Genomic DNA, 72,089 nt, shown 5'->3' with positions numbered 1-72,089 from the left:
GAGAATGGCGGAGTTATCATAAGATATTTGTTTAACCTTTAAAGCAAATCACGAAGTGGTGGGATCAAAGTGACCCTTCACGAAAAAGACCGGTCAGCTCTCTTTTCCTTGCGTACAGCGGTTAGCACAACTTCCATAAGACAGGAGTCGTGGAACCGCTCTCCGGAGTGCACGGCCAAAAAATGCTCTCTCCTATTCGTGTAGCCGGTATCTCCCTTATCCAACATATGGAGGGGAGTTACCACTTTCCAGGATTGGCAAATTAAGCAAACCTTATCCGTGTAACAATAGGTCACGTCGAAAAAATCATCAATGGATGAATTCGAGGCGCCTGCCACGTGATTGCACAAGAGCGACCGATACAGTTCCTACAGAAAGATCAACTTCAAATTTCCACTTTTACGCGCGCGTGTCTCAAAGATATGTTGTTCCATTTTTTTTTATTTACATTTAAATTTGCAAAACAAAAATCTCATCATCATCATCTGTGAGATCGTGATGACAAGTGCAATGCTTACAAACATTAAATTTTGACAATACACATCTACGAGACATTACACATTCTACAGGGTTCTACTTTACAACCTGCTTTACGTACACGGCACACAAGCGCTTGAACTCGCGAACGTTTGCAGCCTCGGCAATCTCTCTTGGCATGCTGTTGTACCATTGTATACCTTTACAAAATAGTGAATTCCTGGCAAATACTGTAGAGAAGTTCGACGTCCTGGGATCATGAGCCCTACGAGTGTTGTACCGGTGAACGTCAGAACCCCTAACTACTCTCTCTCCAAGGTACCCCGGTAACAAGCCCCTCAGGAGTTTGAATATTAGTATCATAGTCTGATACACTATCCGCTGCTCTACCGACATCCATTGCAGAACATCCAGCATAACAGCAGACGGCGTGTACCGACTACAACACAACACTAACCTCATTACCCTATTTTGCACTTTTTGCAATCTTTTGAGCTGTGTCCGATTGCCGAGGAACAATATTGATGGACAAAAATCAAAATGCGGTGAGATAATTGATTTGTAGAGGTGAACTTTCCCAAAAAAATTTAGGTTGTTCCCCAGTCTACTTATCACCCCACACTTCTTTGCCACCTTAGCGATGACCCCATCAATATGTGCACTGAATGTAAGCCCATCGTCAAGAATTACTCCCAGATATTTGACCTGGGAGACTCGGTCAATTGGTTCCGTGTTGATGGCGATGGAAAGCTGGCCGATCCACTCCCTCCTCGACATTACCATGTAGTGTGTTTTACTAACATTCAATGCGAGTTTCTTGTATTTCAACCAGCCATCCAGAGCCACCAAGTCTGCATTCAAAAGGGACTCTGCCTGTTTGACGTCCTTTCGCGATATAAATATTACTGTGTCATCAGCAAAAAGATTTATCTCGCAGGAACGTAAGACCTGCTTCATGTCATTTATGTACATGATAAACAAAATTGGTCCAAGAACACTTCCTTGTGGAACCCCAAGGGTGTTTTCAATAGGATCTGAAACAGATTTTTTGAAAATTGTTCTCTGGGTTCTACCTGTCAGATAATCGCTGAACCAACTGAGTTCCCTCCCATCAATACCGAATCGTCTAAGTGTTGTGAGCAACAAGGGTCTCGATATTGTTTCAAATGCCCGTTTTAGATCCAAGAAGATGGCAAGTATCGGTTCCTCACTATCCATCAACCCCTTCCACTTCGCAAGCAGCAGGTTCAGTCCGGTTTCACAGGAATGTCCTTCCCGATATCCCGAATGCTCCCGGGCAAGCAGGCCGTTTTGGTCCAGGTATTGCACCAATTGGTCCTTGATCACAACCTCCAGGACCTTCTCAACAGTATGAAGCATGTTGATGGGGCGGAACTCTTCCGCCTTGATAGCTCCAGTCAGTTTTGGAATAGGTACAACCAATGACTCCTTCCATGTATCCGGAAAAACACCCCTCTCCATCGATTGGTTAATTAAGTCCAGGAGCGTCTCGCCAGCCACATGAAAGCAATCCTGCAATGGTTTTGCATTTACATTTCCTATTCCTGCCGTTTTGGTCAGGTCAAAACACATCTGCCAGTTAAGAAGTGTGTCCGCTCGGGAAAGGGGATAAAAAAACAAGAAACTTGTTGTTTCGTTCTTTTCCTTTATTAAACACACAATTGAGTTTACAGTTCTTACACTTGTAATCAATCACTTATTCTTCTTACGAAGATCGGGACCGTGCGACTGATCGGTGTCTTCGTCGATGCTAGTAGTCTGCGATGACGGCTGGTGTCGGGGTTGAACTGCAACTGGTTTGATTCGTTGCTGCGGAGACCTTTTATACTGTTGATTGCTGCTATCAGTTATGTTCATGAGGTAATCATGCATTCGGGGCACGCTGCGACTGCATGGACGCCGGAAACGATTAGCTCCAGATTTGGGATGCGCGTTTCTGTCATTAGTGGCGTCGAGGGTCGAATGATCGTTAAATTGTTTTCATGCTCAAAAAATATGATCGAGGGTCGCGGCCTTGATTTTAATTAAATTTATTCGTTATCACATCGTGGTGTGCTAACTTGCCGAAGCTTGCTCATGTCTATTGGTTGAAAAGAAAATCTATGCCTGGGAGTATCAACAAGTGTGACGCTATTCACAAAAAAGTTGTTGAACCATTCTGCGACCACCGCCTCATCGGACTCGAAACAGTTATCGAATTTCACGCATGAAGCGGTATTCTCGTCTGGTTTCAACATGCTTTTAAGAAGTTTCCAAAGTTCCCTACTATTACCCTGATGCTTGCTAATTTCCCTACTGAAGTATTCCTCACGAGTAGTTTTTAAAGACCTACTGTACTCGTTTCGTAGCTTAGTGTACTCACACCAATGTGAAGCCAGATTAGTCCGAACAAATGTTTTATACACTTTGTCTCTTTTCCGCTTTAGACGTTCCAGAGCCAACGTATACCATCTGCCAGAGTATCTAGTCTCCACGGTCCTTTCATAAACTAAACTATTCATAGCACTTCAATAGATCTGCAGCTTCCTGGAAATTTGTAGTTTCCCTCTGTAGTCCCAATGTGACCGCCTGACAAAGACCCTCTTTAGAGTACCCATTCCAGAATTTAACTTGTTTTTGAACTGTCCTGAAACGTTCATCATTCAAGTTTAAAAGCAAAGTTTCATGATCAGATATTTTTGCACAAGCATCTGTTACCACGCTAATTGAGTCTGTGTTGCAGTACACATGGTCAATCAATGTCCTGTCAAAAATCAATTATTCGTAATACGAGTAGCTGCACTAACCTTCTGCTTCAGGCACACCGAGTCCATAAGCTTCTCCAATTTTTCGGACCTCGCATCATTGAACCAATCAATGTTGAAGTCACCAACCAAGACATTACGCTTGCCAAAATCTAGAAATCTGTCTAACCAGTCCTCCAGAATTTCGACAAATCGTGAGTCACTCGAACTAGGTGAGTGATACAGAACGCCATAGTTTGCAGCCGCCATGCCCCGAGTCACAGTAAACCCCAAAAACCAGTTGCCTTCCAGTGATTCGTTTAGAATCACCTTCAAGACAACCGAGTTTCCAGCATAAACTGCAACCCCTCGTGTGTGTCGTGAGTGGGACAAACAGGACACGGCCCTGTACCCCGGTATACTAAACTGATCATATGTTTCATACTCCGTTATATGCGTCTCAGATAGAAGGACCAACGCGGGTTGCATCCTTTCTACAGAGTCGCGTAACAGAACATAGCTTGACGATAGGCCAGCGACATTGCAATACATGATGTCATATCGCTGTCCTATCCCCAGCAATCTCTGCTATTGGGAATGCTTAGCAATCTTTGATGCCTGTTTTTTGTATATGGGGCACTCGCTACTAAAAGCAGCATGTTCCGTGCTCCCCCTTGAACCCGCCAACACGACTTACATTCCGACGTCCTGTGGGCACCACTGCACCTAGAGCAGGCTTCCTCCTTATTGCACTCGGTGCTCTTGTGCCCAAACTGCTCGCACCGGAAACACCGCAATACATGAACAGAAGCGCTTATCGAACAACTGTCAAAACCTATTTTGACCTTTTTGAGGTCCTCTAGACATTGTGCCGATTCCCTGTCCACATCGATCACGACATTGTACTTCTGGTACTTGTAGAACCTACTACAAGTTCGAGGTAAACTTGACAGTTCCTTAGGGAATAGGAAAATAATTTTTAAAAATTTATGTTAAACATTAAAAAAAAAAAAAATTTCTACAAATTTCTTCTTTCTTCCGGAACCGCGCGCAAGCCCGGACAACCATGTCCCTGGAGAGGGCGGCAAACACGGCCGTTATTTTGGCCACCAGCTCCGCTTTAGTATTGCAGGACGCCCTGTTGGTGTCCTGCTCAACTTTGCCCCACACAAAGTAATCCATTGGATTCAGGTCAGGGGAGCTGGGTGGCCAAACGTCGGTGCTGGTGTACTGGTGAAAGTTGGCAGTTAGCCATTCCCGTGTTTTTTTGCCGTATGGCATGGTGCTGAATCCTGCTGGAAGACGTACGGCCGTCCATTGGCCACCGTCTCTATCCACGGCTTCACTACGGTGGCCAGCAGGTCAATATAGCCGTCAGCATTCAGCCGCAGGCCCTGGGGGAAGATGTGAGGCGGCATCACGTCTCCCTCCGACGAGACGCACCCGAACACTATCACCGTCTGCGGAAACTTCGTCTGCGGCACACGGGGCACATCAGCAGCACAGTAAGCGAGCCAGCGGTTGTTCTGCACGTTGTGTTTCTGGTCTTGACAAAAGTTCTTCTCGTCAGAGAAGAACCACAACGTGCCTGGCTGCGCCGGGTGCTTCAGCCAGCTCAGCAAGCGCTTAGCGTTGGCAAGCCGCTTTTCGCGCGTTTTTGCTGTTATGAGCTGTCCCCTAAGTCGCTTGTACGACGTGTACCGCAGGTCTTCACTTAACGTCATCTTGACGGTGCTCGGGGCCACGCCAACGTCTCGCGCCAGGGCCCGGATGCCGACGCCGGGATCGGCCGTCACCCGCTGCTCCAATCCGGCCACGAATGCGTCGGTCCGCAGACAATCCGACCGACTGCTGTGCTGTTAACGTAAAATGACACTGTCCACATCTTCTCCACACTCCTCGAGCTGAACGCGAATTGTTTTTATGGTGTTCAGCGAACACATCGCCGCCTTCCGAATTTCGGCATTCGTATGGCCGGCACGCACCATCATCACACACGTTGTGCGTTTCTGCAATTCGGTAGGCTTCCACATTTTTCCCGAGTGTAAACCACTAAACCGAGACAGGTTTTTAACGACTTGAACAATTAGAGGTTAATACAAAGAGTCACGGTTACAAAAGAAGAACACGGACCGAAGCTTAGGTTGTGCGACCGTTCTGGTCGGAGGTCGGTTGCAGAAGACCTCTGCCTCGTGGCTTTATTTTGACATATGTCATAATCCCAGATGCTTAAGACTAAGGTGTGGTTCACCCGAGGTGTTTACATTAGTGGTATACATAACTTCAAGGTGGTTAAATATAGGAGTTTACAGCTCGGCCTATCCTGACCTCAAATTGCCCTCAATTTGAAATACAATTTAATCGCAAGAATCCTCATCGCTAGAATCTTCAGCATGGTCAGATACATTTGGTTCTGCCCATTTCCTAAGCTTATTGGCCTCAAGAACCCCATCGTAGGGTATTTGCGTAATAGTATTGCCCTCGACATCCCTGATGACATACCGGTCACTGGACAACACTTTATGAACAATATAAGGTCCCCTGAACCTGGCTACAAACTTCTTGTTAGGGAGAGAGCTATCTACATTTCGTATGGCTACGTAATCACCAACCTGATATGTGGGGGCAGATTTATGGTGCTTCCTAAAGTACTCCTCATTTATAAGTTGTGACCGAATGATGTTGTCCGAGGCCTCGTTCCAAGTCCCGTTCGTTACCCCGATGGTGGGAATTCAGATATTCAGTCAATTCGTCCGTATAAGGGATATCCTCTTGCTCAATGCCAAAGAGGAGAACAGATGGAGGGAACCCCGTATTAGCGTGCGTCACGTTGTTGAGTGCGTGTTCAGCAGGGGAAAGATGAACATTCTAATCATCAAACTCAGGAGAGTTGCAAAGTTTACTCAAGATGGGTCGGAGAACACGGTTCACTCTTTCAACCTGTCCATTAGCTTGGGATGAGGCAGTCGCATTAAGCACGTGATCAATGTCATAAGATTCCTAAAACTTCTTAAATTCCCGAGAGGTAAAACAGGTTCCACGATCACTAATGATTCGCCGCGGTCGACTATAATACGAGAAGTATTGCCTGAGGGCCAAACATACTTCCCTAGCTCCGGTAGAGCGAGTGGCATAAAGTTTCACAAACTTAGTGAAAGCGTCAACGACCACTAAAATATATTTCTTTTTCGATTTAGTGAGCGGCAAGGGGCCAAAATGGTCGATGTGCAAAGTATCGAAGGGTAAGGGGGCCTTAGGGATGCTGTGCAGATTTCTGTTATTGGTGCTGGCAGGGGCAGAATAGATAATGCACTTTAAACAATTCCTGATGAATGTTTCCACCTTTTTCTTCATAGAGGGAAACCAGTAATGGTTACTGATCTTACTACAGGTCTTGTCTACTGCCAGGTGTCCTATCTTCTCATGCACGAGTCTGATGACGTTAGACTCCATCTCCGAAGGGACATAAAATTGAAGCTCCCGAGAAGACGACTGACGGAACACAAGCCCGTCCTGCAAGATGTAGTCGTCTAACTCGCCCGATGTTAGCTGAGACTTATGGTTCATAATTACGGGATCCATGGACTGGGCTATTTGAAGTTGAAAGTCAACATCCAGCTCGCTGATGGCTCCGATGGCAACGGTCCGACTCAATGCGTCCACATGTCCCATGGAAACACCAGAGCGATGCTGGATGGTATAATCGTAATCTTCAAGAAATAGGGCCCAGCGTGCAATCTTCGCGGAGGTGTTGCGGTTTTTAAGCGTAGAAACAAGAGAATTACAATCAGTAACTATTGTCAGAGGGAGACCATGAACATAGGTGTGAAATCTCTTCAAAGCATAAATGATGGACAACGTCTCCAGTTCATAGCTGTGCAATTTCGACTCGTCCTTAGAGGTAGTCTTCGAAAAGTATGCAACAGGATGGAGTTTGTTGTCCTTCTGCTTTTGCATCAGCACAGCACCAGAGCCGAAAGAACTGGCATCACAATGCAGCTCCGTTTCAGCTTTCGGGTCGAAAAGGGCCAACACAGGAGATTCAATCAGCTTCTGACGAAGGGTTTGGAAAGCTTCCACGCAATCCGAACCAAAAACAAAAGGAGTATCCTGGCACAAAAGATTAGTGAGTGGCTTTGCAATGCAAGAAAAGGAAGGAACAAAGCGACGGAAGTATGAAAACAGGCCCAAACATCTCCTAAGTTGTTTGGTGTTCTTAGGCATAGGGTAGTTTTTGATAGATTCGATATGCCTATTGCTTGGTCTTATACCGGAAGCACTGGCCTCATACCCAAGATAGTCAAGGCGAGTGTGAGCGAATTTGCACTTACTAATACGGAGCTCCAAACCAAACTGCTTCATCCTCTCCAGCACCGCGCGCAGAGTCTCCAAATGAGATGAAAAATCGGAGGAAGCGATAATAATATCATCGAGATAAACAACCAACTGCTCAGCCTCGATGAACTCGCGCAAGACAGAATTGATAAACCTCTGAAATTCCGAGGAGGCGTTCTTAAGCCCGAAGGGCATTTTCACGTATTCGTACTGGCCATCGGGAGTCACAAATGAAGTGTACTTAATTGAATCATCATGCATCCTAACTTGGTGAAACCCACTTTTCAAATCTAGAAGGGTGAAGATACACTTGTTGCTAAGATGTTCTAGGCAAGTCTCGATTAACGGGAGAGGGAAGTTGTCCCTGATGGTGATCTTATTCAAGGGCCGATAATCGACACACATGCGCACTTCTCCACTTTTCTTCCTAACCAGTACGAGGGGTTAGGCATAAGGCGAATTGCTGGGTCTGATAATATTTTCCTTAAGTAGCTGATTAACAATATCCCGCACCTGACCTCGCTCTCCGTAAGAGAGACGCCTTGGTTTCGCATAGAGGGGGGTATCATGAATGAGGTTTAGTTTCATTACATGAGGTGCCTGACTGATGTTCGCCGAAGGATAATTAGTGTAACACTGATCGAACGCATTATCAATAGACAGAAGTTCTTCAGCAGAAAGTTCGACTCCAGTATCTAACTTATCTGGATCATTAAATAATTCTAGCGCACAAATATGTTCGAAAGGGTCCGCAATGGAAACAATAGAAAGTTGGTCAGGCCGTGAAAATTTTTCAGAAGGCACTAATGGAAGAGAAAGGTTAGGTTGATACGTGAGACAGATGTTAAACTTTCGGAGCAAATCACGTCCAATAATGATCGGCCACGGCATATCGGTACCGGGAAGAATAATAAACTTATGTAACACGATGTTATTGCGCAATTCTACCTGGCATTCGACCTGTCCGCGGGTCGACAATATAGCATCTCCTAATCCTTTGTATCCCGACGGAACGGGGGCACCGACATGACCAGGGGGTGCCAAGTAGTCGGCAAGAAAACTCACTGGGCTCCCCGTGTCGAGTAGAGATCGGGCCTTTGTTATTCCTGACCAATTATTGTTAATCTTAAATTTGGCACGTACCATCTCGTGCTCGCCATACAGCGCACTGCTTTCCACAGGGTCAGCATCCGAAGAGTGGGCAGCAGCGGTGGTGGCCCGGTTGGGACACTCGCGATGAGTATGCCCCAACTGGCAGCATCTGAAGCACGATCCTCGGGGCCGAAGGGGTTTCGGGCAGGCACTCTGGTAGTGGCCATAACCGGAACAGTTGTAGCACCTGAGGTTGACGTTCGCTTCCTTTGTCCGAGGGGCCGGGATGTTCACTGAAGTTGGCCTAGCAGCGGGGGCCGTCGTCCGGGGTGTAGTAGGCGGGGTTCGGGCGAGAAGCGAGCATCGCTTCGTACTTCTTCAGGTACACCTGGAGGGCACAAAATGTAGTAATAGTGTAGCGCATCGCATCAGTGTGAACAGGATCGTTGAGGCCGTCCAATATGATGTCAACCAATTCCTCCTCACCAATATGTGTTCCGGCGATATTCTGCATCTCGATGACATATTTGATGAGGGATTCGCTGGGTTGCAAACGGCGACTTTTTGTACACTGCTTCAAGCGATGTCACTTTCCGGAAGGTCTCAAGTAGCAGGGACTTCAGGTCAGCGTAGTTAGCCACTTCGGCCGATCGGGCAACCAAGGCGGCGGTTCCCGTCAGCAAACGAATGGCACTGAAACACTTGCCGACTTCTCCTGCCTGGTATAACGTAAAGGCTCTTTCAAGGCGGCCAAACCATTTACAGATGTCGTCGTCGTCGTCGCCACTAAACTTTCCGACGAAACTTTCCAAATTGGCCTGGGCGTTTTCAGGAAGGGACAGCGGGGGCACCGGGTTGTCTTCGTTGGCTTCCAATTTCGCGTTCAACACCACGCGGTTGGCACGTGGTTTTCGCGCCGACATAACCTCACTGTTCAGCACGGCGTCCTCGTATAGTTGCCGGATCTGGCGTAGGGTTGCCGAGGGGGGTACCGGCACTTGGGCTTCCCCCAACACACTGAGCATCTCACTTTTATTTAACATACTTTTTTTCGGGTAATCCCACTTCTGATAGTTGTAAACCACTAAACCGAGACAGGTTTTTAACGACATGAACAATTAGAGGTTAATACAAAGAGTCACGGTTACAAAAGAAGAACACGGACCGAAGCTTAAGTTGTGCGACCGTTCTGGTCGGAGGTCGGTTGCAGAAGACCTATACCTCGTGGCTTTATTTTGACATATGTCATAATCCCAGATGCTTAAGACTAAGGTGTGGTTCACCCAAGGTGTTTACATTAGAGGTATATATAACTTCAAGGTGGTTAAATATAGGAGTTTACACGAGCAAGATATTTTTGGCACTTGTTTACACAACTTTTAGCAATCGGATGACATATCAATCATTTCGATACGTCAACTCAACCCTGAGATATAAACCTAAAGGCCAGGTGTCAAATTTATCTCGAACACCCTGTACTTTCGTACATTCCAACAAGCTCCAGTGTCGTGAACGGGATCCCTGCATTCTGTTCTTTCAGAAGTGCAATCACGTCCTCGTCAGAGTACTTCTCCGTCATTCCCATTATCCTTACTCTGGACAGCGGCAAACGAACGGAATAATCATCCCCGAGTTTGGACTGCACTTCCTTCCTAATCTCATCTAACGCGATTGCAGGACACTGCACAAAAACCTGACCTTTCCTACCATTGCGGAAGTCCGACATCTGCTGCTTCCTAGGATCCAACCGGGCGCGTAGATCGACTCTTGTCTTGTTGCAAGATTGATCCACCTTCGGTACTATTACCAAAGACTTGGAGAGTTTTTGCTCTGCCACTTTAGCCACGTCCTTTTTCCCAATTTTTGGCCCAGAGCCAGCCCCCTTCACAACACTTTTGGTTGCTGTGGGCTTGGTAACAGCTCTTCCCATGTTCAAATTGCTATTAATATTTTGAACGTTATTGTCCAAAATATTAGTCGCCCCACTTTTTTTGGCCACTACTGTAGCAAAGCTCTCACTCCCCTTTTCTCTGACACTCACCGGTGAAGGCTTCTCTACAATAACCTTCGGCACATTGAGGGCTCTCAAAGTGGTGGTATCGGCATCGGGCAAAGTTAACTTAACTTGGCGCTCTACCTCCACACACACTTCTTTTTTTATGTCATCTAGTCCCTTTTTCATCGCTTTCTCAATCAGCGTACACATTTTATTTGCTACTGCCTGTAGTGTAAGGGATAGCCCTCCACTTGACGGTTTGCTCGCTTTCACCACTACATCTTTCATGCCCGGCTTCTCAGTTCTAGCGATACAATTATCGCACATAAACCAAACATTCTTGTTCTTTTTTAGTACCTTGGGAGTAAGGTCAGCGCAGAGGTAATGAAATCGACCGCCGCAATCTCCTTTGCAGACGACCGGGTCATCGCTATCCGAAACGACCACGGAGAATTTCTTGCACTCCATGGCCGTTCAAAACAAATCCGAGCAAAAACGCTCGCAAATAAAAACACTATACCTACCGCGCCACAAGCTGCCGTCGCACCCACACAAAACACAAATTGATCGTTTGGCCTTAGAGCCCCGCTACATGACCCGCAAACTCAAAAACTTTGCGGCGCAAAGAGGGGAACAACCGAAAAGTTTGCGTCAGAAACTTTTCAGCTCCGTGAGCTGAAAACTGCACCCGCGAAGTTTTTGGCAGCTAACCGCAAACTCAAATGCGCCAGAAGAAGAAGATGAAAAAGAAATAAATGTAAACATAACAAATCTCAAAAACAAAATAATCGAACATATGGTGATAAATTTACGTGTTTATTTTGCAGCTACAGTAATATTTTGTCATTTTATAGCTAGAATATCAATTATGAATTCACTATAGATCCGGGGTCGGCAAAGTCTGGCCCACCAACTGATTTTATCCAAAAGTTTCAAAAAGTTCAATGATAAATATTAAAACATTTTATCCTACCACTTTTTATGTAACTTGAGAACATCAAAATCATCCTTCTTCATGCGAAGAAAGTTAATAATAGTTTCATTTGCTTGCTCTGCTACAGTATTGTCCAGCAAACGGTTGCCATCTTCTTGCCTACGCACAATACGCCTGTTGCGTTGTTGCAAGTTTTGGGTACTCAACTCGATGACCCGCGATAGGATAGTTAGCCACACTTCATTCATCAACAGATTATCCATCTTTTACTTTTTGTGTGCATTGAAATAAGATCTTGTTTGCTTTGAAGGATGATTTTTGAGTTAACTGAAAAATCAAAAACAAAAACCTCTTTGCGCCGCAAAGTTTTTGAGTTTGCGGCTCGTGTAGGGTGGCTCACAGAATTGGTACCGCAAAACGCGGCTACACGAACCGCAAAGATTTTGACGTAAACTTATACGGCTTTTGGAGTTTGCGGTTGGAGTTTGCGGCTCGTGTAGCAGGCCGGTTAGACCACTACTAGTACACCGCCGTGACAAGCGATATGGATACCGCTCCCGCCAACGCCACTGATAAGCGACGCCGCCCAATACAAAACCCGGCCGCAATCAACGAACAATGCACCACGAACAAAACAAGCTCTACCAAACACTAAACAGACACTTCGGATACATTTGCTCAGTGAAAACAAACACTGAATCTGTCCCCGACTAAGCAAAACTACCCGAAAAACGTAGAGCTACACAAAACACGCACTGCATCGCCAACAGTCACTCACACACACGAGACCATATAGGAGCTTAAACTTGCTGTCCGAACTGCTTGGCGTTCCTTATCAGTAAATACGTTAGAAAAATTATCGGAGAGCATACCATCAAGCATTTGCCAAGCAATAAATCGTATTGGAGAACCAACTGATAATTAAATCATGACTTTTTAATCCATTTATGCTATTTTTGTTGATAATTCGATCAAAATCCTAAGTGGGGCTATCATTTTGGGACACCACTGATTTTAGTTTTTTGGTACGAAAGGGATTGTTCATTCGTTTTCTTCAACAATATTTATGCAAAGTAGTCAGTGTATACTAACAAATATTTGTATATTTAAAAAAAAATTATATGCTCGGTATTCGCCCTGCACAGACAAAACTAGGTGAGGCTATCATTTTGGGACGCAATGTATACCTAAAACTGTATGGGGAAGGAACAGCAAGAATTTTAGTAACAACCATTAGGGGTGACTTGGGTAATACGCACCGCTGAGGCAATACGCACCCTTTCCCAGTTCCATTGAAAAACGAGTTTTCAACGCGTAAAAAGTAGTCACCCTGAAAGATCAACCTGAAATATGGTCACCCTGTGAGTTTGATAGCTCTACATCAACAGAAACGCGAAATAAACGCAAAACAAAATGATTCTCAGCTCAGACAGTTTTTGTTATAATGTGACTTACCATTCCGCTAAGGAATATTAAGTGCAAAAACCGATATTTACCCACGAGGAATACGAAATTTAGTGAATTGAGAATCAGTGCTTGAGACTATTCATGAAAATTTGGGAAAGTATGCAAATTTACTCATATTTTAGCTGAAAATGTGGGGAACTATGAATGGGGGCAACATGCACCCAGTATGTCGAGGTAAAATGCACCAGTTTGTAAACAAACTATCTTTATTTGACAGTGGATGTTGCCTCTTTGTTGTGGTGCGTATTGCCTCTTTGTTATGGTTTGTATTGCCCCTTTGTTGTGGTGCGTATTGCCCCTTTGTTGTGGTGCGTATTACCCCTAGCAAAGGTGCGTTTTGCCTCAACCAGATACAGATAGATCAAAAATTGAACTTTTTCAAAACTGAAAAAAAAAGTTTTTCTTAGCAAAAAAAGCAAACATTCCTGAATTGGTAACTAGTTTGAACCTTTATGAATCCTATCCAGTGATAAAATCAACAATCAAGAGCCAAGTTGTTAGAAAATTTTATAGTTTTCCTTAAGGGGTGCGTATTACCCCATCCACCCCTACTTTTAGAACACCGTTATGCCCGAGTGCTTGCTGAAGTTGGTTAGAGCAAGCTTCAGTGTTAATTTGTTGGTGTCAAGAAATGCAACTGTCGCCCGTAAGAAATAATACTACATGCAGTTGCGATCAGCGCATCACTGCATTAGAAAATCAAGTGAAGAATTTAATTAAAAAAGTAGCAATAGCAGAGACAAAACTGGAAATAGCCACTTCCTTAATGTATAGACGAGATAATGTTGAACCTTTAGATTTCAATCAAAATCCGATGAATTCTGAGGTAGAGATGGTGGAAATTGAGAAACAACTGCATGATGATGCAACCTTTAAGGAGAACTTGAGCAAGTTTTGAAAAAATCATATTATAACTGACGATATTCCAAATCGGTTGCATGAAACCTTAGATGTATTATTCACAAAACATGGTTTGCTTCATGTAGTTGGACAGAGGTCAGCAGGATTGTACTCAAAATTAAAATGCGCAGCGTTACAAAAATTTGAAGTTTAGCTAGGGATGTTTCGGGTAGTGACGGTCGCGTTTTTAAAAACAAGACATTTAGTAAATTTTTTTAAAAACGGCTGCAAAGAGCTGTCCAACGGTCGAAACAGTGTTCCGGGATGGGAATTACATCCTGTAAAAATAAATTTAGTGAAGAAGATTTTGAAGTAAGCCTGTGATAAAATGACACACTAAGTTTAGACATATATTTGGCAGTGAATAAAAACAAGAACAACAAGTACAATATTACCCATACAAAGGTTTTTATTAGTCTACTAAAGTATGCAACAAAGGAGTGAACAATGCACTATTCTCTTGGTCAAGATTAATAAAAACTTACTTCCATTTTATATGGTCTGGAGTATACAAAGTTGTTTCTACAGTCAAGTCAGTGATGTATCCACAAGAGGCTAACAGAACCGAGGAGAGATGTGGTTTGTCAAAATAAGCATATTTTTTTGTTAATTTTTGTCCAGCTATTTTTATCCCGGCGGGTGTTTTCATGGCAGTGGAATATTTAAATATTTCAAAATTTTTCTTCAAAAACCAGCCGTCTCTATTGTCATTTTTGAGAATAAAATCGTCAAAGTTTACTTCTTTACTATTTCCAGGTTTTGTCAAGTATGCGCTTCTTGGATCATTTGGTTGATTTCCTGTCCTAATATTAAAATTATCTAATTCGGAAAGTCTATCTGCTACTTGCTGCAAGCCTATGTAGCCGTTCCGGAGCATATTTTTAATATGCTGTAACTCGTTTTCGAAAGGGTATGCCGACAAGGTACCTAGTGCACCAAATTTGGCCACTTCGTCATAGACGTGTACCGTAAACTAGACCGTACCGTCATAGACGTGTACGTGTGCTCGTAAACTACGTTACTTACATTATTTTTTAAAACTACAATACTTCCATAGTGTAGCAAGGAACTATGCTCGGACCCTTTCCACTTCTGAACGTCGTTAAGGGTCCGAAATTTCCTATGTATCTCATTGGGAAGCACTATTCTTGTAAGCTTAGCAGATATTTCTTTCGTTTTTTCGCTCGCCACCCCTGCTATAAATTTCGCATCACTCCGAGATCGATTAGATGCAACCAATCGGAGACGATGACATCCTCGAACATGTTAAAATTATGCATATCTAGGAGTGGCGAGCGAGTGCGGTGGTGGTCGAGATAAGTTTCGCTTCTAAAATCTAGGTCCGTTCTCTTTGAAGCAGTAGTGCTTTCAAAAACTACTGCACCTGTTTGTGCATTTTTGGTGCCCAGCGCAGTGCACTTGAGGCATCCTTGTCGCGCATTGTGGCTGGCAGCTCCTGCAGTTAAAAAAAAATGTTACAAAAACTAAAAGAAAAATTCTTACTTTATTTAAACATCATACCTTTGACCATTGCTCTGGCAGGAGCATCGGCGATGACGCACCGAATTGCTACGGTGACCGTTTGCCCTCTTATGGTAATTCCAGTGGCCAAAATAGCATTCATTTCATCTACGAAACAACGAAGGAAGCTTCTTTGCGGTTTTTGTTGGCCGCTATATATGGCCACTATCATTGCAGCTTCTTTCGGCAATTCGTGGATAGAAATTAGAGTCGGTCAGAATGCTTCGTGGCTGCTTCGATGTAAAGGAATGCCATCGATCGAAATATTCAGTGAAATATTGGAAGCCATTATCACGACGCTGTCTGTGAATGGGGTAGGATCCGACGCCTCCTGAAGGCTACATAGGCTCTCCTACCCAACTCCTATTCTGGTATGTCCAAGCCATACAGACCGTGTACATGTAGCCCCGCTTATCCGAGCTTGGGTAAACGGGTCCAATCCCACCCCCTTGGGAGGATGGGGTTGCATGGCTAAGGCAGAAGGGGGGGTGAGCAGTCCGGGTTGCCGGGCTGCTTGAACGCCTGGGGGGCAACCAGGCGCAACCAAAGCTGCCACTGGGTCGCAGGGCCAGTCACCCGGCCCCAGTACTTCCGACTACAGAAAGACGAACGAATATACGGAACGGATTCAACGGTAACGGACATATGCAACGCCCCCGGACAACGATTAAAATGGGCTCATGGAACGTACGCACAATGTATAGAACCGGAGCCGTGAAACAATTGGACGAAGAACTAGCCAAGCTAAACATGGACCTCGTCGCACTACAAGAGATACGCTGGCTATGTAGTGGTGTGCAGAATAGGCGTGGCAGTAGCTACGACATCTACTATAGCTGCCACGACCGCCACCACATGCTCGGCACGGGCTTCGCCGTAGGTCAACGCGCGAAGTCCGCAGTCATTGATTTCAAGGCTATAAACGATAGGCTATGCTACCTGCGCATGCGAGGCAAATTTTATAATATAAGCCTCATTAACGTTCATGCCCCTACCGAAGACAAAGATGAAGAGGAGAAGGACCTGTTTTACGGCCGCCTCGCGAAACTCTATGAAAGTTGCCCCAGGTATGACCTCAAAATCATCCTGGGGGACTTCAATGCAAAAGTCGGTAGGGAGTCGATGTACCGCCAGTACATCGGAACCCACAGTCTACACGAGCACAGTAATGAAAACGGTAGTAGATTGGTCCAGTTCGCAGCAGCGAGCAATCTGGTCATCGGAAGTACCAAGTTTGCGCGACGGGACATCCACAAAATCACGTGGGTATCCCCGGATGGAGCCACTTCCAACCAGATCGACCACGTGTTGATAAATCGCCGCCACCAATCGAGTCTGTTAAACGTCAGAACTTATAGAGGGGCCAACATCGATTCTGATCATTACCTGGTTGGCTTAATGATAAGATGCAGGATCGCCTGCCCACGAGCCAATGTGGGTAGAAACAACACGCAGACACGATACAACACGGACTCTCTTAAGGACAGTCGAGTCCAACTCTCCTACCAGGGAGCCATAAATGAGTCTCTACTACTGCAACAAGGAGAAACAGATACGAGCGGGAGATGGGATGCTCTAAAAACAACGATCACGAACTGTGCCAAAAACATTTTAGGAGAACGTCGTGGCAACACCAGATCTGGCTGGTACGACGAGGAGTGTAGACTTGTGAATGAACGCAAAAACTGCGCATACCGAGCAATGCAGCAGAAACAAAGAACACGGGCATGCGCAGAAGAATATCACCGGTTCAGACGAGAAGAGAAACGAGTTTTCAAGCGAAAGAAGCAATTGTGGGAGGACGCCAAAATGCGAAAACTCGAGGAAACCAGAGTGCGTTACGGACCCACAAGACAGTTTTACCAAGCGATAGCAGGCCACCGAAGCACCTTTACTCCGAAGGTGACCTGCTGTCGCAGCAAGGATGGAGATCTGGTCAGCAACCAGCCAGAGGTCCTCTCGCGGTGGGCTCAGTACTTCGATGAATTACTAAATGATCAGTTTAACGAGCAGCTGGAGGCTCCACCAGCAGATGAAATCATGCTTCAGCCACCTAGCATTGAAGAAACACGAAAGGCTATCCGTCGCCTCAAGAACAACAAGTCGCCTGGCACGGACGGAATAACAGCCGAACTGATCAAAAACGGAGGCGCAAATCTAGAGAACGAAATTCATCGACTGATATCTGAGATATGGGATAGCGAATCGATGCCTTGTGATTGGAATCTTGGTATCATCTACCCCATATACAAAAAGGGAGATAAGTTAGACTGCAGTAACTACAGGGGTATTACGGTGTTGAATACCGCCTACAAAATATTCTCCCTCGTTCTTCAAGAACGACTTGACCCATACGCTGAAGAGATAGTAGGAAACTATCAGAGGGGATTCCGAAGAGGGAGATCAACCACTGATCAGATCTTCACCATGCGGCAAGTCTTGGAGAAGATGGCAGAGTACCAACAAAACACTTTCCATCTCTTCATTGACTTTAAAGCCGCATATGACAGCATAGCCAGGGTAAAACTGTATCAAGCCATGAGCTCATTTGGAATCCCGGCTAAATTAATCAGACTTGTAAGAATGACCATGACCAACGTCACTTGTCAGGTGAAGGTGGATGGAAAACTCTCAAGTTCCTTTGCTACCACCAAGGGACTGCGCCAAGGGGATGGGCTTGCCTGCATACTCTTCAACCTAGCGCTAGAGAGGGCCATCCGAGACTCGGAGGTGGAAACTTCGGGGACCATCTTCTATAAGTCAATCCAGATCCTGGCATACGCTGATGATATTGATATTATTGGTAGAAGACTCTCCTATGTAGCGGAAGCATACCAAAGGATCGAGCAAGCGGCGAATAACCTCGGACTGCAGATAAACGAGGGAAAAACCAAGATGATGGTGGCACCATCAGCGGCCCTGCCAACAATTGCCGAAAGCCTACGCGGGGGTGACGTACAAGTAGGCGAACGCACTTTTGAAGTCGTCCAAAATTTCACCTATCTTGGGTCAAAGGTCAGCACCGACAACAACATTGAAGACGAAATTCGCGCTAGGGTGCTGGCAGCCAACCGGTCATATTACAGTCTGAGAAATCTCTTCCACTCACGATACCTGTCAAGACAGTCGAAGCTGGGACTATACCGAACATACATAGTACCAGTGCTCACATACGCCTCCGAGACATGGACTCTGTCCAAATCTGACGAAACCCTCTTAGCCGTGTTCGAGAGGAAGATGCTCAGGAGGATTTTTGGCCCCGTATGTGAGGAGGGACAATGGAGGAGCCGTTATAACGACGAGCTCTACGAGCTGTACGGCGACCTTACTGTCGTACAGCGAATTAGACTCGCCAGGCTCCGGTGGGCTGGTCATGTCATGAGAATGGCACCGGACGACCCAGCCTGTAAAGTCCTTTTAGGCTGTCCCCAAGGACAGAGGAGGCGTGGTAGGCCTAAATTGAGGTGGAAGGATGGCGTAGACGAAGCCGCCAATAAAGCCGGGATACGGAATTGGACCAGCGTGGCGAGCGACCGTGAGCGGTTTCGGATGGAGCTTCGTCAGGCCAAGACCGCTCAGCGGTTGTAGCGCCACATAAGTAAGTAAGTAAGTATTATCACGACGCTAAAAGAAAAAAAAAAACATTAGAAAACAAAGCTCTTACAAGACCTCTGATTAAATTCTTACCTTGATCGCTTTTCCAGGCATTTGTGTATCCCATTGTACCACATTCGGCCACCTTCAGTAGATGTGATGGTTGCAGGTATTCTGTTGGTGTGCGACAGTGTACGCGCATCCTTGGGCAAAGCTAAATGCGTTTTTTCGTGGATTAACTCCAGCAGGAGGTTCAGCCACACGTGAGGAAGGCTTGATAAATCTATCTAATATCCAATATCTAAGACCTTCCTCGAAAGAAAGGTTTTTAATTATTGATTGTCTCTTCGAAATCAACTCTTCCTCATTCTACAGTTGCTGCTGGGCTCCACATCACTGTCCATTTGCACATTCCGAGCGGCTTCCACTTCCATTGGTTCTTCGTCATGAACCACTAAAACATTTACTTGGGATTAATCTTCACACTTATTCTTTCACTTTCCATTTACTTACTTGTTAATTAATTAATTAATTTATTTATTTATATAATCAAAGTGTATGGCCAAACAACAGGCCTAAACACAGTATTAATTTAATTAGGGTCTAACAGTATTGAACATGAGACGCAGTTTGTTTTTAAATTCAGAAATAGACGAGTTGAAGTCAAAGAGATGGTACACATCATTAAACTTGCGCATGAAGACTAGGATCGGGTCGTTATAACTATATTGTTGCCGACGTAGCTGCGGTGCTAAAAACTCACGTTGGCTAAGGACTCTTGATGGTGTATAAATATTAAGTCTTGCCAGTAAATCTGGGGCGTCGATTTCGCCAACTAGAATCTTAGAAACAAACACACACAGAGCTATTATGCGCCTGTGGTCGAGAGGCTCAAGTCCAAGCATTAAACATCGAGTTCTGTAGTCAAGATTGAACGAAACATTACGTGAAAAAGAGTACAGTGCAAATCGTGTAAATCGCCGTTGTACAGCTTCAAGTTTTTCGATCCACTGGTTCGTATAGCGACACCGTAAGATGCTGTTAGACTCAAGAATAGAGCGGACGTGGCAAACATAGAGAGCCTTCAGGCATGTCGGGTCGTTGAAATTTTTGGACAATTTACAAATAAAACCTAGCATTCTCAAAGCTTGAGCTATAATTTGTTTCAAATGGAGGTTAAAATTAAGTTTGCTATCTAACATAACTCCTAGGTCACGTACATTATTCGATCGTCTTGCGATCTAGCTAGCCTAGCTAGGTCATCCGCGATAACCGTCCACTACCGCGCATACGACGAAAAACAAACCGGCTTCGTTGCATGGTTCTAAAGATTGTTGTAATTAACAAAACACCAAGCAATAGTTTATATGATAATAAATACAACGTTTTTAAAAGCGTAACAGTCTTTATTTAAAAAAGCGATGTTCAAAAGCGAAAGCGTCTGTTGATTGCAAAGATCACAATGCAGAATGGCGGTATGAATACTAGCTTTTAGACTTTTAGATTTATTTCGTCAATCTCACACATATCAATTAAAAAATGCATTGAGAAAGCAAAAAAAAGTTGGTCCACCACTTAATTATTCAGTCTATGTCCATTACACTTGAGTGTATTTTGTAAACTATTCAACACATGTTTAAATGCAGCACATTGACCGACGCATAATTGACATGACACACCATAATTAAACCGAAAGTAATTGATAATAAAGGTAAACAAATCACCACCGGTTCATTTTGAGACTGCTTTGAGATTCGACACGGTATCCTGGTATGTGGAACTGATCAAAAGCCTCAACTTCCGAGATATGTGTTTCGGCAACTAGAACCATCAATGGTTTAACTTTCTCTACTGTCGTACGCAACATTGCATAGTTGGTTGGCAGCCCAGCAATATTAATATACAATATTTCATTTTGTCGAACAATATCCCAATCGTCTTGCTATTGTGTAGACTTATTTTTTTTGTTCAAACTCCTTCTGGAACATTGGACACACACTACTACACTGACCCCAAAGTTAATCCGGACGCTCAAAAAATGAGCATGCATCCGACTTTGTGGTCGATTTTAGAGTACTTAGAACTGATAACAATGATTTTTGTTCATTGCATCCTCCTACGAAGTACGTGCAAAAAAAAACGGTGAAAAAAATCGTACCCAAGCGGCGCAATAAACAATAAACAAATGGAAAAAGTCAGAATTTTGATGGCCAATCGCAAAGTCGGACAGTTATATTTCATCGTATTTTTGTTAGCTAAAGTGGTGTGTAACTTAGTTTCGACACTTGATATTTGTTATTATCGATGCTGACGACTCTGGGGCATCTTTAGTAGCACTCGGGTGATTCGATTTATTATATTATTGAAGTTTTATTGAAATATGCGTCACACTACTTTGTTGGAACGAAACGGCATAGCAGCAGCCAGGCCACGCGAAACGAGACCAGACGTAGATTGTGCAGGAGCGCAATTTTGCGGTCTGGCCTCAGCGAGGAAGAGAAACGGATCTGTTACTCGATGTTTAAGATGCTTTGGGGAGGGATGCACCGGGGGTGCTCCTAGGTGATCGCGGTACCAATCCATCGCTGATCATGATCTTGGACACCGGTCACGTTCAGGGCCTGGCACAAGACCAGCCAGGCCAAGGAATAGCACCAGCGGGTGCAGAACGTGGATACCCGGCACGTAGACTGAGCAGGAGCTTGGTTTTGCGGGCCGTCGATTAAGATCAAGAGGTGTCAGACCCTAATGTGGTACCCGGCACGTAGACTGAGCAGGAGCTTGGTTTTGCGGGTCGACGATCAAGTGTCAGAACCTACCGTAAGTCCACTCACGTGTTTTTAGGTGGTAGTGCTGTCAGATAAGTCAGCTGTCGGATCGATCTCTTGAGCCGCTTAAGTTTGCATTGCACCGAGTCCATTGCATTAGGCTTGGGAAATAGCCCCTGGTAGTCAGGGTAGTACCTGTTAGACCTTTAGCAACATGCGCTTTTATCCTTCAAGAGTTAGTTGCGTGCCACAGCGTCCGTGAACTTTGATTTTAGCCCACGGAGAGGCCTCTTCCATCATTGCTTCTACCGTGTAGGTTCATAGCGTCATGGAAGGTGAAAAGGAAGAGGAGGGAGTAAGGTTGGTCGTGGTCTCAGGGTCGTGGTCTCAGCTACGTCCAATCTGAACCCTCGTCCAAAACAAAAACAAAAATATGATTAAATATAACTGTCCGACTTTGCGTTTGGCCGTCAAAATTTTGACCTTTTCCACTCTAATGCTTATTGCGTCGCTTGGGCTCGATTTTTTTACCGTTCTTTTTGCACGTAATTTGTAGGAAGGTGCACCAAGAAGTTGCAATGCACAAAAATCATTGTTATCAATTCTAAGTACTCTAAAATCGATCATAAAGTCGGAAGCAAGCTCATTTTTTGAGTGTCCGGATTAACTTTGGGCCTAGTGTTTATCTTCCACTCAGGTATCTCATTGAATTTGATCCGTTCTCTCAAGCAATTTCCTTAATATCAAGTCGTTTATTCTGAGAAAATATTAAGTATCGCATCTACTTTACTTGTCTAATACTCAGGACAACCCGATGACTATATTCAAACTCTTTTAATTCTTGCTATCTAAGACACGGTGTAATTATTTTACTTTTATTGCTAAACCTCGCTGATCCAATCTGCAATCTTTCCAAAATTATCTCAATACCACAATATAGAAGGTGTAGAAAAATGACAGGAAGGCAGTTTACGCTCGTGACAGATAATCAGGTAATTACCAAAATACATAGAGCATAAAGGCATACCAGTAATGTCAGCCCTACGAATGCAACACTACGCTACGTACTTACTAGGGGTTGACTACAAAATTCGGTTCAGAAAGGCCGCCGATAATGCCAATGTAGATACTATTTCACGCCTGCCTTTAAACGAGCAAGATACTAGTCAGATATAAACCTTGGTCGCGCCAAGCGTGACAGACGTTACTTATCATATAGTGACAGACGCTACATGTCATAGTGCTAGGAGACAGGAAATAAAAACGGCGTGGTCAGAAGTGACACACTCGCATACAGAAAGCCGGCTGGTCAAGACGTGTTAAACAAGTGGTATCCGAAAGAGTAATAATATGGCAGATAAAGAAAGAGAAGTGCCTTCCGGAAAGGAAAGCACAAGCCTACTTCGGTCAGCTCGCTGGTGCTATCGAGTATTAGCATAAATGCGGTATCGCTCATCGTGATATAAAGCCTGAGAACATCGTGTTGGATGCGAACGATACCGTAAAGTTGATAGATTTTGGATTTACTTGCTGCTTGTCGAAGGTAGATGATGAGGATGAGCTGCGGCTGTCGGAAACCTTCTGTGGGAGTTTCGCATTCACCAGCCCGGAGTTCGTCATTTGTAGACCGTACGCTCCGCAATCGTGCGACTTATGGACATCGGGAGTAGTTCTCTACATGATGTTGTTTGGCAGACATCCTTACGCCACCTGCAAAAAGAGCTACGTAAAAAATATATGTACGAACAGTTGAAGATCATATCGAAGGGCTACAGCTTCTCGCAAAATGTAACGGTAAGCGACGAAGTGAAGAAGCTTTTTAAACAAATCTTCATTCTTGTTGAAAACCGCAGCAACGCTACTAACATGCTACAAAGGAGGAGGAGAACAAATCAGAATCGAAGAAAGAGTCAACTCCGCAACTGGTGTACCTTCTCGAGCTGGAACAGATTGTGCAGGACCTGATGGAGATTTCTAGAAGCGAACCATCACCGAAACGCAACACTGGTGAACCGTTGGTAATGGTGAACGGGAATGAAACTTCGTTGACATTTAATGGGCATTTGTTCCATTGTGGAGATTCAATAACAATCAAGGGACTTCAGATGAATTCGATTTCAGGTACAATTACCCGTTTTTCCCAGGAAAGCCTGTATTTCAAATATGATAACCTGGACAGTGAGCAGTGTACCATTCTCTACCCTCTCAACAACCTGCTTAAGAAGGACGTACCATTCAAATGGAAGAAGGAACAAGATAGAGCGTTCCAAAAAGTAAAAAAAGATATCCAATTCAACGGATGCTTTTTACATTATTCACCAGAACTTCCTCTCTTGTTAGCTGCAGATGCTTCTCCATATGAAGTTGGTTCCGTTTTGAGCCACGAATATCCGGACGGTGCAGAAAGGCCTCTCCAGTTTGCGTCTCAGACGCTGAACAAAGTTCAACAAAAGTACATGCATGTTGACAAGGAGGCATGTGCGATCATCTTCGTGGTAAAGAAATTTTTCCAATACTTATACGGAAGGCAGTTTACGCTCGTGACAGATAATCAGGTAATTACCAAAATACATAGAGCATAAAGGCATACCAGTAATGTCAGGCCTACGAATGCAACACTACGCTACGTACTTACAAGGGTTTGACTACAAAATTCGGTTCAGAAAGGCCGCCGATAATGCCAATGCAGATACTATTTCACGCCTGCCTTTAAACGAGCAAGATACTAGTCAGATATACACCTTGGTCGCGCTAAGCGTGACAGACGTTACTTATCATATAGTGACAGACGCTACCAGTCATAGTGATAGGAGACAGGAAATAAAAACGGCGTGGTCAGAAGTGACACACTCGCATACAGAAAGCCGGCTGGTCAAGACGTGTTAAACAAGTGGTATCCGAAAGAGTAATAATATGACAGATAAAGAAAGAGAAGTGCCTTCCGGAAAGGAAAGCACAAGCCTACTTCGGTCAGCCTGCTGGTGCTATCGAGTATTTGCATTAATGCGGTATTGCTCATCGTGATATAAAGCCTGAGAACATCGTGTTGGATGCGAACGATACCGTAAAGTTGATAGATTTTGGATTTACTTGCTGCTTGTCGAAGGTAGATGATGAGGATGAGCTGCGGCTGTCGGAAACCTTCTGTGGGAGTTTTACATTCACCAGCCCGGAACTCGTCATTTGTAGACCGTACGCTCCGCAATCGTGCGACTTATGGGCATCGGGAGTAGTTCTCTACATGAACAGTTGAAGATCATATTGAAGAGCTAAGTAAAAAATATATGTACGAACAGTTGAAGATCATATCGAAGGGCTACAGCTTCTCGGAAAATGTAACGGTAAGCGACGAAGTGAAGAAGTTTTTTAAACAAATCTTCATTCTTGTTGAAAACCGCATCAACGCTACTAACATGCTATAGCTAGAATATCAATTATAAATTCACTATAGATCAGGGGCAGAAGCGGATCAATCCGTTCGGGGGCCCCAAGCGGTTGGATAAACGGGGCCCTCCATACATTTCCATTGCTCTAAGTGTTTCTATACTTATGGCCAAAATTGGACTTATTTTTTACAACAGTTAGCAATCCTTTATACATATTTTTAGCAATCCTTTATACACGTAAAGGACCCATATTTGCTTATTTTATGAAATCAGATATTAGATCTTCATTATCTGAAAATAATCACTCTGAATTGAATTTTTATTTTTTTAATTTAATGGGTTTTTAAATCGCTCTCAAATTATCAAATCTTTTTATCAATTTTAACAGCGATGACGAAAACATTTTAAATTATTTTTTTGCTGGTGGACCGTAAATTGAGAGCATTTGAAGTCAAACGGACATTATTAGATGGGAAAGAAGATTCATGAAAACATATTCTGGCAAGGTTTTAGGAGAAAATTAACAATGGTTAAGCAATATCAAAATATATCTGTACTAACTTTGATCAAAGTATGTGTACCGCTGCGAGAATAAATAAAATTGGTAGTTACTTTTGCGGTCTGGGGTTTTCATCACGGGGCACTCTTAACACTTTGTTGACGGGCATCTTTTACCCAAAACTAGCTGTTGTCACCGAGTTTAGCCACGGCGTGTACGATATGCTTGTACCCACCTTTTCCGCCAATTGTTTTTGTTTTCTTTATAAATCGGCAACGAACGAACGATCGAAACGGAAACGATGAATCGAACGATTGGACGAAAATGTTCGGCTTTTCGTCGGCAACGTTGAGTCAAAAACAGACGAAGATCTTCGTCTCCCGTCAACAAAGTGTTAAGTTCGGGGCCCCCCGCGGCCGCTCAGTCCGCTCATAGGTAGATCCGCCTCTGACCGCAACACCGCAAAAATCGGGTGATGGCAAGTACTCATGTGTTTGTATAACGCGGCGCGCTTCGACCGCAACACCGCAAAAATCGGGTGATGGCAAGTACTCATGTGTTTGTATAACGCGGCGCGCTTCGACCGAGACACCCAAAAATCTTGAATTTGGCGATTGTTTAGGGGCTCAATTGGATATCCAATTTTTCTATGTGTAATATCCAATTTAGTATCCAAAACCCGAGTGTTCAAGTGATTGGGTTGGTGGTAGCTGTTGAAGAGAAATTTTGATTGTTTTGTTAGTGAGGATTGTACACTTATCGTTATACATACCATACGAGGCGCAGACCGGTTGATCCATCGGCGATGTTGGAAAGTGTCTTGTTGATTGTCTGTTTTATTTTACGTAACGATGGATACATTTTCTCAAAATTATACGCGTGGAATAAAGTAGGCAGTACAAAATCATGAAACCAGAGGCTGGTAGTTGAAAAATTTGACGAAGTTCATGCAGTTTAATAATGTGCTTGATTTTTCAATTGTGCTGTGTTTTAGGTTTTAACACTTCATTGACGGTGACTGCAGCATATTTTAGTCAGAAATCAACCGCCAATAAAGTGTTAAGAGAAGAAGTATTCATGCTACGACATCCACCGAGACAATCCATGGGAAACCCACCGAAACAACTGAAAACGGGCTCAGGACATTTCATCATCACTGTGTACCTTTTCAAATTCCCTCAGCATCGACAAATAACGGTAATTATTGAAATCACATTACAAAGATTAACTTTTTATTTGTGCCATTTATAAGACAAATACTGTGTATCATTTATCTTTCACAACCATAACATATACCAGCATCTCAGCCATCGATTTCTGGCAAGTGAATCAGAGAACAACTTTTCTTGCATTAGTTGCATGAGTTTTGTCGTCTGCAAGGCTTGCTTTACATTAAGTTTGGTCCCATTTTATCTTTCCCAGTGTTTCGTTTCGCCAGCCCACCAGCAGTCGCTTCATGATGCTAAGATCGATAAGATGCAAACGATCCGCTACCACGACATCCTAGACTATGTAAAAAAATAAATATTAAAGAGGTGTAATCGTTCTTTGGTGTCCTGGATAGGCGCCTTGCCTGAATCCTCCATCAGTTCGTTGTGTCCCAGAAAATACAACGCGAGCAACGCTGCCGTATTGACTTACGACGGTACATTTCTGGCAACTGTTATAGCGAGCATGTCCTACTACACCTGTGAAAATTAAATGAAAGAACAATAAAATACATGTGAAATTGTCTGCTGATAAGTTTTGTAGTCAACCTGTTATGAATGCTCTTGCTGGAGTGTCTGCAATAATAGTCCTTAGATTCCCGTTGATGTTTACTCCATATTCCATTAATAAATAGCGTTGAAACCCCATTTCATCCACATAAGCTCCATCTCGATCTTCAACTAGCATTTCTGCTTCCGCAGGTATATTGTCAGCTACAGCTTCAATATCTGCTGTAGACTGCTGCGTTTTGAACATTTTTTTGGACATTTTCGGATCGACGGTAGAAAACAGCACTCTTCCGCAAACGTTTTAATTCGGTTTTCAGACACATTTTCAAGGGATTTATTGTACAAAATCGACACTGTTTGTACTTTGTAAAAATATCGAGTTTAGACCAGTCGGTTGATCCTTGACATAAACTTAAGCACCAATCACTAGGCACACATTTATCCCTAGAAAAGTTTAAATAAGAGCGAAATAAACAAAATCTCTCTCTTGATCCTCGCACTTCGTTGTCACCGTTTGGGTAACTATTTGTCGCGTCCGAAACAACGATCCGAAATTTCGCGCTAGATCAGACACCAAGTTTTTACAATTCCTGACCAAACAATTCCTCAACGGACTGTTGCTCACACACACAAGTCTATGCTGTTGGCAAAATAACGGGAGAGAAAAGGACGGAACGACAGAGCAGACAGCATTTGGATTCTCATCAGGAAGCTCATTTTGCTGCTTCGTGATTTCGTGATGATCCGGTAGCCTCATGTATATTCATTGGTTTTTTATCAATTGCCTTGGGTAAACGAAGATGTTCACTTGCAATATTTGACAACCAACTGCTAAAGTGCTCTAATGTAGGCATCTCTTCCCTTTCTTCTAACTCATCTGCTACTCTGATCCATTTTATCTGTTTATTTTGTGGTAATTTGCTAACCAGCTCGTTTATGAGACGATGGTCGCTCAGGTAAGAAGGTTTGTTTATCGTTATAATGTTGGCCACGAGATTTTCTACAGCGATGCTCAAATCTGGTATACGATTTGGATCCGCTTTTCTTTGAGCTTCTCTTAAAAGCTCATGTTAGATTTGTTCCGACCTACCAAATAGAGTTTTTAAGCGTTCTATTATGAGGTTCACGTTTTCTGGGTTGAAAAATAGGGCCTTAACGTTTCTAAGGGCTTCGCCTTTTAGACATTTCTGCAATCTATTCATATTCTCCAGGTCTGAGAATCTTCCTTCTTCCATTGTATCGGTAAATGTTTTGTTGAAGTCTGGCCAGTCTCTCGGGTTGCCATCAAAGTATGGCAAGCCGTTGAGAGACATTCTCATCAGGTGGTTTGCGTCGACCGTATTCCCAACTCTCATAGCTGCTACTAGATCAGCCATCGTTGTAACCTCTGGTTCGGACTTGATCTTTTTCTCCTTCGACGTTCCTGGCTGATCTTGCGGCAAGGGTACCGATCTGCCAACCAATCTGAACCAACGATCGCACTCGTCGCATTGGACCATATTGGTATCGGCGTTGTCTGGTTTGTCACACAAGCGACAGTGACCGTTTTTGTTGTCCACAAAATACAGGGTCTTTTGTGCCATCTTGGCCGTTATGGACATTTCTTCTGCTTATAATTGAGTAGCGTGTGGTAAGGTAATACCGTAGCCTTGCTACCGGAATTCTTCTTTGACCTTTTACCAAGCTTCACTCTTTTTATTCTCTCTGCGTTGCTTTTGTCAGAGATTTTTTTTCTGATTTTCTATTTCTTGTTGGAACAAGTTACCCAAGCAAGTAACAAAGCAAGCAATTGCGTCGAAACAAAAATGCTTTTCATAGAAAAATTTTCGAGGAAACCTCGGTGAGATTCCTCTCTGGAGCCACCAATGTTAAGCTTGGTTATCGGTGTGTAACGGGAAGTTATGTGTCTGCCGGCTAATTGTCAAAGTCCCTGGACTCTAATACTTTCCAGCTAGTTGCCTCCGCATGTGGTGGAGGCCTATGCTTTGAAAAGGGAGACTGGGTGCTTCGAGCTTTCGGATATGGCAAAGAGTGAGATAAAAACCAACGAGGTTACTCTAGTTGGAGATTGATTTAACCGGCCTGCTACACGAGCCGGAAACTCCAACCGCAAACTCAAAAACCGTATAAGTTTACGTCAAAATCTTTGCGGTTCGTGTAGCCGCGTTTTGCGGTACCAATTCTGTCGCCAGTCAATGCAAGCGCAAAGTTCCTGACAGTCTATGCACGCGTCATTCTCTGCTGTTTTTGTTTTTGATATTTCAGTTAACTCAAAAAGCTTCCATCAAAGCAAACAAGATCTTATTTCAATTCACACAAAAACTATAAGTAAAGAGAGTGAAGTGTGGCTAACTACCCTATCGCGGGTTATCGAGTTGAGTACCCAAAACTTGCAACAATGCAACAGACATCGCAACAGACGTATTGTGCGTAGGTAGTGGATGCGTCCATTTTTTGCCGGCGGCAAGAAGATGGCAACCGTTTGCTGGACAATATTGTAGCAGAGCACGCAAATGAAACTATAATTAACTTTCTTCCCATGAAGAAATTAATTAATCACAATGTTCTCAATTTACATAAAAAGTGGTAGGATAAAATATTTTAATCTTTATCATTAAACTTTTTGCAACTTTTGGATAAAATCAGTTGGTAGGCCGGACTTTGACGACCCCTGATCAGAGGCGGATCTACCTATGAGCGGACTGAGCGGCCGCGGGGGGCCCCGAACTTAACACTTTGTTGACGGGAGACGAAGATCTTCGTCTGTTTTTGACTCAACGTTGCCGACGAAAAGCCGAACATTTTCGTCCAATCGTTCGATTCATCGTTTCCGTTTCGATCGTTCGTTCGTTGCCGATTTATAAAGAAAACAAAAACAATTGGCGGAAAAGGTGGGTACAAGCATACCCCCGAAACACAGCACGAAGTAAAGCCAGCCAAATTGTGCCCAAATCGGGACACGAATATTCAGAAAGATTTGGTTGGAAATTTCCGAAGCAAAACCGAAGTTGCCGCGGCAAAAACGAAAAATGGTGGCCCCTTTCGGGGCCCTCGCTCTTTTTCTCTTCTCTTCCTTCTACACATTCTCATGTCTCGAGCTGTTACGCGGAATTGAACCGCGTTGTTTCCACTCCGGCCTCTGCGCACCTACCGCAAGACCGTCGCTCTTTGTTGAGAACGATGTGCTAAAGGCCCAATATATATCTACTGCGTAGTCGTTTGTATGGACTGTATGGGAATGCATCGTTCGCGCTCAACCCGCTCTAGCCATTTAAACCTCTCGCGGAGCGAATTCATATGGCCACCGCGTTTCGGTTTTTGCTCTTCATTTAGCGATCGCTTGCGCTGCGTACGTAAGAATGAATGACCGCTCGCGCTGGATATACTCGTACGGGTACCCGTACGTACGTCCCAAGGGGATTTTTGAAATATTTCCGGCGCCTGATCCGACCCGTTTTCGCGTCGAAAACGGGTCGGTCCAGGGCACGATGCGCAGTAAATTTCGACCCGATTTGACAGCGATGTTGACGGGCTGTCAGATTCAAATTTGATGGTGGGTTCAAATTCAAAATAGTGGGTTCGAAAAAAATTATCAATCTAGGTTCAAATATAATATCCTCTCTAGGTCTGTTTTCCCTCCTCATTCCGCTATCTTTCCTCTTCCCTCTCCTAGCCTCTACCTGTAATGCACACTTGATTCGATATTCTTTCGTTTTTTTACTGTCACGGTCGTGGTTAACACAGTGGTAGTGATTACATTGGTGGTAGCTGTTGAAGAGAAATTTTTATTGTTTGGTTAGTGAGGATTGAACACTTATCGTTATACATACCATACGATGCGCAGACCGGTTGATCTATCGGCGATGTTGGAAAGTGTCTTGTTGATTGTCTGTTTTATTTTACGTAACGATGGATACATTTTCTCAAAATTGCACTCGCGCGAAATAAGGTGCGTAGTATAAAATCATGAAACTAGAGGTTGGAGTTGAAAAATTCGACGAAGTTTGTGCAGTTTAATAATGTGTTTGATTTTTCTATTGTGCAGTTTTTTTTTAGATTTTAACACTCAATTGACGGTGACTGCAGCATGTTTTGGTCAGAAAGCACACGCCAATAAAGTGTTAAGTGTGGAAGTATTCATGCTACGACATCCACTGGGACAATCAATGTGAAACCCACCGAAACAACAGAAAACCGGCTCAGGACATTCCATCGTCACTGTGTACCTTTTCAAATTCCACCAGCATTGATAAATCACGGTAATTATTGAAATCAAGTTACAAAGATATAACTTTATATTTGTGCCATTTATAAGACAAATACTGTGTTCATTTATTTTTAGAAGGAGCTTTCAAACACAACCTTCACAACCATTAATATCATACCAGCATCTAAGCCATCGATTTCTGGCAAGTGAATCAGAGAACAACTCTTCTTTCATTAGTTGCATGAGTTTTGCCGTCTGCAAGGCTTGCGGTATTACTTTACAGTGACTTTGGTCCCATTTTCTCTTAAAAAAAAAATCTTAAAGAGGTGTAATCGTTCTTTGGTGTCCTGGATAGGCGCCTTGCCTGAATCCTCCATCAGTTCGTTGTGTCCCAGAAAATACAATGGTGCGAGCAACGCTGCCGTAGTGACCTACGACAGTACATTTCTGGCAACTGCTATAACCAACATGTCCTACTACACCTGTGAAAATTAAATGAAAGAACAATTAAATACATGTGAAATTGTCTGCTGATAAGTTTTGTAGTCAACCTGTTATGAATACTCTTGCTGGAGCGTCTGCAATAATAGCCCTTAGATTCCCGTTGATGTTTACTCCACATTCCATTAATAAATAGCGTTGAAACCCCATTTCATCCACATAAGCTCCATCTCGATCTTCAACTAGAATTTCTGCTTCCACGGGTATATTGTCAGCTACAGCTTCAATATTTGCTGTAGATTGCTGCGTTTTGAACATTTTTTGGACATTGTCGGATCGACGATAGAAAACAGCATTCTTTCGCAAATGTTTTAATTCGGTTTTAAGCACATTTTCAAGGGATTTCTTGTACAAAATAGACACCAAGTTCTTACAACATACTGGACGAGCGGTTATTTTAAAATGTAAACAATTCCTCAACGGGCTGTTGCTCACACACACACAAGTCTATGCTGTTGGCAAAATAACGCGAGAGAAAAGGACGGAACGATAGAGCAGACAGCATTTGGATTGTCATTAGGAAGTGAGGGGTATGTCAAATGGTGGCGGAGTGGTTGCGGGGTAGCTCTCCCGTCGTGGAGGGGTTTTTTTGTATGGAACTTTCATGGGTTCGGGTCGAAACGTCAATTTGGCGCTCCTTGGGGTATTCGACCGCGCTGGGTATACCCGTGCGGGTACCCGTACGTCCGTATTCGACCGCGCTGGGTATTCGACTGGTCTACGATTGCTCGCGCTGGGTTTTCGATCGCTCGCGCTGGGTCTTCGAAGACCCGATCGCGCAGGGCATTTAAACTTCGTACCGTATTGCATTGCGCATGCGCGCTTTGATGCACAAACCTCGATTTTTCAGTTCGGATCAGCTGCCGCGGCAACAGATGGGCGCGGTAAGGAGAGATTTCTGGCAGTGGCGGGACGGGGGAATTTCTGCGTTGGTGTAAAAGAGACAAGAATATCACCATCTCGCTCTGGCCCATTGAATTCCCTATCTCCACTCGAAGCTATGGCTGGTAGGGTATCGTACACGCCGTGGCTAAACTCGGTGACAACAGCTAGTTTTGGGTAAAAGATGCCCGTCAACAAAGTGTTAAGAGGGCCCCGTGATGAAAACCCCAGACCGCAAAAGTAACTACCAATTTTATTTATTCTCGCAGCGGTACACATACTTTGATCAAAGTTAGTACAGATATATTTTGATATTGCTTAACCATTGTTAATTTTCTCCTAAAACCTTGCCAGAATATGTTTTCATGAATCTTCTTTCCCATCTAATAATGTCCGTTTGACTTCAAATGCTCTCAATTTACGGTCCACCAGCAAAAAAATAATTTAAAATGTTTTCGTCATCGCTGTTAAAATTGATAAAAAGATTTGATAATTTGAGAGCGATTTAAAAACCCATTAAATTAAAAAAATAAAAATTCAATTCAGAGTGATTATTTTCAGATAATGAAGATCTAATGTCTGATTTCATAAAATAAGCAAATATGGGTCCTTTACGTGTATAAAGGATTGCTAAAAATATGTATAAAGGATTGCTAACTGTTGTAAAAAATAAGTCCAATTTTGGCCATAAGTATAGAAACACTTAGAGCAATGGAAATGTATGGAGGGCCCCGTTTATCCAACCGCTTGGGGCCCCCGAACGGATTGATCCGCTTCTGCCCCTGATCTATAGTGAATTTATAATTGATATTCTAGCTATAGCATGTTAGTAGCGTTGATGCGGTTTTCAACAAGAATGAAGATTTGTTTAAAAAACTTCTTCACTTCGTCGCTTACCGTTACATTTTCCGAGAAGCTGTAGCCCTTCGATATGATCTTCAACTGTTCGTACATATATTTTTTACTTAGCTCTTCAATATGATCTTCAACTGTTCATGTAGAGAACTACTCCCGATGCCCATAAGTCGCACGATTGCGGAGCGTACGGTCTACAAATGACGAGTTCCGGGCTGGTGAATGTAAAACTCCCACAGAAGGTTTCCGACAGCCGCAGCTCATCCTCATCATCTACCTTCGACAAGCAGCAAGTAAATCCAAAATCTATCAACTTTACGGTATCGTTCGCATCCAACACGATGTTCTCAGGCTTTATATCACGATGAGCAATACCGCATTAATGCAAATACTCGATAGCACCAGCAGGCTGACCGAAGTAGGCTTGTGCTTTCCTTTCCGGAAGGCACTTCTCTTTCTTTATCTGTCATATTATTACTCTTTCGGATACCACTTGTTTAACACGTCTTGACCAGCCGGCTTTCTGTATGCGAGTGTGTCACTTCTGACCACGCCGTTTTTATTTCCTGTCTCCTATCACTATGACTGGTAGCGTCTGTCACTATATGATAAGTAACGTCTGTCACGCTTAGCGCGACCAAGGTGTATATCTGACTAGTATCTTGCTCGTTTAAAGGCAGGCGTGAAATAGTATCTGCATTGGCATTATCGGCGGCCTTTCTGAACCGAATTTTGTAGCCAAACCCTTGTAAGTACGTAGCGTAGTGTTGCATTCGTAGGCCTGACATTACTGGTATGCCTTTATGCTCTATGTATTTTGGTAATTACCTGATTATCTGTCACGAGCGTAAACTGCCTTCCGTATAAGTATTGGAAAAATTTCTTTACCGCGAAGATGATCGCACATGCCTCCTTGTCAACATGCATGTACTTTTGTTGAACTTTGTTCAGCGTCTGAGACGCAAACTGGAGAGGCCTTTCTGCACCGTCCGGATATTCGTGGCTCAAAACGGAACCAACTCCATATGGAGAAGCATCTGCAGCTAACAAGAGAGGAAGTTCTGGTGAATAATGTAAAAAGCATCCGTTGAATTGGATATCTTTTTTTACTTTTTGGAACGCTCTATCTTGTTCCTTCTTCAATTTGAATGGTACGTCCTTCTTAAGCAGGTTGTTGAGAGGGTAGAGAATGGTACACTGCTCACTGTCCAGGTTATCATATTTGAAATACAGGCTTTCCTGGGAAAAACGGGTAATTGTACCTGAAATCGAATTCATCTGAAGTCCCTTGATTGTTATTGAATCTCCACAATGGAACAAATGCCCATTAAATGTCAACGAAGTTTCATTCCCGTTCACCATTACCAACGGTTCACCAGTGTTGCGTTTCGGTGATGGTTCGCTTCTAGAAATCTCCATCAGGTCCTGCACAATCTGTTCCAGCTCGAGAAGGTACACCAGTTGCGGAGTTGACTCTTTCTTCGATTCTGATTTGTTCTCCTCCTCCTTTGTAGCATGTTAGTAGCGTTGCTGCGGTTTTCAACAAGAATGAAGATTTGTTTAAAAAGCTTCTTCACTTCGTCGCTTACCGTTACATTTTGCGAGAAGCTGTAGCCCTTCGATATGATCTTCAACTGTTCGTACATATATTTTTTACGTAGCTCTTTTTGCAGGTGGCGTAAGGATGTCTGCCAAACAATATCATGTAGAGAACTACTCCCGATGTCCATAAGTCGCACGATTGCGGAGCGTACGGTCTACAAATGACGAACTCCGGGCTGGTGAATGCGAAACTCCCACAGAAGGTTTCCGACAGCCGCAGCTCATCCTCATCATCTACCTTCGACAAGCAGCAAGTAAATCCAAAATCTATCAACTTTACGGTATCGTTCGCATCCAACACGATGTTCTCAGGCTTTATATCACGATGAGCGATACCGCATTTATGCTAATACTCGATAGCACCAGCGAGCTGACCGAAGTAGGCTTGTGCTTTCCTTTCCGGAAGGCACTTCTCTTTCTTTATCTGCCATATTATTACTCTTTCGGATACCACTTGTTTAACACGTCTTGACCAGCCGGCTTTCTGTATGCGAGTGTGTCACTTCTGACCACGCCGTTTTTATTTCCTGTCTCCTAGCACTATGATATGTAGCGTCTGTCACTATATGATAAGTAACGTCTGTCACGCTTGGCGCGACCAAGGTGTATATCTGACTAGTATCTTGCTCGTTTAAAGGCAGGCGTGAAATAGTATCTACATTGGCATTATCGGCGGCCTTTCTGAACCGAATTTTGTAGTCAACCCCTTGTAAGTACGTAGCGTAGTGTTGCATTCGTAGGCCTGACATTACTGGTATGCCTTTATGCTCTATGTATTTTGGTAATTACCTGATTATCTGTCACGAGCGTAAACTGCCTCTTGAGCCGCTTAAGTTTGCATTGCACCGAGTCCATTGCATTAGGCTTGGGAAATAGCCCCTGGTAGTCAGGGTAGTACCTGTTAGACCTTTAGCAACATGCGCTTTTATCCTTCAAGAGTTAGTTGCGTGCCACAGCGTCCGTGAACTTTGATTTTAGCCCACGGAGAGGCCTCTTCCATCATTGCTTCTACCGTGTAGGTTCATAGCGTCATGGAAGGTGAAAAGGAAGAGGAGGGAGTAAGGTTGGTCGTGGTCTCAGGGGGCTACGTCCAATCTGAACCCTTGTCCAAAACAAAAACAAAAATATGATTAAATATAACTGTCCGACTTTGCGTTTGGCCGTCAAAATTTTGACCTTTTCCACTCTAATGCTTATTGCGTCGCTTGGGCTCGATTTTTTTACCGTTCTTTTTGCACGTAATTTGTAGGAAGGTGCACCAAGAAGTTGCAATGAACAAAAATCATTGTTATCAATTCTAAGTACTCTAAAATCGATCATAAAGTCGGAAGCAAGCTCATTTTTTGAGTGTCCGGATTAACTTTGGGCCTAGTGTTTATCTTCCACTCAGGTATCTCATTGAATTTGATCCGTTCTCTCAAGCAATTTCCTTAATATCAAGTCGTTTATTCTGAGAAAATATTAAGTATCGCATCTACTTTACTTGTCTAATACTCAGGACAACCCGATGACTATATTCAAACTCTTTTAATTCTTGCTATCTAAGACACGGTGTAATTATTTTACTTTTATTGCTAAACCTCGCTGATCCAATCTGCAATCTTTCCAAAATTATCTCAATACCACAATATAGAACCCACTAGGCAAAAACTTGCATGCAAACTCCTAATTTGGTGTCACCTCGATTTCGCCCATACAAAATTTAGGAGAAGTTAGGAAAAGTTAGGAGTTTGAGCCACGGGCTTATGAGCGTGTGTAAGTGAGAACGTACAGCCCAGATCTATGCATGTGTTGGTGCGAACGATGGAATTTATGTATGTAGTAGTGATAAATTTCTTTCGGTTGGCGCCACAAAACACGAATGTCAAAATTAAAATTCGAAGAAATACTGTTTATTTATTAATAATCGCAATTTGGAAGTGAACATTTTTTGGCTCCCAATACATAAGGTAAGATTTCCTCACTTTTAATTACTTAATTATTTTGAAATAATACAATGTGATACTTACAAAAATACTTACTCAATTTTCAGATGGCTTCACCTAAAAAGGGGGATATTAATAACAATACGTTACCAGACTTTGGAAGAGAGTTCCGCTCAATTCGCTGGGCCATATTACGAGTAAAAATTGATGCGGACATTTCTAATGCGAGGCTTGAGGAGCTCCACGTAAAAGTTGACAACCTTACGGCAATGTTCCAACAATTTATGGCAATCCTCGCCAGCACGCCAGTGTAAAATTCCATATCCAAGTCAGTGGAAAATTCCATATCCCAGCCAGTGGTAAATTCGCCGACAGCTGTAGATTCGTTTTGCACAGCAGAGACCATCGAGGAGATAGATTTCCTGGAGGAGAGATTGGAGGAAAAAGCAATGCAAAGCAATTTTAAAAAGTGGGTAAAGCGGTCCATTCGTGAAGGGTCAGCGAAGCAGCGAGCCTGCGACGCACTTTGTTCAATAATAGGGCCAGAAGTACTCGTAAAATTATCGTGGACAGGCAGAGGGCAGAAGGTTGCCATTACAAAGTATAAACATATATTAAACATAATCCAAGAAATAGCAGGAGATTGTTCGAACGAAGATCTAAAAAAGTGGCTGCAGCTGAAGTTGTTGCACAGCGACAACTTAAAAAAAAAAAAAATATATAAATAAATCTAGTTGCCATAAGCTGTAGGATTAGATAGCTTAATAAATTAGTTTAGTAATTTTTTTTTTCATTTTTAGTAGGACTATTGATATAAATGAATGTGAATTATTGCTGTGATGAATTACAAAGAATTGTTGTTATGTTATGAATTAAATATTTGAATTTTTCTAATAAACTATTTCAACTAATTACCTTCAGTGTTCATGTATTTTTTTGTGATTCGATTTGGTGATAATCAGTGTACCGTCGTCAATAACGTCCACCAAAACAAAGGCAATAATAACGAAAGAAGAGACTTTGATTCCGTTTAAGGCAAAAGTTAATTTTAACAAAACTACATGTCACATGCTAAATAACAATCAGTGATGATGAAATAATGATGATGCCCCACCCCTTTCCCGTGTACAGATTGAGTAGAAAATCGATGAATGTATAACGAGAAGAACGTGAATTTATAACAAGAAACTTAAGCGCGCGAATTTCAATCAAGTACACCGTCTTTATGTTTTTTCAAAGCATAAACAACATCATCATCATTATTTTACCATCACCAACCAAATAAAACAAGTTTATTGAATACAAAATGAGGAAGAATACCACCATATTCATTATGTACCCGCCACCAACAGAATATTGAAAATAATAAACCGTATAATGCAAAATATAACATTTCCACTATAACATGCAAACTATAAGGACATGCAAACTATAAGGGCATGCTAACTATAAGGGCATGCAAACTATAAGGGCATGCAAACTATAAGGACATGCAAACTATAAGGGCATGCTAACTATAAGGACATGCTAACTATAAGGGCATGCTAACTATAAGGACATGCAAGCTATAAGGACATGCAAACTATAAGGACATGCAAACTATAAGGGCATGCTAACTATAAGGGCATGCAAACTATAAGGGCATGCTAACTATAAGGACATGCAAACTATAAGGGCATGCTAACTATAAGGACATGCTAACTATAAGGGCATGCTAACTATAAGGACATGCAAGCTATAAGGACATGCAAACTATAAGGACATGCAAACTATGAGTAAATAAAATTTTTAATGTTTAATTAGTAAGGAAAGTGTGTAACAAAGGAGTAAAAAGCATAGATTGGTTAGTGTCTTCTGAAAATTCATCAACATCAAAATAAGCAAGAGGACAGGGAGGTAGGTTAACGGCAACTAATTTACATTTAATTGAGTCAATTTTAAGTTTCACTCTGTTAGAAGGTATACAAGAGTTAAGTTGGTAAATATACAGATCGGTAGACTTTAAGCGTATAGTAGAAACCCCCTCTTTCATGTTAACTTTGAAATAATCTTGCTTATTTTCATATTTCATTCCAATGATCTGTAACACATTTAATTCAGCACAAGTTTCTACTCTCAAAAATTTTACAATATCATTAGATTTAGTTAAAAACCATTGGTTTCTAAAATTAGGAAGCAAAACAAAACTGGATGTAACATGCACTCCAACACCATTTACTGTTAAACAAGGATATTTCTTTCTATTTGAATATAAAGATGCATGAATAGATTCTAATGCTTTTGACCTGCCTGCTACTTGCTCTAAACATTTTGAACCTTTCTTAACACACCGTTTGAAAAACTGCATAAAACTTTCAAAATCATAAGCTGAAAAATTCTCTAACTGTCCATGTACTTCTACGTCTTCGTGAACGTGCAAAAGATTGTGGACGTTACTGCTCATGTGCGTACGACCATAGTGGCTTGAAAAATCTGTTACAAATCTGGAAAGCATTCTATTTGCAAGGGGGATCAACTCTCGGTATGCCGACGAAGAAAAAATGGTAATACTACAAAAGTAAAGCAGGTAATGATTATAACCTTCAGTATGCAAAAAATCTTTGTAAATTACGGGGCTAATGTAGTGAAGGAAAGACCTAAACTCGGTTGCTTTCCAATACTGTATAGAACCAAGAGATCTAAACGGTCTATGTATTTCAGAAGGAAGTTTGGTTTTATCCATGAAGTGCGAAATATTGTCCTTTTGGTCACTGGACCACCGATCAAAGCTTTGCATTTTGTTGTTCAAAAAGCCTAAAAGAATTTTACGACTGACACCCAAATCAATAAGGTGCAATCGGTCAGCTACAGGAAAATTACTGATCATATTCAAATTAATAATATCCTCTAAAGGAGACCGTTTTGTTTTGTGATGCTCCTTGTCATCCCTTGAACGGAAGCTGACATCTGTACGTGGTGGTGCAGGTGGAGAGTCGAAAATTACCTTACCCTCCGGCCGTACATGCACTCCAACGATAGTGCACTTCGTGCATCCATGTTTCGCCGAAAATCCCATAACCGACTTAATAAAAGCCCGGGCTGGTGAATCAGCGATAAAAGCACCCACACGTACCTGCACTATTTCCTCGCCAAAGTTAATACCAGTCGATTGAAGCATGTTTAACTCCTGCACGAGTGGGCGCAAAAATGGTTCCAAGTTATCTGGTTTTTTTTGGCCGCAAAATATGCTGGCAACCATCACCGGACATTCGGGCAATTCTTTAATTTTAAACAGAATTGGCCAAAACTGCGTTGCACTACTTTTAAAAAGAGGAAGACCATCAATGAAAAATTGAAGGCTAAAACTCGTCACTCCTGGATTGCTTTCTTTAAAAAAAATTCTTCAGAGCGTTTTCAATCCCTGAGTACCAAAAATCTCCACCAGGTAGTTTTTGGATTTCATGTGAAACTTTGGGAATTTCCAAAAGAGTACGAGAATCCTTAGGAAGATCGTCGTGACCGAACTTCCTCAAAATTGCCAGCATCAAATCTAAATAATTACGTGAAAAAAGACCTACATTCCCCAAATATTTTAAAGCCTCTTGCAATGTTTTAAAAGAATCTAAGAGACTATACGCTTCTGTCCAAAACTTTTCAGTTGGCCCTTCACCACCAGCTTCATTTCTGTGTCCAGCATTTTCTTCGGCATCATCAAAACCATCAGTGTTAGTATTACTATTTATACCTTCTACCCCTCCACCAGTATTCTTAAAAACGATTTCAGGACATACGGTGTTAGTATTATTAATATTTACATCTACACACCTACTACCGCCACCAGTACCTTGAGAATCATCATCATCGTGCAAGTTATCTGAAAAGATAAAAACAAAAAGGTAGAATTAGTAGAGTGGCAAACAAAAGTTCTTTAACACATTTATTTGCGTATCTTGGAGCCTTAGGTAGTGCTGCAGAGTGTTATTCAACAAGTTTTATGCTTATAGTCAAAAACGTTAAATGGTTTATAATATTTGGTACAATGCACTGAGATATGGTAATCCATATGACTTCGAGCAGAAAAAAGAAAACACGACAGGATGCACAACTGTAATTCTATCTTCCGGACGGTTCTAGTAAGGGATTTGTTAAACTCCGTGTTTGCTACCCGTTACCGTAAGCTCTTTAAATAACACAGATAAACCACAATGGTACCAAGTTTCGCACATGACGCAAATTTTATAAACTTAATATGAACTAAATTATAACCCAAATCATCGGATATCACCGGAGAGGACCCGGGCATGAACATGGAAACATTACATTCCGTTAGACCACAAAACACAAAAACAAATCTTCCGAATGATGCGCACTCCCCGGATGGTGTTGAAAATCCACTTTCAATGTATGAAACAGGTACAAAATAAGTGAAACTAGTTAGCATCCTATGTAATTTTTTCCCAAAAGGAAAATAAACAAGATCTTTCACATAGTTTGCACCCCCGACAAGCTTAGCATTTTAACGCACAACAACGCCAAATATAAATTCTTCGCGGGTAAACGATTTGCGATCGAAATGATAATATTTAATGTTTTAAAACTACACAAAAAACGCACATTCACGGTAGCCTTTTTACAATATAATTCTAAAACAAAAACACATAACACTTACCTAAGACTGAGCCAGCAGGTGCCGGAGCTGAACCGGAGCCCGACGCCTGCATTTCAAGATATTCTGCATCGCAAGCTCGTTCTTCTTCCTCTAGAAATCGACGACGCTTCCGATAGATGGATGATTTAGAAGTCATGTTGAAATCTTGGTTCAGGATTGCTCTTTTTCTAAAAAGATTCAAAACATAGGTTAGTTCTATTCGCTTGTTGTTTTGTTTCTGAGCCGGCTTCTCGAACTTGTCATTTTTTCACTGACTTTCTTCCACGCACGATTCCACTAACACAAACACACAGATTTTTGAATCGCTGTGTCCAGACACGGGAAGTTATGTTTATACCACCCGGGTTGGATCCGACAGAACGTTGATTTATACAGATGAGCGGGACAGATTATGACGACCTACGTGTTAAAAAGAGATGGCATACTCGACAACTTGGGTGCAAAGACCGAAATATGGGCCAAGAGGGATCGGGGGTGGGAAAACTTGTATGGTAACGGCTAAATTGACTAGTGGGAAGGTGTAGCAAAATGACAGGAAGGCAGTTTACGCTCGTGACAGATAATCAGGTAATTACCAAAATACATAGAGCATAAAGGCATACCAGTAATGTCAGCCCTACGAATGCAACACTACGCTACGTACTTACAAGGGGTTGACTACAAAATTCGGTTCAGAAAGGCCGCCGATAATGCCAATGTAGATACTATTTCACGCCTGCCTTTAAACGAGCAAGATACTAGTCAGATATAAACCTTGGTCGCGCCAAGCGTGACAGACGTTACTTATCATATAGTGACATACGCTACATGTCATAGTGCTAGGAGACAGGAAATAAAAACGGCGTGGTCAGAAGTGACACACTCGCATACAGAAAGCCGGCTGGTCAAGACGTGTTAAACAAGTGGTATCCGAAAGAGTAATAATATGGCAGATAAAGAAAGAGAAGTGCCTTCCGGAAAGGAAAGCACAAGCCTACTTCGGTCAGCTCGCTGGTGCTATCGAGTATTAGCATAAATGCGGTATCGCTCATCGTGATATAAAGCCTGAGAACATCGTGTTGGATGCGAACGATACCGTAAAGTTGATAGATTTTGGATTTACTTGCTGCTTGTCGAAGGTAGATGATGAGGATGAGCTGCGGCTGTCGGAAACCTTCTGTGGGAGTTTCGCATTCACCAGCCCGGAGTTCGTCATTTGTAGACCGTACGCTCCGCAATCGTGCGACTTATGGACATCGGGAGTAGTTCTCTACATGATGTTGTTTGGCAGACATCCTTACGCCACCTGCAAAAAGAGCTACGTAAAAAATATATGTACGAACAGTTGAAGATCATATCGAAGGGCTACAGCTTCTCGCAAAATGTAACGGTAAGCGACGAAGTGAAGAAGCTTTTTAAACAAATCTTCATTCTTGTTGAAAACCGCAGCAACGCTACTAACATGCTACAAAGGAGGAGGAGAACAAATCAGAATCGAAGAAAGAGTCAACTCCGCAACTGGTGTACCTTCTCGAGCTGGAACAGATTGTGCAGGACCTGATGGAGATTTCTAGAAGCGAACCATCACCGAAACGCAACAATGGTGAACCGTTGGTAATGGTGAACGGGAATGAAACTTCGTTGACATTTAATGGGCATTTGTTCCATTGTGGAGATTCAATAACAATCAAGGGACTTCAGATGAATTCGATTTCAGGTACAATTACCCGTTTTTCCCAGGAAAGCCTGTATTTCAAATATGATAACCTGGACAGTGAGCAGTGTACCATTCTCTACCCTCTCAACAACCTGCTTAAGAAGGACGTACCATTCAAATGGAAGAAGGAACAAGATAGAGCGTTCCAAAAAGTAAAAAAAGATATCCAATTCAACGGATGCTTTTTACATTATTCACCAGAACTTCCTCTCTTGTTAGCTGCAGATGCTTCTCCATATGGAGTTGGTTCCGTTTTGAGCCACGAATATCCGGACGGTGCAGAAAGGCCTCTCCAGTTTGCGTCTCAGACGCTGAACAAAGTTCAACAAAAGTACATGCATGTTGACAAGGAGGCATGTGCGATCATCTTCGCGGTAAAGAAATTTTTCCAATACTTATACGGAAGGCAGTTTACGCTCGTGACAGATAATCAGGTAATTACCAAAATACATAGAGCATAAAGGCATACCAGTAATGTCAGGCCTACGAATGCAACACTACGCTACGTACTTACAAGGGTTTGACTACAAAATTCGGTTCAGAAAGGCCGCCGATAATGCCAATGCAGATACTATTTCACGCCTGCCTTTAAACGAGCAAGATACTAGTCAGATATACACCTTGGTCGCGCTAAGCGTGACATACGTTACTTATCATATAGTGACAGACGCTACCAGTCATAGTGATAGGAGACAGGAAATAAAAACGGCGTGGTCAGAAGTGACACACTCGCATACAGAAAGCCGGCTGGTCAAGACGTGTTAAACAAGTGGTATCCGAAAGAGTAATAATATGACAGATAAAGAAAGAGAAGTGCCTTCCGGAAAGGAAAGCACAAGCCTACTTCGGTCAGCCTGCTGGTGCTATCGAGTATTTGCATTAATGCGGTATTGCTCATCGTGATATAAAGCCTGAGAACATCGTGTTGGATGCGAACGATACCGTAAAGTTGATAGATTTTGGATTTACTTGCTGCTTGTCGAAGGTAGATGATGAGGATGAGCTGCGGCTGTCGGAAACCTTCTATGGGAGTTTTACATTCACCAGCCCGGAACTCGTCATTTGTAGACCGTACGCTCCGCAATCGTGCGACTTATGGGCATCGGGAGTAGTTCTCTACATGAACAGTTGAAGATCATATTGAAGAGCTAAGTAAAAAATATATGTACGAACAGTTGAAGATCATATCGAAGGGCTACAGCTTCTCGGAAAATGTAACGGTAAGCGACGAAGTGAAGAAGTTTTTTAAACAAATCTTCATTCTTGTTGAAAACCGCATCAACGCTACTAACATGGTATAGCTAGAATATCAATTATAAATTCACTATAGATCAGGGGCAGAAGCGGATCAATCCGTTCGGGGGCCCCAAGCGGTTGGATAAACGGGGCCCTCCATACATTTCCATTGCTCTAAGTGTTTCTATACTTATGGCCAAAATTGGACTTATTTTTTACAACAGTTAGCAATCCTTTATACATATTTTTAGCAATCCTTTATACACGTAAAGGACCCATATTTGCTTATTTTATGAAATCAGATATTAGATCTTCATTATCTGAAAATAATCACTCTGAATTGAATTTTTATTTTTTTAATTTAATGGGTTTTTAAATCGCTCTCAAATTATCAAATCTTTTTATCAATTTTAACAGCGATGACGAAAACATTTTAAATTATTTTTTGCTGGTGGACCGTAAATTGAGAGCATTTGAAGTCAAACGGACATTATTAGATGGGAAAGAAGATTCATGAAAACATATTCTGGCAAGGTTTTAGGAGAAAATTAACAATGGTTAAGCAATATCAAAATATATCTGTACTAACTTTGATCAAAGTATGTGTACCGCTGCGAGAATAAATAAAATTGGTAGTTACTTTTGCGGTCTGGGGTTTTCATCACGGGGCCCTCTTAACACTTTGTTGACGGGCATCTTTTACCCAAAACTAGCTGTTGTCACCGAGTTTAGCCACGGCGTGTACGATATGCTTGTACCCACCTTTTCCGCCAATTGTTTTTGTTTTCTTTATAAATCGGCAACGAACGAACGATCGAAACGGAAACGATGAATCGAACGATTGGACGAAAATGTCCGGCTTTTCGTCGGCAACGTTGAGTCAAAAACAGACGAAGATCTTCGTCTCCCGTCAACAAAGTGTTAAGTTCGGGGCCCCCCGCGGCCGCTCAGTCCGCTCATAGGTAGATCCGCCTCTGACCGCAACACCGCAAAAATCGGGTGATGGCAAGTACTCATGTGTTTGTATAACGCGGCGCGCTTCGACCGCAACCCCAATCGCAAAAATCGGATACTGTTCGGACCTCTCACTCTAAATCTGCACTTTCTTTCTTGCTTCCACTCGCACAAGGGTATGCAACCACTTTCTGCCGCGACACCGAGCTGCGAGTGTATGCGTGAGCCATGCATGAATTTACTCCCCGCATCACGCATCCCCCCTTTGGGTCCCACGAACTTGCATCGTTCGTTTCCTCCATTCTTCATGCCCCGCGGTCGTTGTCCTGCGTCTGTCGTTTTAAATCGTTTTCTGTCTTTTTTGCGCTTTTTTTTCTCTTTTGCTCATCTTTGGCTACGCGCCAAAACTATGAAGTGACGTCACATTGCATTTGTTTAATACGATTTTAGTTATCACTTGCGGTAGAATTAAAACCATAGTTGCATTGATTGCAAGTGAACAAAGTTTTCCAATGTTTATAAAATGCAAAATTATACCTTGAATTGTACCAAAATGTCCGATCTTGAGAGAATGAAAAAAACTTGCATTTTCAGTCGTAGGGTCGCAAAGTACCTGAAGATGGATTTTCCAGTCGATGAAGAAGCAGGATCAAGTGGATTGAGTGAGGGAAAATAATAATATATTTTCTATAATATATATGTAATATTGAATTAGTGCTAAAGCTTTATTTTCCAGTGTCACAACAATTACATGCCGTTAATCCTTCGGGTAGCACCGATATGCCATCTGAACCACAAGAGCATCAAGGAGAGAGATCCATTCATTCCGAAGATCCGAACTTAACGGATTATTTAGAATCGAGTTCTATTAGTATGACAGGATGTCCTCTTGTTATCTTTCATATGCACTCTGACTGCAGCATGTTGCAGTTTCTTTATCAAAAAGTTAGCAACAGCTACTATTAAATGCTCGTTACTGTCTATTTCCTTAAAAATACACCTTTCCTTAAAGTACCACCTCTTTAAAATTATTCAAACCTGTCGTTGCGTGCCCAGGTGTCCTACTGACCCCCGACCAATTAATACTGGCGAAACATGGCTTAGCAAAAATAATATCAATAGAATCATGCATACGATTGGAAGGTTCTGCGCGCGTGACTTGACTTTGCAACCAAGCCAACAGTTTTCTTTTGTATCGCTAATTTTTTAACTCATCTTCAAGCTTCAAAAGTTCTTCTGTGCTAGATACAGGAGAAAATTCAAAATCCGTCTCCTTACGGATGAGGCCTTCTCTAGGCCGACTTACTGCCACCAACGTGTCCAAAGTGACATTGGTAGTCACAGTGTTGCGCAGAACTAAATCCAGTTTGGCTTCGAGCCTCTCATTTTGAAGTCGAAGTTCTCTATTCTGATTTTCTAGTTTAGTGAACTTCTCTTCAAATTTTTCAGACATAGATTTGACAAGATTTACTAAAGTTTGCATCGTTGTATTGTTGTCCATTCTAATTGGATTTTGTGAAGAGCACAAGGTGTAGGTAGGTAAAGCAAATGAATTGTAATTCTCCTTAGCAATAACATTCTGCTCATTAATTGCTGTAAAACAAACAAATATTAAAAAGAAACACAAATAACTCCATTGCTTTTGGATCCATTGCTTCAGGATAGTTTGATGATGATGATGATGGAAATGAAGAGCAAGGTTTGAATAAATAAATAATAATGAAAACCTAATAATGTAACTTAATCGATCTTGGATGCTGCTTGATCGATCACGAACGGTTCGATGACAGTTGACCAGTCGAACAAATGTCGAAACTCCTGATAAGGATGAGAGAGTAAGGAGCAGTCGTTCTCACTCTACTATCGGGTACACTGCGTCCCAAAATCTGGTACACTGCGTCGTTTCTCCACTCATTCTTCCATGTCATATGTTCTGTAGCAAACTCCAATCTATCGACTTTTTGGTGAAGTTTGAGGGCAGAAACTTTCTTCATGGACTCTCTTACAATATCAGAACATGAATTCAAAGCTCTATTTCAAAGTGAATCTATTTATTAGCACACCAATCTCATGATTTGACTTGAAGTGAGGCTATCATTATGGGACACTCAATTTTTTTAATTTTTGACCAAAATGTTATAATTAAATTTTTTTTCTGATAAATTAGAAGTGAAACACATTTCTTTTAGATTAATGAATATGTTTCTGTCGTTTTTTTTACCTTGCGATCATTTAAAATAGCATATGAGTGAAAAAAGTGGGTGAGGCTATCATTTTGGGACGCAGTGTATCTAGACAAGTTATTGAGGATGCACCAGGATGCACAGGTATCAGCTGATACAAGTCAACGACCTGTGACAAATCCGAATTGGTTGGTGGATTTGAGAACAATCGTTCTTTCGTTCTGCATAGCGAAAATTTTTAAACTTTGGCTCTAGTAAAATTATTGTCAATTTAAATGCGGAGAACTTTTTACACAAAGCGGAAAAGAAAGCACGAATCGATGTAATAGCACTAGATTCGAAAAATTATTAGATATTAGATTGCGTAGCACTTGAAGGTGTAAACCGAATTATGTTTACATTCAAACATTTCGTTATTTATATTGAATCACCAACTGGTCATGCAGAAGAGCAGCCGATAGCACAACTGGAAAACACTTCGTTCCATGGGTAAATATAAACCATCAAATAACGATAATCAATTCTACTCTTTCAGGAACAATTGCACCGTAAAAAGTTTGTTCATCAATTAGAATAATATGATATGACGTCATATAAAGCGTACGCTTCCTTTCACGCCACCGCCACAGGCCCACAGGCACGATATACCCGCGCGTGTAAGAGCAAACGAGAAGCAGACAGCTGTCTAGAAAGCAGGAGAAATAATCGAAGAGAGAGAGAACACGGGCAAAACAAATACGACATAGATTTTTTTTTATGCAACGCGTTTGTGACGTCATCAATCCGGCATCACCCTAAACACACCGCAACACCGCAAAAATCGGGTGATGGCAAGTGCTCATGTGTGTGTATAACGCGGCGCGCTTCGACCGCGACACCCAAAAATCTTGATTTGAGCGATTGTTTAGGGGCTCAATTGGATATCCAATTTTTCTATGTGTAATATCCAATTTAGTATCCAAAACCCGCGTGTTCAAGTGACTGGGTATGGGCCAAGAGGGATCGGGGGTGGGAAAACTTGTATGGTAACGGCTAAACCCAACTGACGGCGACATCCCAATCACTTGAACACGCGGGTTTTGGATATTAAATTGGATATTACACATAGAAAAATTGGATATCCAATTGAGCCCCTAAACAATCGCCAAATTCAAGATTTTTGGGTGTCGCGGTCGAAACGCGCCGCGTTATACACACACATGAGCACTGGCCATCACCCGATTTTTGCGGTGTTGCGGTGTGTTTAGGGTGATGCCGGATTGATGACGTCACAAACGCGTTGCATAAAAAAAAATCTATGTCGTATTTGTTTTGCCCGTGTTCTCCCTCTCTTGGATTATTTCTCCTGCTTTGTGCTTTAGCTCCGTGCTCCGTGCTGACTCAGAGAGTCTAGACAGCTGTCTGCTTCTCGTTTGCTCTTACACGCGCGGGTATTTCGTGCCTGTGGGCCTGTGGCGGTGGCGTGAAAGGAAGCGTCATATCATATTATTCTAATTGATCAGCAAACTTTTTACGGTGCAATTGTTCCTGAAAGAAGGCAAGTAGAATTGATTATCGTTATTTGATGGTTTATATTTACCCATGGAACGAAGTGTGTTCCAGTTGTGCTATCGGCTGCTCTTCTGCATGACCAGTTGGTGATTCAATATAAATAGCGAAATGTTTGAATGTAAGCATAATTCAGTTTACACCTTAAAGTTCTACGCAATCCAATCTATATCTATAAAATTCTTGTGTCACGGTGTTAGTGTTCAAACTCCTCCTAAACGACTGAACCATTTAAACTCAAACTTTGCACACACGTTCCTTAGGTATGAGAATAGGTTTTTAACTATGTCTCATATCTGTAAATTTTATACTTTTTTAATTAATTACAATTTTCTATCGTCATACATTGGTTTGTTTGTTTTGTTTACATTCAGCAATTACACATAAAGTGAACTACAACAAGTATAAGCGGACACAGCAACATGCCTTTTGACATACTGTGGTGGTGAGTTTAATACAAAAGTGGTGAATTTAATTCAAACAAGTCGTTTCATTTATCGGTTAGAAAACAGTTCTTTTTGAGAATAAAGTCACTATTATTTATTGGTAGTAATAACAAATTTTGTTAATTTGTGGTAAAAGAACATATGTGCAAATTTTTGTAGCTTTGAGTGGTAAGAAAAACTTCTCATTTACCTGTGCTGTGGAAACAAATTTCAGTACAGCTACCACAGCGAGGTTATGAGCTGACCTTCGTACTGATACTAATCTTGGCTTATGTCAAATTATCAAATTGACAGTACCATGGCAATTGGAATTGCATGTCTAACATTTTACCTCAGAAATTTTCTACATGCTGAAGAATATCAAGAAAAGAAAGAATGTAAGGTTCCAGAACATACTCGCGTGACATCATTCGTTTTTCCATCCTACTATCGATTCTGTATTCTATTAAATCAAACGTGAAGGTTGTGGAATATATTGTTGTTATATTGTTGTGATCATTACCGTTATTGATTATTGTTATTGCTGTATTTAATTTTGTTACGGTTATCACTATTTTTTTTGATATTGTTATTCTTAAAATTGTTCAATAATGCCGGCAAGACGTAAAGTGGCTCTCCTAGGCCGACAAACACCTAACGCTAGACGTATGAGGAATAATAGAGCAGGAAGAGCACACGATCAAATCATTCGTGATAATACAAACGTGCGTGTGAGCATGTCTCAAATACGTGCATCTCAAACTCGAACAACTCGAGATGCACGAAATGAACGACGACAGTTACAAAGAAGTCAAACGCGCCGGTTTGCAGTTAACATTCGCAGAGCACATGACCGAGAACGACAACAAGAACACCGAGCATTTACATCTGCTTCGTTCAATCGACTTGCATTTCAGTATGAGCCTGCTGTTGCATACTATGCCCACACTAAAGTAGTGATTGGCGCAATGGACAAGGAATGCCCTTACTGTCATGCGCTTAAATTCAAGCTGGAGTCAAGTGGGATGTGTTGCGCATCAGGGAAGGTACAGTTACCACAAATCGAAACACCACCAGAACCATTGAAAGGCTTGCTCACCGGCACAGATCCTGATTCAAATGTGTTCCTGAAGTCTATTCGGAAATTCAATGCATGTTTCCAAATGACATCTTTTGGAGCAACAGAAATATGTTCCAATACTTCGGGAAATGGTCAAAGGTTTAATTCAACCTTTAAAATTAAGGGACAAGTGTATCACAAGATAGGATCGTTATTACCAATGCCAAATGAGACCCATAAATTCTTACAAATTTATTTCATGGGAGGTGATGACACCGATCGCGTAGATGCACGTTGTGGCTACAATAACCTCAACTCAAGCAGTGCCAGGCGCATCGTCTACGACCTGGACGTTCTATTGAATCAGCACAACGATTTATTAAATTCTTTCAAATCGCATATGAACGAGCTGCACTGTGACAACCATGCAATAATCATCAATCCGGACAAAACACCTCGCGGAGAACACGTGCGAAGATTCAATGCACCTGTTACAAATGACGTTGCTGGTATTATGGTCGGTGAATTTTCAGCTAGGAGAGAAATTATAATACGAAGAAGGGACAACAATCTACAGTTCATTTCGGATACGCACCGTTCGTATGACGCTTTCCAATATCCACTCATGTTCTGGAAAGGACAAGACGGGTATTGCATTGACTTAAAACAACGGGATCCTTCGACAGGTACCTCATGACACATTGTCCAATTTTAGTTTTCTTATTTTATTCTTCTGGATATTTTATCATAGGAAACGAAACGAACAAAAAAGTGAGCTCAATGGACTTTTATGCTTACCGCTTGATGATTCGATGTGGTGAGGATAAAATGATTTTACGGTATCGTGAGCTATTTCAACAATTTATAGTCGACATGTACGCTAAAGTTGAAAACGAAAGACTACGCTTCTTACGTCACAACCAAAAGAAACTGCGAGCAGAAGAATACACTCATCTGAGGGACGCTATTATTAACGATGTCAACACTGCTGATATTGGTAAAACCATTATTCTGCCATCATCTTACGTGGGCAGTCCACGTCATATGCAGGAATATGTACAAGATGCGATGACATTCGTGCGCGAATACGGAAGACCATGTCTATTCGTCACGTTTACATGTAATCCGACGTGGCAAGAGATCACATCTTTACTATTACCCGGACAAAATGCGGCACATCGTCATGATATAACAGCACGTGTTTTCAAACAAAAATTGAAGTCATTGATAAACTTCATTACAAAACTACATGTATTTGGCCCTACACGTTGCTGGATGTATTCGGTAGAATGGCAAAAACGAGGACTACCTCATGCGCACATTTTGATCTGGTTAGTCGACAAAATACGTCCTGAAGAAATTGATATTTGAATTGAATAGCATCATATCAGCGGAGATTCCAGATCCTACAACAGATCAACTGCTCTTTGATATAGTTACAGCCAACATGATACATGGTCCATGCGGCGCTCTTAATCGATTATCGCCATGCATGACTGATGGGTACTGTTCAAAACGGTTTCCTAAAATGTTCACGAATGAAACAATCACGAATGTCGATGGATACCCCATTTATCGCCGAAGAAGCACTGATAATGGTGGAAGTTCGTTCGAACTCAAAATCAATTCAGAGACATACATAGAAGTGGATAATCGTTGGGTAGTACCATATTCACCTTTGTTGACTAAAACATTCAATGCTCACATAAATGTTGAATTTTGTAGTTCGGTTAAGAGCATTAAATACATCTGTAAGTACGTAAACAAAGGGAGTGATATGGCTGTGTTCCAGATTCAAAATACGGATACAACTTCTGCTGGATTGGCGGCTAATGACGAAATAATGCACTACCAAATTGGCCGATACATCAGCTCCAATGAAGCTGCCTGGCGGATCTTTAGTTTCCCAATTCATGAACGGGATCCAGCAGTTATTCATTTAGCCGTCCATCTTGAAAACGGTCAACGAGTATTTTTTTCGGAAGCCAATGCAGTAGAGCGAGCTGAAAACCCACCAAAGACTACTCTAACCGAATTCTTCGAATTGTGTAACCGTACGGATACTTTCGGTGCCTTTGCTCGAACACTGCACTATTCCGAAGTGCCGCGCTATTTTACATGGGATCAAACAAAAAAATGGATCCCTCGCAAACGAGGTACACCAATTGATGCATGTTCCGGGCTATTCAAATCTAACACGTTAGGTCGGGTTTATACAGTCAATCCAAAGCAGATAGAATGCTTCTACTTACGCCTTTTGCTAATTAATAAAGCCGGCCCATTATCATTCCAAGATTTACGTAAAGTAAATGGTCGGCAGTATCCAACATATAAAGATGCTTGCCTTGCACTTGGTTTGCTCGAAGACGAAAATCATTGGAACGATATGCTCACCGAAGCAGCACTAGACTGTACAGCCTCCCAAATTCGATTACTGTTCGCTATAGTCTTGACTACATCTTTTCCGGTACGAGCAAGCACGTTGTGGGAAAAACACAAGGATTCTATGACCGAAGACATATTACATCGAACTCGAACGCGCTGCAACGATCCAACACTACCATTAAGCGATGCTATGTATAACGAAGCAATGATTGCCATCGAGGATCTTTGCGTGGTCATTGGAAATTTGCCACTTAGTCATTATGGTTTAAGTTCGCTGAATCGAAGTATAGCTAATTTGATGGTCACTGAAATCAGTCGCGAGCTGCAGTATAATATTGCAGAAATGTCGGATATTGTCTCTCGCAACGTACCACTGTTGACTGATGAACAAGCATATGTTTACGAACGCATTATAATGGCAGTATCAGCAGAACAAGGTGGTCTCTTTTTTTTGGATGCACCAGGTGGAACTGGCAAGACCTTTCTCATATCGCTCTTGCTTGCCAAAATACAAGCAAACAACGATATCGCATTAGCAGTTGCTTCATCTGGAATTGCAGCTACTTTATTGGATGGAGGAAGAACAGCGCATTCAGCCTTTAAGCTACCACTAAACATTCATAACAACCCAGAAGCCGTGTGTAACATCAAAAAACAATCGTCCATGGCCAAGGTCATGCAGCAGTGCAAAATAATTATCTGGGATGAATGTACTATGGCACATAAGCATTCCCTTGAGGCGCTGAACAGAACACTTAAAGATTTGAAAAGTAATGACGAGCTTTTCGGTGGTACTGTGTTACTCCTGTCAGGTGATTTCAGGCAGACTCTCCCCGTAATTCCACGATCTACCTACGCTGATGAGATCAACGCTTGCCTGAAATCATCAACATTGTGGAACAATTTCGAAAAACTTCAGCTAACTTTGAACATGCGCGTCCAAATTCTACAAGACCCATCAGCGTCTACTTTCTCCAAACAGCTATTGGACATCGGTAATGGAGATGTACCTACCTACGAAGACACTGGTTGTATCAAATTGCCGACTAATTTCTGTACATTCGTTGATTCTCAAAATGCTCTCATAGATTCCATATTTCCCGATATCGAAAATCAATATGTATGTCATACATGGCTAGCAGAAAGAGCTATTCTGGCAGCCAAAAATGTGAATGTTGACGAGTTAAATTATAAAATTCAGGTTTCGATACCAGGTGATTTGATAGCATATAAATCAATCGATACAGTTTGCGATTCTAACGAAGCAGTAAATTACCCAACAGAGTTTTTGAACTCCTTGGATTTACCAGGTATGCCTCCTCATCAACTTCAGTTAAAAGTGGGATCGCTAATTGTTTTGCCAAGAAATTTGAACCCGCCACGTCTGTGCAACGGTACACGCTTAATAATCAAAAAGTTAAAGAAAAATATTATAGAAGCTACCATTCTAAACGGTAAATTTCGGGCCGAAAATGTATTACTTCCTAAAATTCCAATGATTACTTCAGATTCTCCAATTGAATTTAAACGCGTACAATTTCCCATCAAATTAGCATTTGCCATGACAATTAATAAATCCCAAGGCCAAACTTTGTCTGTATGTGGCTTAGACTTAAGTACATGTTGTTTTTCACATGGCCAGTTGTATGTGGCATGTTCTCGCGTGGGCAAACCATCAAACCTCTTTGTGTTAGCTAAAGACAGGCTTACAAAAAATATTGTTCATCCAATTGCTCTGCGTGACTAACCCTTTGACGTCCGGCGCGTTTACGCCAGGTCCTGCGAATCTAACCGCCCTGGTAATGCCCTTTTTCTATATTCGAATATGCGAACGTACAGCAACGCGCCCTGTTAACTTCACAGTTTACGTTCCATTTGATGTCTCTACATTCAGTAGGATGTGGCGGGTGTCAGGTGACAGCGTTGGTCGAACTATAAGCTTATTACGATGTTAAAAAATGCAAATAAAATGTAAATCAAATACATGATCTGTCAAAAATAAAGCTCAGATATCGATTACTAATAACATCGTTAGAGTAATCAATGTTCTTAAGAAACGTAATGTGATCTATAAACCTAAATTTTACAACATCAAGCAATATCAAGTGAAAATGAGTTTACCGGGTCAGCTAGTATCTAATAATTTTTCGAATCTAGTGCCATTACATCGATTCGTGCTTTTTTTTCCGCTTTGTGTAAAAAGTTCTCCGCATTTAAATTGACAATAATTTTACTAGAGGTCGTCCTCAAATCTACCAACCAATTCGGATTTGTCACAGGTCGTTGGCTTGTATCAGCTGATACCAGTGCAACCTGGTGCATCCTCAATAACTTGTCTATATACCAGATAGTAGAGTGAGAACGACTGCTCCTTACTCTCTCATCCTTATCAGGAGTTTCCCTCTAGCGACAATTTGTTCGACTGGTCAACTGTCATCGAACCGTTCGTGATCGATCAAGCAGCATCCAAGATCGGTTAAATTACATTATTTTCATTATTATTTGTTTATTCAAACCTTGCTCTTCATTTCCATCATCATCACCATCAAACTATCCTGAAGCAATGGATCCAAAAGCAATGGAGTTATTGGTGTTTCTTTTTAATATTTGTTTGTTTTACAGCTGTGTAAATTAATTAGCAGAATGTTATTGTTAAGCAGAAATACAATTCATTTGCTTTACCTACCCACACCTTGTGCTCTACACAAAATCCAATTAGAATGGACAACAATACAACAATGCTAACTCTAAGGCCGCGTCCACACGGCATCGTAGCGTAGCGATTTTGACACTCCGTCGTAGTGTCAACTATTTTTTATGGCCGTGGCTAAGGCCTCTCGACCAACATTTACACTACAACGGAGTGTCAAAATCGCTACGCTACTACATTGCGTCCCAAAATGATAGCCTCACCCAGTTTTTTCACTCATATGCTATTTTAAATGATCGCAAGATAAAATAAACGACAGAAACATATTCCTTAACCTAAAAGAAATGTGTTTCACTTCTAATTTATCAGAAAAACAAATTTAATTATAACATTTTGGTCAAAAATTTAAAAAATGGAGTGTCCCATAATGATAGCCTCACTTCAAAAATCATTCAAATTAACAAAGCAACCCAGTTCCTAGCCACGTTATCCGTAGCCAGAAGTAATTTTTAAGTTCTCTTACTTTAATTTGTAATTTAGTTTGAACATTGGAAGCAGAAAACAACTCTAGGAACGAGAAAAAAGTCAAATTGATGCTTATCGCTTTAATGGCAAGTAAAATCATGAGGTTGGTGTGCTAATAAATAGATTCACAAACGTCATTAACGATTATGTAAAAGATTCCAACTGATATGAGCTTCAGAAGTCTCCTGGTCGTCTTCAAAATCTTTCCTCGCGTGATAATCGGAGTATTTTTTAAGTTGCTTTCAGTTCAACCGAAGGTTGCCGTAGGATAAAAAACGATTTCTGGTTGAATGTGCACAAAAATGCTGTGTTGCGAGCTTTGAATTCATGTTCTGATATTGTAAGAGAGTATATGAAGAAAGTTTTTGCCCTCAACCTTCACCAAAAAGTCGATAAATTGGAGTTTGCTACAGCACATATGACATGAAAGAATGAGTGAAGAAACGTAAGTTGTCACTTTGTAGTCTTGTTCAAATTTTAAATTGATAATTCATGTTAGGTGGATTATATTGATGGAAAAAAGTTAAATATTGATGGATCGGATGGTTACATCCATTACTGGCGAGATTTAAGACGATAGCACGATTTTTCTATCGTTGCAATTTTGAAGGTGATTCGGTCATGATTTGGGCTTCGTTCAGCGGTCATAGTAGAAGTGAATTGGATATTGTACCAACACGTATGAACAGTGATATGTTTATCGACATCCTGGCGAATCATTTGAAGCCTTATCTGGAAAATCACAACACTCAACAGCTCATTTTTAAGCAAGAAAATGCTGCCTGGCACGCACGCAATACAGCAAGAACTCACCTTGCACGGTCGGATATTAAAACAATGTCTTAGCCAGCCGTTTCCCCAGACCTTAATCCATTAGAGAATGTTTGTGGAAGGCTAGTTCAAGAGATTTATGAAGATGGGAGACATTACGAGACCCTAAAGGACCTTAAACTTGCTATCCGAAATGCTTGGCGTTCCTTATCAGTAAATACGTTAGAAAAATTATCGGAGAGCATGCCATCACGAATTTTTCCAGCAATAAATCGTAATGGGGGACCTACTGATTATTATATCATGACTTTTGAATCCATTTATGCTATTTTTGTTGATAATTTAATCAAAATCCTAAGTGAGGCTATCATTTTGGGACACCACAGATTTTAGTTTTTTGGACCGAAAGGGATTGTTCATTCGTTTTTTTTCAACAATATTTATGCAAAGTAGTCAGTGTATACTTACAAATATTTGTGTATTTTTTGAAAAAAATTATATGCTCGGTATTCGCCCTGCACAGAAAAAACTAGGTGAGGCTATCATTTTGGGACGCAGTGTATGCCGTGTGGACGCGGGGTAATAAATCTTGTCAAATCTATGTCTGAAAAATTTGAAGAGAAGTTCACTAAACTAGAAAATCAGAATAAAGAACTTCAACTTCAAAATGAGAGGCTCGAAGCCAAACTGGATTTAGTTCTGCGCAACACTGCGACTACGAATGTCACTTTGAACACGATGGTGGCAGTCAGTCGGCCTAGAGAAGGCCTCATCCGTAAGTAGACGGATTTTGAATTTTCTCCTGTATCTAGCACAGAAGAACTTTTGAAGCTTGAAGGTGACCTAAAAAACGTTCAATACAAAAGAAAACTGTTGGCTTGGTTGCAAAGTCAAGTCACGCGCGCAGAACCTTCCAATAGTATGCACGATTCTGTTGATATTATTTTTGCTAAGCCATTTTTTGCCAGTATTAATTGGTCGGGTATCAGTAGGACACCTAGGCAAGCAACGACAGGTTTGATTAATTTTAAAGAGGTGGTGAGTATTTTTGAGGAAATAGGCAGTAACGAGCATTAAAATAGTAGCTGACAAACATGTTGCTAACTTTTTGATGAAGAAACTGCAACATGCTGCAGCCAGAGTGCATATAAAAGATAACAAGAGGACATCCTGTCATACTAATAGAACTCGATTCTAAATAATCCGTTGAGTTCGGATCCCTCTCCTTAATGCTTTTGTGGTTCAGATGGCATATCGGTGCTATCCGAAGGATTAACGGCATGTAATTGTTGTGACACTGGAAAATAAAGCTTTAACACTAATTCAATATTACTAAATCATTGTTTCCACTCACTCAATCCACTTGATCCTGCTTCTTCGACTGGTAAATCCATCTTCAGATACTTTGCGACCCTACGACTGAGTTTGCCAGTTTTTTCATTCAATCAAGATCGGACATGTTGGCACAATTCAACGTATAATTTTGCACTTTATAAACACTGGAAAACTTTGTTCACTTGTAATCAACGCAACTATGGTTTTAATCCTACCGCAAGTGATAACTAAAATCGTATTAAACAAATGCAATGTGACGTCACTTCATAGTTTTGGCGCGAAGCCAAAGATGAGCAAAAGAGAAAAAAGCGCAAAAAAGACAGAAAGTGATTTAAAACGACAGACGCAGGGCAACGGCCGCGGGGCATGAAGAATGGAGGAAACGACCGATGCGGACAAATTTGACGAACAATAAAAATTTGCGCGTCGGCGGCGTAAGCAGAACACAACTCCGTCTGCTCATTTGAAATCCGAAACCCATAATATATGTACATGTGTGCGTACCAATATGGTGAAATAACACGTACACATTCGTAACCCCTGTTTGGCACTAACACCACCACAAAATAACCGATTGAATGTTGCATCCCCACCCCTTTTTTGGTGCAACACTTTGTCTTGTTATCCGCCCCGAAAATTAACTAACAACACGGTAACAATATGATAACAAGACAAAATCTGCCAGTTGTATTCCTGCAGCTTCGGGAAAGTGAATTGCGTTTTGTGTTTTCGCGCTGATTACGCACTGCCCAACTGACGGTGACATGCAACATTGCCCCGTTTCCCCACATTCCAACCCCCTTAAGTCCAGTACTGTCAGCTTTCTCTTGCACACTTTGTCTTCCCACTCGTTCTAATGATGAACCGTTGTGCTAGGGGGGAAGTCACATCTGCCCTTTCACATCTTCCCTTTCAGTCTGACACATTGCAATAGCGGAATCGATCGTGTAGCATTCCCATACTGCACAGTAACCCGTGTGTGTGTTGGCGCACTTCATGTCGGTCAATCATGTACAGAATAAAAAAGGGCGTTTGTATGAATGCCATCACGCACCGACTGTCAATCGCGACGCGGTGAAGTTTTCAGTCTTCAAAACCACTAGCGCCAGAACAGTCGTGTTGAAAAGTGTTAAGTGTTTTTCCAAAGTTTATGGTGCCCAATGGGAAACTTGAAGGAGAAAAAGTGCATCCATCAACAAGTCCGCGACGGCGTCAGCTCATGGACGATCTGGTCCGTAAAACGGATGAGAAGTTTGATCGTTTGGAAGGATCTTGGAATCGGTAAGTAAACAGTGTGATAGAGCAACATCATGACCGTTAAAACAGCGATTCGTTAATTCCTTTTCTTTGTTTGTTTCGTTCAACAGAAATAACACCGGAGGAAGAAGCCGCCCATAATGTTCCGGGAGAGCAGAGTGTAGAAGTAGAGTTCGAATTTAATAAAGAATAGAAATTTCCGCGTCGACGGATTGCGCAGAACACAACACTGTTTTCTCATTTGATATCCGAAACGCATTAAATAAATGTGTGCATGCCAATATGGTGAAATAACACGCACACCTTCATAATCCCCTGTTTGACACTAACACTACCACAAAATAACCGATTGAATGTTGCACCCCACCCCCTTTTTTGGTGCAACACTTTGTCTTGTTATCCATCAAAAAAATTAACTAACAACATGAAAACAATATGTTAACAAGATAAAATCCGCCAGTTGGGAATGGAACTGTTTCAAATTTCGATCGAAATAGTATATCATTGTTTATATGATGTTCTGTTCTTTCAGTATAGCGAATATAAAGTTTTCTTCATCCGAAATTGATTCCGAAATATTGCATTGCTCTGATTGTGTTCTGTATTTACAGTTACACGGCCGGTGAAAAAACCATCTCTAGTGCAAGCGCTGTGGTTACGTTTCCATTGGTGATATCCAGCACTTGCACAAAAGACATCGCAAATAACGAACAGAAAATTTTCCGGAATAGACGTATTGCATCAACTGTTACAAAGGATCATCTGTCAGTTGAGGCTTGTAGTGAAAATTATTGAACCGAAATAGTTCACTTCGAAACTTTTGTTATATTTTTTGTAGATTTCCTACTGCCTCCAGTGTCACAAAACTACGATGAGGTTATATGAACCTGAATAATCGAATAGTTGTAATTTTGAAATGCTTTTTGAATGCTAATTTTTACTTTCAGCTGCATGCGCATCTTAAGCGGTTTGGCTACACAGTATTTAAATGCTGGCGAATGTGTTATTGAATTGAATTATATTGAATACCTTCTTCACTATTAAAATGTGCGAAAGAAAACAGGAGATCACGCATGGCGAATTGATATCGCCAGACTAATCATCGGCAGTAGTCAGGTAATTATACTTCATTAAACTCGTAGATTCGAAAGAGTGCATTGATAGTTGTTGAAATATTATTCTTTACTTTCAGTTGTACGAACATTTGAACACGATGCTTGCTAGGACATGAAGTATGCTAGTGAAGACCAACAATAAGATATTCGAAAAATGATGTGAGGTAGAAAACTTAACGCTTTCTATTGAAATAAGTGTTTTTGCAAGCACATTTTATATATCTACAATTTATTTTGCTTCTGTGTTTGGATTCAGTTTCGATGGTAATCGAATCTTGCGAGACATTCCAGAATGGCATTACATGTTGGTAAGTTTTAATACATTTCGACAATAATATTCATTATGCTACACATGTCCAAATGTTAAATGTTTATGATCTCTGATCTCCTTGATCTCTTATCTAGATCTAAAAAATTGATTCGAGAGGATTTCATTCGCGTAAATCCGAATACTGCCGTGAACCATTCAGGTAAGTTGAATGTTATAAGACAAATTTAATTGTGTAAGATTTTACTTGGTTACTAATATTTTGGAAACATTCTAGATAATTTCTTCTTCGATGCGCGCTTGAAAAATTACGCATGACCTGACGTCTGCAACTTTCAACAGCACCACTGTGTGACCCTCAACATCATCATAGCGGATAGACGGGCAGATCAGATGCTAAGCTATTTATTATATTGACTGTCATAGTAGTAAGGTTCGTACCCGTAAGCTTGGCTTCATAACTTTTAAAGCAAAAATTTGCTAACATTTTGCTTTCATATAATGCCCCAACAATTTTCATCACAAATAATGAAGTCCATGAAATTTATGTTGGAGTATATTAATTATTGTTGAAATCGTATGAAAAGATTAATCAACAAATCGTGAACATCCGATAACATAGGTATCAACTGTGTTCAGTTGATATCGTTAATAATAAATAACAACTCTGCTATCGTTAACCTAGAATATCAACTCAAAGACGATTTTTACAGATAAGTAATTGTTTTTTTTTTTTCATTCCGGCTATTATTTGCCGAAAGCCGGCTAGATCCCGCTCAACTCGAGCTTATAGCATTCAAATGGCGGGTTGGGTATTGTCACAACTAAACGTTGAACGGAGAACCCTCGGTTTTTGAACGAATATCAACTCATCGCGAGGTTAAAGCACGCAAAAGGTTATTTGGGTTGGGACGCAAAAGGTTTTTTGGGTACGTAAAGTGTCGGTGTACTGGGCACGATCCGATCATCGGCACTCTCGTGCTCGAAATTCATCAGCATCAAGTGAGGGGCCTGTTGCTGTTGCCGACTGAGCGGATTCACCACCTGGCGCGTGGCGGCTAGCATAGCGGCGTTGGAGGAACCGGCTGCAGCCGATGCCGTTGCTTCTGCCGTACTGGAAGAGGATGAGGCCGCGGAGGACAGTACAAGAGGAGTTCCACACGATTGACTACCTCCGAAGGAGCCAGTAGTGCTCTGTAGTTGTGGTTGCTGAGGACCGTCGTTAATCGAAGGACTATCAACAGCGTCGCCGGACGATCCCGAGGTAGTGATGGAGGACCCCGAGGTTGTTCCACTGACCGGATTAGTAGTTGTGGTCGTACTGCTTGTTTCAGCATCGGCCGTCTCCATTGGCTGCTGCTGCTGCTGCAGCCGAAGTTTTACCGACTGGGACGAAGAGGACTAAGTGGACGTCGAGGTAGTTGAGGTGGTGCAACGCATTCGGCGCCTCGTTGTCCTCGTCCACGTCCACCTCGTTATTGGCGGATGTTGTTATGCTCGTCGATGTCGGGCCCTTCGCCCTCGTCGTCTTCTTTTCAGTCGGGTGAGGGGCTTTGCTATGGGATACGCACGGGGGCGTTGCTATGGGATACGCACGGGGGCGTTGCTATGGGATGCGCAACTGCCAACAGTGCACGGTGCTCGGTTGAAGAAAAGATGTCTGTAATATTATAATATATCTACGCGTGAACTTCCGGCATCACGGTTGCCCTGATATATTACATATTTTCTTCACACCTATTTCTTATGATAATATATCTACACGTGAACTTTCGGCATCATGGTTGCCATGATATCACTTCGAATTAGCAGCGTCACTGCTGACTGTAGAATGCCCTTTACTCGTGGTGGAATTCACTGATCACTATGCACCTGTAGGAAACCCATCGTTCTTCCTTCTTGAGACTTTGTCGCGAAATAAAACACAAGTGTGGTTTCGTTTCTATAGTTGCCTAAACTGATCGAACTGTGCCTCTTGTCTATTCTTCACTATAACTTCTTTGCTATCTGTAACTCCATCTTTGAACGGGGACGGAACTGAGCCTGAGCTCAGTTCTAAACTGAGATTTCACTGTATCGAAGTTTCTGCGGAAACTGAGTGTCGTGAACTGAGGCTTCTACTGAACTGAGAGTAGTTCGATCAGTCTTTGGCCCTTTAGTTATAGTACAATTTCTTCCTTAAGTTTAACATTTCTTTTTGGATTATTTCTAATACGTTCCCACGGTTCATGTCTGAATTTCTAAGAATTTTGATAAAGAAAATAATAATGAATTTAACACTTTTGTCTGTCTGAATTTTGATTGGTCGTTTATAGATTTGATATCGATTTACTGTCTGGCGCTAGAGCAATTAATTAAATAAAATAAAATAATAAACAGCACGCCGAGTAGAACACTCCCTTGCGCGCTGGACGAAATATGTCACTTAAGGATCAAAGCTCGTAACGCACTTGCCTTTTCGCTCTTACTAATTCACACGCGCAATAAACACACAGCCAACTAAAATAAAAATAAAACGCCTTTGTCTTTCACCAAAACCACAACTGTGTCCTTATTTATATACAAGTTTGTTAAAAGTTGTGGAGGAAAGGAGCAGGGTCATCTCGACGCTTCACTGTGCCAAAAGACTCTCCCCCTGACCCTAGGGATTAGGGGAAGTCAATCAGTGGCAAGGGACGCCAACCGGTGACCACAGCAGAGACTTCGAAGCAGCCATCAAAACACTACCAAAAACCTTGAGTAGAAAGGGGTTAGTTTTTTCCGCTATAAACGTGTTAGGGCGCCTTCCTATTGTGAAAGAAAGCGCGAGTGATATTGAGCGAAGCAGATATTGTTTTCAGTGATAATTGTTAACGTTGTCGAACTATTTGTCGATTGTTTTACCCAAGTGATTTAATTTGATGTACGGAAGTGATCGAAGTGAAGTACCGCAGAAGCGATTTTATTTTACAAAATGACCTCTAGGCAAAGTTCAAAAGAGCTAGACGTGTGGGCCGTGATAAACGACCTAAAGAGTAAAGTAGAAAAATCTCAAGTAGAGACACAAGGCCTTAAGCGGCAGTTGGAAGAAGAACGCAAGAAGGCGGCTTAAAAACTTACTCAACTCCAGGAGCAAATAGGGGCCGCCCGCGACAAGTCTGCCATCCCGGAGGAGCAATTAGAGAAGATAGTAACTAAAATGACCAAAGCCTTAAAAGAAGTAGTGCACGAAAGCCCAAAGGACCCGGCCTTAAGTTTACCAATTCAATTGGAGTTCAAAGGTGAAAGCCGTATGTGGCTAAAATTCAAAACTGCCTTCGGAAATATGGAAAGAGATTACAAATGGAAGCAAGCAGATATACTGCAAGCTGTGCAAGAAAAGATCATAGGAGAAGCTGCGACAAGTGTGCATCGTTTCATGAACGACCCACAAAATATCGATAGAATCATGGAGAGATTGGAAAAGGAATATGGAAATGTTGGAATAGTTTATCGAACCTTGTTAAATGATTTGCTTTAAGTTTAAAAACCTACATTGAATAACCAAAAAACCTTCATTAATTCATTTATGTGTGCCCTAGATGAATTGATCATATATTTAAATTCACTAAACTATTGCTAAAAATTGCCCATTCCTGCAAACCGACCAGGGTTTAGTGAGAAATATAGGATATGGTTGCCAAATTTGCAAAAGAGACCATCAAACCACAGATTGTAGAAGATTCAAATTCGCGAATATTGACGAAAGATGGGACACTTTTAGGCGTTTAGGTTTGTGCATAAATTGTTGCAATTCGCGCAACCACCTGTTGCAATTTACCACCTCAATGTCGCGAAGGTAATTGTCGCCGGAAGCATCGACAAAAGAAAAAGTTTTAGCACACTACTGGAATATCTCAAGAGATACACTTAACTTCGTCGTAAAAAACATGCCTGATTCTGAAGCAATAAAAAGCAATATACTTTCACGAATAATGAAAATTTTTGATCCTTAGGGGTTGTTAGCAAACTATTTGATAGAATCTACATAAGGTTAAGACATATGGAAAATAGGAATTTCTCGGGATGCTAAACTTACAACTACTATTATGATGAAACGGGAAGACTTGCTGAAACGATTGAAATTATTCGAATCATGGGAAGCAGCACGATGCTATTCACCAGCAGCCACTGTAGTCACCATAAAGTTGCATGTATTTGTAGATGCTTCGGAACGGGCTTTTGCAGCAGTAGCTTATTTGCGTTCTGTTCACGAAGATGGCCTAGATGTCAGTATAGTAGCGGCTAAATCGAGAGTGGCGCCCACCAAACCGCTTTCTATACCTCGCTTGGAACAACAAGCAGCAGTGCTAGGAGCGAGGTTGAAGGAAACCATTAAAAGAGAGTTTACACCCATTATTTTACCAAAAAAGAATTATGTTACTCAACTGATTATGAAGTCGTACCATGAGCGCTATTTATTAGTGTTGTGCTTAATGAATCTTTTGGTGCGATTCATTCATATGAATCTTTCACCTAAGATTCATTCAGATGGATTCATGAATCTTTGCGGATTCGAATCCTCGAAGCTTAATGAATCTTTCGAAACCTTAATGAATCTTCATGAATCTTTCATGGCTCTGTCATGAATCTCCCCGATTCTATCTTAGGCGTGGACCATGCGACAAAAAACAATAAAACGAAAAATACATTTTCAAAACAAGTGTTTTAACGCATTTTCGTGGATTTTTCGGTGGGGAACGACGGTATTTGGGGTGCCAGTAGAAATATTGGTTGGTGTAGGTGGTTAGACGTACCCCGTTTGACCGCTTGCGACCCAACGGAGGCCCAATCTTCCTCGGTGAAATCGTTGCGCTTTGAGGTAAGTGGTCCTACGTACTAACGATTTGGGGCCGGGGTTGAGTGCCCACACTCTCCCCTCCCCTCCCATACTTTCCCTCAAGTTGCTCAACGCCATCGGCAACGTCCAACGATGGACGCTGGCACGGAGGAGCGCAACGAGCAGGGCAAGCGGCTGCCCGATTCGCCCCCTGAGGGAGAAGGTTCAAGCAAGGTGACGGTTCGATCGTGTCCGCGATCGCTGTCCCGTAGCAGGCGGTTGGCGGTTCGGCTCGCTACCGAACCAGGAAAAATTGTAGTAGCCGTTCAGCTTGGAGCTCGAGCAGACGGCCCAGATGGAGCAGACGGTCCAAACGGAGCGCACCGAAGCCTCGCTCCGCACCCAGGTTGCAGCGCTATCGGACACGGTGGCCTCCCTGATGAGACAGGTGGAGAATCAGACTCGAAAGATGGACATATTGTGATATTCGTCACTTTAAATAATAACTGATTAGTTCTGAATTCACCAAAGGCTTTATTACGAATGTCCTTCCTTCGCACGCAGGGCTCTTGTATATTAATCTTTCACAAAAGGCCCAATGACACGACGTAATTAAAGTAAGGAGACCGTCTGCTTGTGATGCGCAATATTATCCTTTTCGGAATCTATATATAAATTTATCACCTTACCCTATCTAAATTATACTCCTAATTACCCTAATTTCAATAACCTTTCTTGTGGAATTATGTCCTATCTATTTATAATTATATTTCGATTTATCGGTCTCTTTCTTATTGTCTAGCTATCTATCTTATCTGACCGCTCGGTGCCAATCATCTTATCAGCCCTATTTGCTAAATTTTGCAAAGGCTGCTTGCACTTCCACTTACAACGCATGAAAACAACAAGCTGCCGAACCAGCTGAGATTTCAAACTATATGGCGAGGACTCTATGTTGTTGCACGATGAGCAAGTTTGTGGACATGCAGGGTAACATGCATAGTGGAAACATGGAGAGACGGGTGGAATCTGAGTGAACTGAGTGATTTTGTTCAACCGGGACTTCACAATGGAAGAATATGGCACTAGCATCGTTAGCGGGATCCTGGACCCGGAAGATGAGCAACGCAATGAATTAGACAACCGCGTCTGGACGGAAGGTTACCCCACGGCAGTAAGAAATATGGAGTCACTAGAAAGCAAATTCGAGAAAGCCTTCTACTTGCCTCTAGGAGTGATTCAAAATCCAAAAATCCTGATAAGTTTAGACTGGTCTGGGAGGCTACAGCTAAGGTGAAGGGTGTTTCCCTTAACTCAAGAATGATGAAAGGGCCCGATTTCCTGCCAACGCTCAGCCAAGTATTGGGTCGCTTCAAAAACTATCCCGTGGCCGTGTCGGGGGACCTTACGCAGATATTTCATCAAATCGGAATCCGCCACCTTGATCGCCAATTGCAACCATTCGTTTACCGCAAGAAACCACCAGATCCAATGGACGTGATGGACGTGGCGACTTTCATATCACCACAATATGTAAAGAAACCGAACGCCCAGGTTCAGTCGAAGGAGTTTCCAGACGCCCCTAATGCTATTCTTCAAGATAATTATGTGGACGACTATCCTCAAAGCCTCCCCAAGGAGAACCGTGCTGCACTTTCCTACCAAAAGTGCACATACCTACCAAAAAGAACCTTGCCAAGTGTATTTTTGGTAGGCATGTACTCCTCATAACCTACCAATGATGTTTTTTTTTTTGGTAGGCACCGCAATGTTTCGAGAGGAACAGGCTGTTAAACCTTTGTTTGTTTACTGTTTACTGTTTACTGTTTACTGTGCAAGTCTGGCCAACTAGCAGGCATTCTACCGTGTTTTTACCAGCGTATTCGTTGTTTCATAAGTTGTTTGGTTTTTGTTATAGCCGTATTATTGTGTGTGAAATGGACAGTCTTGTAAGAATGAAGCGCAGTGCCACGTTTTACCGTCAAATAAACAGTATTCGTAGAGCATAAAAATTAGAGTGCACTAATGAAGGTGGGTTAGTTGTGAATTAGTAAACAATACCATTATTTTGCCAAACTACAACGTGAATTACCTTCCTTGAAACAGATTTGATCAGCCAGCCATCGGAAAATGTTCCAGATGGATCTGTGATTACCCGCTCGCCAAGTCCATTACGTACACCACGCCCAATTGGCTCTTCCAGCCCAGTTCATCCATCTTGCCCAGTCCGTGAACCTAATCCAGTAAGTTTATCTAGTTCAGAGCTCCCTGCATGTATAATGTATGTTTCTACTTAATTGCAGCTCAATCGTTTTTCGCTTGAAACTTTTGGGATGAGCTATGTTCAACGGCTTAGACAGTGGGCCCTGAAGACCAACCAGTGTCACAAGTCCACGTTCAGCAAAAATACTGCTGAAAACATCAAAAACAGAGACAGCTATAATTGTTGGAATACCGGGAGGAAAGTATTGGTACAAAGGCATTGCAAAAAGTCTTTCACATGTTCTGAAGTAAGTAAGATTTAATTGTGTAACAAATAGACTGTAATGAACACATGCAGTATGATACATCATAGAAATTTATTTTGCTTTTTTCAGAGATCTGCATGTCCCAAACTCCATCTCATTGAATATGAATGTCGATGTGATATCCGTGTTTTGTTCAAGCTCCACGCAGTTTTGGCCTGTACTAGTTTCGATACACGAGATGCTCAAAATTAGCCCGATGCCAGTGGCAGTAAAAAACCGCTTTGCTCCGCGTCATTTCTCAATCCACTAGTGGCAAAGATAAACGACATGTACAATAATCACATGTGGCTAAATGGTAATCGGTTAAATGTAAGCATTCGGACTTTTATTAGTGATTCGCTTGCCCGGGCATTTATTAACATTTTGACTGCCATGTCACCCAATTTTGGGTCCTCCTCCACTATAATGGCCATGGACACCAACCTCTTGGCCATGCGCAACTTAATAAAAAATGCCGGATTGAATGCACAATTTAAGTCATGTTCGATTGGCATCAAATTCTTCACCAAAACATCAATAGACCAGCAAAAAATAGAAGCTCTCCTGGTTAAGAGTAAAATCAACTACTTCACGCACCCGGAAAGAACCATGAAGACAGTTAAACTAATCATCAAGGGCCTACCATCGCTTGAGCCGTCTGAAATCAAAGCCGACCTAAAGCAACAACTGGGAATCGAACCACTGGGGGTTTTCCCAATCGGTCGAGCTACCCTAGACAACTGTATCTACATAGCAAAGTTTAGAAAAGGCGACGTTAGTTTGGAGCTGCTACAAGCCAACATCCGATTCCTTTGTGATGTAAAAATCCGGTGGGAACTAGAACGGCCAAACCGCAATAATGTCACACAGTGCCATCGTTGTCTCATGTTTGGCCACGGTGCTTCTTCATGCCACCTAAACCCACGATGTGCCAAATGCGGTTTGGCCCACCTCACCAATATTTGCGAAATGAATAGAGAATATTGCTGCGCGAACTGTGGAGGAAACCACCAAGCCAACGATCTTACCTGCCCCGAGCGGGCTAGGTTTATCGAAGTCCGACAGAAGGCTACCACAAAAGCGACACCAACCTCCCGCACATCACCATCGCAGCAGCTAAACCCACACATACGAACGAAGGATTCTCCGTCCTTCGTGGATATCCTCACAAATCTGCAAGCCTGCACACCAATAGTCACAACTACCAGTAAAAAATCATCAGTGCGTACAAACCCCTCCGGCGCCGCACATCTTCCTACTTCCAACATGCAAGTCGACGCACCTGCACCAGACAATAGTCATCTGTCGCCGTCTTCAAGTCTGCCATCTCAGCTACCTGCATCCCAGAATGCTGCATCAGCTTCATCCCCTGCTGTCTCGCTCACACTCACTGATACACCCAGCTCGAGCACCAACAACCAGCTACCTGCGCACACATATTTTTAATAATTTGTTACCCTCCCTTACCTCGTGTAAGTCTAAGGTTGAGCAAATCCATGAACTTGGAACCTTTATTATCCAATATGTCTGCTGAAATTCAAATGCTCACATGGAACGCCCGCTCTGTACGGCAAAAACAAGTTGAACTCGATCATTTTCTTCAATTGAGAAAAATAGATTGCAGTTCTCACAGAAACTCATCTGATCCCAGATGTAAGTTTTCGCCTAACAGGGTATAATATTATAAGACTGGATGGTACGGCTTACTCAAACGGTGTAGTCATAGCCATTAAAAGTACAATACAATTCAAAACTCTACCCCATCCAAAAACAACTGTTATAAAATCTTTAGTCATCCAAATCTAGAGATTAAATGGACCTATTAAAGTAATAGCCGTATATTGCCCGGTACAATGTTCAGCCCGTTCAGAACGAGAATCACAGTTTACCGCTGATATAAAAAAGATAACATATGGAAATCCACAACAAAAGTTCATTATTGCAGGAGATCTTAACGCTAAACATCGATCATGGAATAACTCAAGCGATAATTGTAATGGGAGAATACTATATCAAATTCTTTAAGACGGCCACTTTAACATCTATACACCACTTTCTCCAACCTTTGTAAGAGCAGGAAACAGACCATCTACCTTAGATGGTTACCTATTTTTTCTTGTCTAACCTAGTTAACATCAGTCTCCCGAAAACTTTGACCGCCCTATCCTCTGACCACTTACCGGTACAAGCATCAGTCTTAGACACTCTTCAAATCAAAGATCCAGTCGTTAAAAAAGATTTTAAGAATGCAAACTGGGTAAACTTTGAAAGATTGGTGGAGTATAATATTAATATTGGAACACGCTTGGAAACAAATAATGATATAGATCGATCCCTAGAGGAACTCACAGAAGCCATGGTATCTGCGGAAGCTACCACTATTCCAACTATTCAATTCAATAGCTCAAACATCGCTATAGACCACACTACACTTGCTATAATAACATTCAGGAACGCTACACGTAGACTATTCTATAGAAAGCGAACAACCACTTTCAGCACTTGTCTTAAAAAATTAAATAAAATAATCCAATCTCGATGCGAAGAACTAAAAAACCTAAACTTCAGTCACATGGTTGAAAACCTCAAGTCATCTAGCAAACCGTTCTGGAAAGTCACAAAAATTCTTAGGAAAAAACCCAAACCAATACCCCCTCTTACCACTCATGATAACTCAGTATTAATTAATCCTCTTGAAAAAGGCAACGCCATCGGCCAACACATATATAGCTCTCACACCCTAACAGCCATAAACCCTAGTCCATATGAAAGGCAAGTTCGCTCATCAATACAAAAAATTGAAAGATCGATACCGACAAATATCCCGGTCTTATCGTACATCCAAGTCTCAAACACTATTAAAAGCCTTAAAAACTTTAAGGCTCCTGGGAAAGATGGAAGAAGATTGATGAACACATATTCTGCCAAGGCTTTAGATAAAAATTAACAATGGTTAAGTAATATCAAAGTATATCTTTAAAAACTTTGATCAAGCTATGTGTTAGGGGCGTTTAAGATTTTAATAAGCGTGTCTGGCAACGCTGGACTCGATGATGTCAGTTGTGTGACAGCATACGAGGACAGAGACGGCACGACCGTTGCGGCCTGGAGGTCATCGGCCTTTGCGAGGCAGACACAGCTTCGGGGCTTCTATCTCCGGTGCTCGTCCGGGCAAGACGTATTTTCATAATTCAATAAAGTCCCGTTACTCACAACCTACAGAACGGCGACGAGATGTGTTTTAAAGTTTGACTTCTATTTTAAAGTTTTATGTCTGTTTTAAAGTTGTGTTTTTTTTTTCGTTTTGAATGTAACAGAAACCATG

The 72,089-nt window shown here is 42.0% G+C and overlaps 1 pseudogene; it reads right to left on the bottom strand.

Annotated features, from left to right (window-relative positions):
• Positions 1-40,010: 40,010 nt before the first annotated feature.
• Positions 40,011-70,130, bottom strand: LOC131269831 (uncharacterized; annotated as a pseudogene).
• Between the last annotated feature and the right edge of the window lie 1,959 nt (positions 70,131-72,089).

The sequence above is a fragment of the Anopheles coustani genome (genome assembly GCF_943734705.1).
Source record: "Anopheles coustani chromosome X unlocalized genomic scaffold, idAnoCousDA_361_x.2 X_unloc_1, whole genome shotgun sequence".
Taxonomy (NCBI): Eukaryota; Metazoa; Arthropoda; class Insecta; order Diptera; family Culicidae; genus Anopheles; species Anopheles coustani.
This window is presented reverse-complemented; position numbering and strand designations above follow the sequence as displayed.